We start from the raw sequence: 72089 nt of genomic DNA, 5'->3' as shown, positions 1-72089 counted from the left end.
TCACACAGGATGCCACTGAAATTTGAGATGTCAGGGTCTGCTGCTGCATATTTAGACCTTAAAAATAGAATGATCTTTAAATCTTGGATTTTTAAAAAAGAACATTTAATTTTGACTAATATAGATGTTTTGGTGAAGCAATTTCCTGTGATATAATGCATTTTTGTATGTTATTTTCACTAATGCACTTCCTTTAATGGAAACTGTCATAGTATATGAATTTTACACACACCTGGCTGGAGAACTGCAATACAAAATCTGGAGAAGATTTAATACGTAGATCTGGTTCCTTTTTAGTTCTCATCAAAGTCACTCAAATACCTTTTCTCTCTGTTCTTTTTTCCCTCAGCCTCAAAATGAGACTCTATCCCATCATAGAGGTGCATGTTTTCCTATACTCTCCTTTGTCAGGAGCATATAGGAAATCGACTGAACAATTATAGTGGGAATTTTAGCATCTGCAAGGAAAAAGACATGAATTCTATGTAGCCCTTACCTGAGGAACAGAAGATCCCCACTGCAAGGAGAAGGAATATGCTAGTTATTTTCATTGTAGAGCTGCTTATTGATGTTAAAAGAATAATCCTTTTGAAGAAGCTATGTCTCAAGATTCCAGAAGAAACATTTTTATATGACCTGTTTGTGGCACCTCAGACTCCCCCTCCTCCTTGACGTCATTGTCCAAACAAGTGTGTGCTATGGGAAAGGTATTTTTGAAGGGAAAGAGGGTGGTGAAGTAATAGCCAACACAGCACAAACCACATGAGATAATTTGTCCGGGTGGGTTCAAAGATCTGTGTTGTAACAGAACTAGATGCTAGAAATCATGAATGCCAGGACACTTTAAGGAGCATATTCATATACAAGCTGCCACTTTTGAATGCCACAATAAGTAATTCAGACTATTATCTGTTGACTCTGCTTCATATCTTCTAGCCTTGCCATAAACACATGCTGTAAGATTGAAAGCAACTATATTTTACTGCTCTGTTTTATTGTCAACAGTTTATATGGCAGCTTTCTATTGACTCACCCAAGGCCATATTAAAACAGAAACAAATGACTAACAGCATTGGCAAGATTAAATATTAAAAGTTCTGATAACTGTGACAAGCCAAGGTGTTCTTCGGCATGTTTACTGTATTTTCATAGGCACAGAGAATGCTCTTCTCAGGGCCAGTACCACCATGAGACAACCACCTCAGGTGGCAGGTGCAAGAGGCACAAGGAGCGAGCAGAGCTGTGTGTGACATTTGGCCTTCTCTTTGGCCCCTAATTTAGCCTACTGCCCTCAGATGCAGTGGGAGGTGCTGTCCCATTACCAGTGTTGAAAAAAGTGTTTCTCAAACCTGGGTCCTCAGCTATTCTTGGACTACAACTCCCATCACCCCTAGCTAGCAGGACCAGGGGTTAGGGATGATGGGAGTTGTAGTGCATGAACAGCTGGGAACTCAAGTTTGAGAAACACTGATAGGCCCCATCTTCACAATACATTTAAAGCACTATTATAGTACTTTACACAGTCACAGCTTCTCCCAAAGAATCCTGGGAACTGTAATTTGTTAAGCATTCTGCGAATTGTTAGGAAACACCTATTCCTCCCAGGGAGCTGCAATTCTCAAAGTGGTTAAGCAGTCAATTCCTCTTCCCTGGGAAGTCTGTGAGGGGAATAGGGGTCTCCTAATAACTTCCACACCCTTCCTTCACTTCCCAGGATTCCTTGAGGGAAGCCATGACGATTTAAAGTAGACATAATAGTGCTTTAAATGTATGGTGCACATGAGATCTCAGTTTCAGCTACCAGCCTGGTGGATTATGGAACATGGAGGGGGGGGTGCTGGGAAGGTGCCATTTTGTACTTTGCCTCAGGCAGCAGAAGATCTTGGGCTGTCTCTTTTCAAAGCTTCAGACATTACCACAGAGGAGTGTCTGGCCTGCAAAGGAACCATAGGGTGCCATTGATCTTTTGTTGCACTGTGTGAAGCAGCCTTTGTTATCATGTGGCATTCTTCCTTGATGGAGACAGCTTGGGATGCCACAAGAGAGCCAAGAGGGAAGCATACACCAAGAGGAAAATATTTTGCATTTTCCAAAGTATGACTTGAGCATACAAATGGAGAACACGTCCAAGGCTGCTAAGGACAGGAATGATTGAATGTGGTTGAACAAGTATGAGAACAGCCAAGAAACATATCAAGCCAGCAAATGAAAAAGAATTGAGAAACAGAAGAAGAAACAGAAGGGTTGCAAGCCAACTGCTTTGCCAAGGCCAAATGATGCAGTCTAGATAAGAAGAGGGTCTTTGTGCTCCACTGGAAGACCCCCAAAGGAAGGGACAAAATTCATTTCCCTAGGCAAGATTTCCAAAGCTAAGCAGAAGAGAGAGAAAGACATCTCCCATTTTTCCAAACAAAGGTGGGGTTGGGACATTAAGTGGGCCTCTGCAAATGGTAATGACAGGAAGACTTATATGGGAAGAACAGTCTTTCAGATATCCTTGTCATCACTGGCACTTTGAATTGGGCCCAGAAACATGTAGGGAGGAGATATGGTTGTTGTAGCAGTGGAAGTGGCACGCTCCTGATACGAGCTCCATCTAAAGTTTCAGAACACTTTTCAAATACAGGACAATTGTAGTGAAGTAGTAGTTTCAATAAATAAACAAATCTATTGCTTTTTATAAGAAAAAGTATCAAAGCAGCTTATAACAAGTTAAGAATGCAAAGATATGGTAGAATAACCAGATAGTGGCTTAGGCATCTATCACCAGGGCTAGATGTACCTTCCCCAGAAACAGGCATAACTAGACCTAGACTAAGCTAGGCAAAGGAACTTCTCGCCATGGCTATCATCCAGGGTTAAAGTTGGGTCTAGGACCCTAGACCAGGGGTCAGCAGGGGTCACCTTTTTCAGCCATGGGCTGGTCCACCGTCCCTCAGACCATGTGGTGGGCCGGAATATATTTTGAAAAAAAATATGAACAAATTCCTATGCCCCACAAATAACCCAGAGATGCATTTTAAATAAAAGCACACATTCTACTCATGTAAAAACACTCTGATTCCCGGACTGTCCGTGGACCAGATTGAAAAGGAGATTCGGCCTCATCTGGCCCGCGGACCTTAGGTTGCCTACCCCTGCCCTAGAGTATGAACCTGTGTTTTCAAAGGGGTTGCTAAGCCACCCAGCACAGGCTAAACCACCTGTTTATAGACTGTGTATCCTCTGGAATAAGTTTCAGTTGATTAGCCCTTCTCCAGCTCCTTATTGACTCCATGCACTGGCTCAGAATGCCCACAGCTTCTCTAAACTAGATGGGAAAGAAATATAGACTTGGGTGTCATTCACCTATCAGTGATGGGGGAGAAAATGGATCCAGTGAACCTCTGAATTCACACTTTCTGAAACAAGCTTGTTTTCTCCTGCTCTAGAGGGTAGGACTCAAACCAATGGAACTGTACAGATCAATGCAGCAAGTGGTAGACCCTGGCAGCGGGTTCTGGAAGAAACTCTGGAAGCAGCATTAAACAGTGCCACCAAGTCCCATCCTACCCAGGCAATACAGACTCCTCCTTTCCAGTTTCTATAGTAGGTTATTACCTAGGGTTACCAAACCTATCTTTGTCACCAAGGATGAAGCCAGGCTGAAATGTATCCAGATGAGCTGAGAGGCTGCAACCATCAAGAGGTAGCCAGAACTAGAGCCTCTACAAAATAGGGGTTTATGAAGTGTAATCTAGAGTGTGTCATGGTATAGAAAGGGCAGGCTAAAATTATTCACAAAGAGCAGGGGCAAATAGATCAAAAGCACACTGGGCCATTGTCAAAGGCATTTAACTGATTTTACAACATTCAATCTTTAACTAGTTGCTATCAGACACAAATCATGCATAGACATTTGTAACAAATGCTTAACCACATAAGAACATAAGCAGATCCCAGCTGGATTGGGGCAAGGGCTCCTCATAGGCTGGTATCTGCTCTCCCTGTGGCCAACAAAATGCCTATGGGGCGCCCACAAGCAAGACAAGACCTGAGTCCAGCAGCCCTTGCAGAGGTATTTGGCTTTGTCAACATGGCAGAGATACCACCTGCACATTTCACAGGGCAAAATTTGGAACAGGTAAGATGTAGGCAGAAGGTGGGCAGCCTGTAATCCTGGTATAACTCGATTAGTTTATTAAAGTTTGGCAAGAGATAAATGTGTCGGTTTGCAGCAGCCACCTAATAATCAAACACCCTATACAAATATTTGCCACCAGGTGTCATGTTATCAGCGGCTTAGCATCTAGAAAGGCTTCGTTCCCTTCCCTTTTTATTTACTATGCACCTGTGAAGTCCCCGTGAGTCCAATATAAGTGCAAGACTTGACAATAACACTTTGTTCTTCCTTTGAGTCTCGCCTTTCTGCATTCCCACCTGTCTTGTAGCTCTACCAGCATTTTAATCAATTTGGTTTAACTACATGGAAAAAGACATGGCAGGCATTTGTCAAGGAAATATTACAACACTTTCATTGTTGCTGTTTTTTAAAAAAAACCTTTTAGGTGTGCACACAAGGCGGCCAGGTCAGGGAATTAGGATTGCCAATTAGGATAAATGTCAAATTGTAGGATCAGGTCCTGGCGTCTCCAGTTAAAAGGGTCTTAGGATACAGGGGTGGGACAGATCTGAGGCTTTGAAAGATGCTGTCGCTCACAGTGTAAATATCCCTATGCTAGATGGACTAGTGACTTGACTATAAGGTATAAAACATTATAAGATAGCTTTGTATGAAAGAATAAAGTGAGGATAGTAGAACACACTTATTCTGAAAATTATCGAACATAATGTTTCATATTCAAAAAGCCTTGCTTGAAAGTAATCCTATTGCTATTAATAATCATAATTATTTTCTTTTTAAAAGTTGGAAACTCCACTTTTGACTAGTTCTAAAACATTACTTGGCTAACAGTATATCTGTGCTGTCTCATCCATGCAACAGGATCATGTTGGTTGGCTAATCAGTTAATTAGCTTTCCTACAGCCCTTTGATTTCTCTCTCACGAATCCCTAGAGAAGTGGAGATCAAAGCGTTAACAACAGGTGCTTGGGAAGACAAGACAGTTATTCTTAATTAGCTGAGCACAGAGCCATAATTGCTAAATTCAATTAGTGAAAGTGTTTGCAGAAAGGGGGTGTGCTCTGAAGCACAAAACAGTGACTTAATTCTGCACTGAATTGTCACAGGGTTCAGCTTTCAGTGCTAAAATAATTGCTGTTCAGTGTTCACAGTTGCTGCTTCAATTCAATTCATTAAAAAAACGTTTTCTTCCTCTTGGAACTAGTGAGGTCATCACCATGTCACCAGTTTGGTTTGACTGGGTAATGTCGTCACTGAATACAAATGAATGAGGTCATTGCCCACAAGATCGGATTGCTGTCATCACCTGATCCAAACATGATTGGTTGACAGCCTTTAGCAGTCAGCAGAGTGGGCGGACCTGCATTAATATCCTAGCTTTCCAATGCCACATCTTGTTGCAAGGTGTGGAGAGGTGGAGGAGCAAGGTGGTGGGGAGCTTGGTCTGGTGGGTTCAGCATCAGATACCACTGTGCCCACACGGCACTGTGGTCTAAACCACTGAGCCTCTTGGGCTTGCTGATCAGGTCAGCAGTTTGAATCCCTGCAATGGGGTGAGCTCCCGTTGCTTAGTCCCAGCACCTGCCAACCTAGCAGTTTGAATGCATGCCAGTGCAAGTAGATGAATAGGTACCACTGCGGTGGGAAGGTAAATGGTGTTTCCGTGGGCTCTGGTTTCTGTCACGGTGTTCCGTTGCACCAGAAGCGGTTTAGTCATGCTGGCCACATGACCCGGAAAACTGTCTGTGAACAAACGCTGGCTCCCTCGGCCTGAAAGTGAGATGAGAGCCACAGCCCCATAGTTGCCTTGGACTGTACTTAACTGTCCAGGGGTCCCTTATCTTTACCTTGCTTGTAGGATGGAGGAGTCTGTTTTAAAAATAAACAAATAAATGCCACCAAAGCAGGAGGTAATCGTGCTGCAAGCAGGTTTTAGAAAGGGCAGCGTTCCAAAGAAAGTGTGGTCATGGGGGGAGGAGAGAGCATACTGAACCTGGAAGGATGGTGGTGCATGGCAGTACCTGGGGGGGGGGACATGAATAAAACAAGGCAATATATTTCACTGGGTGTGTCTTTGTGCCCCACTTTTGCAGCCAAGAAGCCTATATTAAATAGGAGGTAGTGTGTCCAGCCTTAAGCACACAGTCATTTAAATAAATGACTATTTATGCATTTACATTGAGTGTTTACCAGCCAAATGAGATTACATGCCAATTTAGGAATGGAAGCATCATGTATTTACTGTACAGCACTTAACAGCCAGTGCAAAGTAATTGCTCTGAGTGAGGATTGATTTCAGAGAGGCCTCCCGGGATGCTGCTTGCTTGAAATGAAATAAAGCATACCGAGACAGAGAAAGAATGTGGGATTGTTCAGAACTCCAGCCTGCCTTTTTGTGTTATGGTATGAAAATAAGTTCAAAGAGTATCTTATAGGAAAGGAAAACAAGAGCAATGGTCCAGTGATCTATTCTTCACTAATTGATCTCATGTGACCTGGCTGTTTAAACGTTTGCTAAATCTTGGTTGCAACAGAGATGGGAGAAGAGCTTCAGTAGCCAACTGTGACCTGTTTTCAGACACTTTGCTAATAAAATAATTAATTTTTCTCCTGATGTGGACCCTTTCAGCATAGGTTCTTTGGATATGCCCTTGAGAATAGTTTCTCCTGTTTTGATGCATGCATTTCAGTTTGTGCATCTGAAGAAATATTCCCTACTTTATGTCATTTTAAGTGCACACCCTAGACGCTTGACAACTGAAGCTTTACATAGCATTTTTAAGATCACAAATAAGCTGCAGAGACTGGATTAGAAGGAACAAGATTTTCTTAGCACTATGCTGTGAGTAACCTATATATAAAACTGGAACTAGTCAGAGCTTCTTCATTTCATTTCCTTGCTGGTCTCACTCAGAATTGTGTGAGGTATATGGGAAGTGATAGTACTTCTGGTGTTCCTTCTGGGGTAGTTCATCCACCTTTGGTCCCTACCCTGCACCTGTGGCTCCTAGAAGCTATCAGCATGTGACAGTGGCCACATGGGAATGGCTTTGACTGGCCAGCTAAACCAGGTGAGGCAGCCAATGGGTCTCAAACCCTCAGTGAGATAGGGACTTCCTCTGCATGCAAAGACAGACTCCGGTGGGTTAAGCAGATGAGACCAATAGTGGTTCAATAGTCAAGAAGATGGTTTCTGCAAGGGCTATAGAGGGAAATGAGGGGCTTGCCAACCTGGGAAGGTAGCCCATGTAGAAGAAGGTAAACTCTGATCCTAAACTCCTTGTGTGACATCTTTGGGAGAAGAAAAGGCTAGGAAGTTGAGTCCCAAAGTCAGTTGGGTGACACCACCTTCTGACAACTGCTGCAGCCAATCTGGTGCCAAACATATCGCTCTCCTTTCCTTTGGACCATATCAGCAAGGCCAAGAGTGGGGCCTTGTTATCTGGGCAGCACAGGACCTCCATGCACACTGCCCAGTCTTTTCCTCCAGGGAGGTCACATCAGTGCTGCTAACACAGCAGGTTGACTTCACCCACCCACCCCGCCGAGGCACACTCCACTGTTTCTCAAAACAGACAGAGGCCAACAATAATCAGATCTTCCCTATTGGTGTCACCCAGAACTAATTCTCCCCATGCTTTTAAATCGCTTTAGTTCCTGCTCACATCACATTTTACTGTTGGCATGTGATTATGCCAAGAAAGGGCTTGTGCAAGCAGGACAGAAGGAAATAATGGTGCACACTAGCTTCTCTTGTAAACAGGAGGTGGGTTTAACCTAATTTCTTAAGCCTTAGGATGTATACAAATGCTTTATACCAGGGGACACCAACCTGTCTCCTGAAGCCACCAGTGTGCTTGCCAGTACTCCCTATATCATCTCAGTAAATATATGCTAAGAAATCCACAATGCATGAGAGACTACATTGAACTCACACACCCCTTAAGCATGCCCATATTTCATCAGATGCCAGGACTGGACATCTATCCTTCCTTTTGTTCTGAGCAGAAGCAAGGTGCAAAAAGGTGCAATGAACTTATCTTTATGAGTGAGTGTGGCACTAGCTGATGTAGGCACCTCCCCAAGATGGAAGTGGCAAATGGTGGTGGCATACCTGCAACGTTTTGTGGTCCTGTCTCTGCTTTGGCTTTTTAAGATGTGGCAGATATTGGACATTATGCCACACACCTAACCTGAGGGATAGTTGGTAGAACAGCAATCATTTTGTGACTGGCACCCACGGAACTCCACAGAGGCAGTAAGTTGTGTGTGCTCTTCTACGATAATGCTGTGTATTTTCTCTCTCTGTGCATCCACTGGTATCAGCCAGCAACCAGCTGACCCATTTGCTTTATTGCAAGGAAAACAATTAAGTCATACCCTTTACTTTGAAGGGAACAGCTGTGCTGCTGCTGCTTTTGCCCTTAGTATTTCTTTGCCTGTTTGATAAATGTTAAGCCCTTGGTTTTTTTGCAAATCTCCAGAATCTGCCATTTATCACAATGCAATTTAGATTGTATATTTAGGAGACAAACATATTTCAGATCAGAAAGGAAGTCTAGATCATGTTTCTTTAAACTTTTAAGATGTTCAGGTATTTCCTTCAGTTCCCAAACCTACAATCTTTCCATTTGTCTGGATATACAAATGGGGGGTGCGGTGGGGAATCTGAAGGTTCAGTGAAATCTGAATCATTGGCCTGCTTCTCCTGGAGTGGAATCCAGTAGTCCCACCTGGTTATATCTATCCTCATTTTATGGAAGATTAAGGTTGCAGTCCTGGCCTACACATACTTCCCCTGCGAGTAAGCCCCATTGTACTTCTTAGTAGTCAAGTATAGGGATTGCCCTGCCAGAAACAAGGATTTGGCCCAGACAACCTGCAGCCTATCATATTGCATCATGGTCACTCAGAGGCGAGGGGCTCCCTTTCCTTCTGCCCTTTGTGCCAAAGTGTCCTTACCCTCAGACCACAATAGTTGCTGATGGACGTATGGAGATACGGAAAGAGCAGCAAAGGTATTAGCTACTGAGAATTAAGAGAGCCAGGTATTAACATCACCAGGAGATGGCAGCAGGTGAATGAAAAAGAGATTACCGTATTATATTCTGAAAATATACAATGAGCCATGAAGTCAACAATGAATCATGAAACATTCATAGTAAACTGAACACAAGCTATCACAAGTTGTGCTTCTGTTTTTGGAAGTCTTCTACTTTCTTTGTCCCTGTAAGTTTTCCTTTCCTACATGCTTATTCTGGAGGAAAGAGTGGAACCATTTAATCCAGCATCTAGTTCTCACAGTGACCAACCAGATGTCTTAGGAAACCTGCAAGCAGGATCTGAGTGCAACAGCACACAAATATGTAAGCATTAAGGCCCTCAAATTCTTCTCCAGCCTGGATTTTACTCTGGTAATCCTGCTAATGCTGCAAAAGACAGAATCAGGATTCAAGATGACCTTAACAGATTGGAGAACTGGACCCAAACTAACAAACTGTATTTTATTAGGCACAAATATAAAATTCTACACTTACGCAGAAATAACCATCTGCACAAATATAAGATAGATTGCCAGTAGTACAAGTGAAAAGGATCTAGGAGTCTTAGTAGATCACAACAGAGTGATGCAGCAACAAAAAAGCTAATGCTATTCTAGGCTATATCAAAAGAAGTACAGTGGTACCTCGGGCTACATATGCTTCAGGTTACATACGCTTCAAGTTATAGACTCTGCTAACCCAGAAATAGTCCCTTGGGTTAAGAACTTTGCTTCAGGATGAGAACAGAAATCGTGCTCCAGCAGTGCGGCGGCAGCAGGAGGCCCCATTAGCTAAAGTGGTGCTTCAGGTTAAGAACAGTTTTAGGTTAAGAACGGATCTTCAGAACGAATTAAGTTCTTAACCCGAGGTACCACTGTATAGTATACAGATCAAGTGAAGTAATAGGACCACTCTATTCTGCCTTGATCAGACCACATCTGGAGTACTGTGTCCAGTTCTGGGCATCATTTAATAAGGATGTTGACAAGCTGGAACGTGTGCAGAGGAGGGTGACCAAGTTGATCAGGGTTCTGGAAACGGAGCCTTATGAGAAATGGTTGAGGAAGTTGGGTATGTTAGCCTGGAAAAGAGAAGACCGAGAGGAGATATGATAGGCATTTTCAAATATCTCAAGGGCTGTCACATGGAAGATGGAGCAAGCTTGTTTTCTCCTGCTCCGGAGGTTAAGACCCGAACCAATGGATTCAAGTTACAAGAAAGGAAATTGTGACTAAATATCAGAATACCGTCAGATCTTTTTGACAGTAAGAGCTGTTTGAAAGTGGAATGGACTCCCTCAGAAGGTGGTGGACTCCTTCCTTGGAGGTTTTAAAGCAGAGGCTGGATGGCTATTTGTCATAGATGCTTTAGATTCCTGCATTGCAGGGGGTTGGACTAGAAGACGCTTGGGTTCTCTTCCAACTCTACAGTTCTATGATTCTGAACCAGAAAACAATCTCCCATCCTGCTAGTTCCCAAACCCACCCATCTCCCTTGACCCCCAGAAACTGCTTCCCCTTCTGACCCAATCTGACAGTAGCAAGCTGGAGGGAGGGGGGGTATCTCCTGCCTCATCTCTTCAGGGTCTGGCATGTTGCTGCCACTCAACACACCAAACCACAAACAGCCCATGTCAGCAGACCTTGGGCAGGGGAAAAACATTGCCCAAGGTGGACTTCTGGCCTGACATGCTGCCATGTATCATGTGAATATCGTGTGAATATTCAACATCAATATTTGCAGAAGAGAAGTGTGAGAGTTGTTGAGAGCAAGTTTGCTTCAGCACTAAAATGTTGCTCTTATATAGCCACTTGCAAAGTGAAGGAAAGAAAATCCCCACATTTCAACAACAGATTACACATAAATTATTATTATTATTATTACAATTAATTTATTAATTGCCCTATAAACCACCATCTGAAGGCGATTGCCACATAATATAATTTAAAACACAAATATAATAAATGGACATCTGTTTTCCCTTGCATCACCCAGACCCCAAACCACGCTCACATATTGCTGCCTCATGACCCGATGGAAAATGACTAACACTGGTTTATATTATTCCCTCTGTGTGTTCCTCTGTTGCTACTTTACATCCCAGTTCCCGCCACCACCTGCCAGGAATTGCCTTGCAATCCCACCCTTTCAAGTGGTTGCTTCCCGTTCCAAAAGAATAATTTTCCAGTTTCTGCTAGTCAGCTGCAGATTCCTCCATCAAAGCAAACAAGATGGGATAAACAGGATGTGGTGAAAGCATCAGGACCCTTGTCAAGAAGGAAGGATGTTGAATCAGCACCCCCTTGTTTGCCTTCAGCCTTCCAAGGCACACCTAAGCTGGCAGAAAATATGGAGACAATAAATTAATTCAGGGCTGTGTAATATCCATGAGAAAACAAACACTGACCTACACCTGATGTCTCTGTGCAAACTGCTGTTGAAATAAATGCTTTACACTGTCTTTATAAGACTAAGAAAGTGGAAGGGATTCCCCTAATGAACCCCATCCACAGAAGTCCCCCTCTCCTTCCCTTGCACCTCCTATTAGCATGGGGAGCTGGGAGTGCCCCCATCAGAGCATGCAAGGGGAGAGAGATTGTTCTAGCTGGCATTTCTAGCTGAAACGCTTGCACAGGTGGAACATTTGTACCAGGGCAACATTAAATTCCACCCACTGTCCTTTAATATAGAGTAAGAGATGGTTGAGACTTCAGGTTCTCCAGGCCATGATGGTTGCAAAGTTTTAGCACGTTGGTTTCCGTGTCTTTGATTTTCCTGAACCAACACACCCAACACCCACACCTACGGGCAAGGATAGAAATTGCCATTCATCAGGACACAAGCATTAAGACCCAAACCCACACTTTCTCAGAGCCAATAGGATATTGAGCAATGCCTTTCCCAACTGCAATACGGTTGAAGCAGTTTTCATCTTTAAATATGGTTCTCTGAGAGAATCATGTAGGGTTTACTTTCCAGATATATGCTATATGTTGTTCATGATCCCGACCCTTCCAGACTGGAATGGGAGGGAGTGTGGAGGGGCAGGAATGGCACTGTATATGGCACCATTGTCAGGTTTATGCATCTTTATGATATAGGAACATGGAGTTGGAGGGTGTGTGTGTGGCCTTTTCATCACGGGGGTTTCTTTGTCTGGCTAGAGACACACCAGAAGGGATGACTGACGTCTATCTCAGAAAGATAAATGACTTTTACACAGTCATCTAATTCCTTCCAGTAATGCAGGGTAAAGGGTAATGCAGTTGCACAAGTGCATTATTTTTCCTTGATTTCAAGTTCTTACGAAAAACTTAGGAAAACCCCAGTGCCAATGGGACAGGCATATGGCAAATATCTCCTGATGGATTTCTTTGAGCTTATCTGTGGAGGTTCTGGGTGGGTGGCAAATGTATGAATTAAAAAGTAAACATTAAGTAAGATTAATGAGACCTGCCAATACTGCCAGATCACATTGGTCTGATGAAATGATAAAGTAAATAAATAGTACACCACATGCCAGTTGTGCTCATGGTGAGGTCCTTTTGAAACACGAGAGGAAGGAAATTTGTATCAGTTTTTATCAGAATTCACCCCCAAAATATTAATAAATGAATTCCTCAAGTATCCTTACCAGCTATTTGATTGCTCAAAACTTCCACCCTTTCCTCCAAAACATACCACCCTAAAGAGAAAAGATGTGTGGCACCTATCTTTTCTATCAACACACTGTTGGCACATATCCCCATGGGTTCAGAAACTAAACCCTTTTAACAATGCATAGAGCATTCCCTCCAACATGTTGAGGTGAAAAACCAGGATGCATTCCTGCGTGAGTCATGTTACCCACGCAAAATTGTGGCCCCCAGAAAAGTGCTTTCTTTGGGGTGTTGGAATTCTGCCTGGGTCAGAGGAATGTGCCACAGCGTAGGCACCGGCAGATTATTCCTGTCGACCTCCCCGCGTCTCCCAACCTCTGCTGATAAGCAGGCGAGGTCCGGCGATTCTTCTCAGATGTATGAGAGGAACACACCGTTCTTCCTCTCTCCCCTTTGGTGTCCCCAGGGAGGGGAAAGAAGCAGACAGAAAACTATTTACATCATTTATTTCTGCCTCTTACATCAGTACAGAGAATCATGTCTGCACTCAACAACAGCAAGGATAAAACTCCTCCCAAGTACATCCAGTACGGGTCATATGACACACACACACACTGAGCTAACATCCGGTGCTCAGTACAGAATGGACTGCCCCTTTGTTTCCATGGCAACAGTCACAAACATCCTGTCTGGCTTTCCAGCCACAAGCAGCTGGCTGAGCTGCTAGAACCTTTGCTTGCTGCAGCATTGGTGCTTTATGGTAACAGATCGCAATGCCCCAAATGACTGCCATGCTCTTGCACACAAAAAAGGAAAAAGGAATGTCCCACTTTTACTGGGATAGCTGAGAGGTATGGTACAGAGACTTGCTAGTCCCAGATTTAGTAGGACAAGCAGACAGGAAATGGCCTGTACAGTGGCACTTCAGGTTACATACGCTTCAGTTTACATACGCTTCAGGTTACAGACTCCGCTAACCCAGAAATAGTACCTCGGGTTAAGAACTTTGCTTCAGGTTAAGAACAGAAATCGTGCTCTGGCGGCGCGGCAGCAGCAGAAGGCCCCATAGGCTAAAGTGGTGCTTCAGGTTAAGAACAGTTTCAGGTTAAGAACGGACCTCCGGAACGAATTAAGTACTTAACCTGAGGTACCACTGTAGTCAAAAGAGGCAATCAGAACATTACTATTCTGTGAATGGTTGTTTTTCAATAGCAGGCACTTCCTCTCAGTCATATGCAAATTGGTTTCCAGCTGCTTTAGCCTAAAAGGAAATACAATGAATAAAAAGTACTTAAGCAATAATACTGGGCAGCAAAGCCCACCCCACATACCCAACCCAATCCATGATTTAATGGGTATCATTATAATTAGAGTATATTGTTTTCAGTTAAAGTCACAGAAATGTGATGCATATAATGGGTGTTTACTCTTCTTCTCTCATTTGACAAAGCAATTACAAGTGTTTTGAAGCTCAGTGGGTTAGCAATTTTCTCTTAGAATTGACTAGAATAGCTGGTGCACTTGAAAAATAGCCATTAACTCAGGCAATATTCCACCCACAAACTGGGCAGTTATTAAATACTGAGTACTGTGATCAACTGGCAGACAGGTCATAGGGACCTAGATGCCCCTCTTTCCCACAGCCCACCATCACCGGAGATCTGGAAACCATTCCCTGTTTGAATGCCTCTTCAGGTATTAAGGCCCAAGTCTGGGGGAGGAGGGTGCCCTATTCCGTGCATAGCTACTTGACTTATGACTAAGAGTTGGAAGGACCAAACTACTTTTTGAGAGTAGTCGGCTGAATGGCTTAAAAGCCACCTCACAATCCGGAGATTTTCACTTAAAAACTTCCTCACAATCAGGAATCCTGAGAGTGCAGCGTTTCAAATCTTTGGGAACATTTAGCTGAATGCTCTAAGAAGTCTGCTTCTGACCTTCCCAGTCAAGTCGAGAAGGTCAGGATTGAGTGTGCCCTCTGCATACAAGGATCTTGGGTGTAGGGTTGGGGTGTGAACCCCTCCTTGGAGCAACAATAGACTGTTTTTATAGGGTGAAGATAGGGCAGGGATATGGGGGACTTATGGTCCTTCAGTTGTCGTTGGACTACAACAGTTGGCCATGCTCTCTGGGCTTGATAGGAGCTTGAATCTATCAACATCTAAAGGGCCAGATGTTCTCATCCCTGGTTTAATGGCTAGGCACAGAAGACCAACTCAAAAGACCAGGGATGTGATTTAAGAAAGCCAGAGAGGGTTATCCAAGGACAGAGGTAGCAAGGGCCACAGGGGTTATCAAGTCCATTCCTACCACCATTTAGGTAATGTATCCCAAAATAACAATGATCGATATGAATCTAAGTTCCTCTCGGCTCCTACCAGTTATCATTAAACAAGACAGGCAAGAAACTCAAGGGGAAAGCTTGAGTTTCTGGAGCAGAAGGGAGTGTGGATGAGAGGGAAACAGGGATGCAATTGCTGAATTAAAGACAGCTTCAGTTGTGCCTGATTTCAGTTTTGGTGTTTTCAGGGTTGATTAGTACAGTAATGTTAATTACTTGCAAACAGCAATCATGCAAATATAAATAGCAATTCATGACACCTAATTAAGGCCAGTCTCCTAAGTAAGGCCATCACATTCAAGTTTGCAGAGACTGCAAGTGAAGCACAACTGGTTGCCCCCCAGCCTTTAATAGGAAATGTGAATGGTAAGGGGAAGGTGTGCCCCCATCTGCAGCACTCTGGCACTTGCACTAAGTGATGGTGGCATTAGGCAATGAGCCTGCAGTCCTGCTGCCCAGGTGCTGTGCATCTTTGGAGTTCCCACCTGGATGGTATTCGAGTTAAAAGCAGCTTTAACAGTCACAAGGTCCTTCAGCAGAATCGAAATTCTCCTAAGAGGTAAGTTGAGGATGATCTAGGCTGCAGCTATTGCAGTTAAGAGGACAGGCTAACCCTGCTAGAAATAATGGTTGGAGGGAACCCCCCGCGAAAGAAAGTGAAGGTGAAAAAAGGCCACTTCTTTCCCCTCCGATGTACCTCTCTCTATGTGTGCAGCCTCTCTCTAGCAGTTTCCTCATCAGTGGAACTACGCTTAACTTGCCTGGGGTGTGGAAAGGATTAATTAGTTTGAGTTAGTAAATCACTTTGAAGATTTAAAAGTCTTAACTGCTAAGCATTATTGCTATTAATTATTAGAGATGGGTGGTGTCTGATGACAGTACAGAGCATGCCAGGAATGCACTTCTAAGCCTTTCCTTTCTCTGAAATGTTTGAGGTGAAAAGTTTCATCACAATGAGCTGGATTGTTGCACTTCAGAGAAGCCGTGAGGCTCAAAAGAGTGGGTCCTGGTGGTTGGACGAGGGAAAGTACAAGCTTAGTGTTCCACTCAGTGGGACTGTGCCGTTGGTCACTTAATGGGTCCTCCCTTTGGAAGAATAGGAATGGCGCAGAATTTTATTTATTGATCTTGTTTAATGAAATGTACATGCCACTTCATTGCAAGAAAACCTCTAAGCCAGTGTTTCCCAAACCTGGGTCTCCAGCTGTTTTTGAACGACAACTTCCACCATCCCTAGCTAGCAGAACCAGTGGTCAGGGATGATGGGAATTGTAGCTCAAAAACAACTGGAGCTTGGATCTAAACCAGCGGTTCTCAACCTGTGGGTCCCCAGATGTTGTTGGACTAGACTACAACTCCCATCATCCCTGAGCTCTGGCCTTGCTAGCTAGGGGTGATGGAAGTTGTAGTTCAACAACATCTGGGGACCCACAGGTTGAGAAAGGCTGATGACGAAGTTGAATTAAAGACATGACTTGAGCCTAATTGACTTCAATGGGAATGAAGTTCAACTAACTTAGTCTGGATCCAACCCAATGACACTGAAATAGTATAATGAAAAGTATGTCTTTAAAAATGTGAGCTGTTTGTATTCATGAGCAACTAAGAAGGCAGCATTGTTTGAAATGGCATTTATAAGGCAGATACAATGCCATCTTGCACAATGAGAGATTCTCTGTCAGGGGAGGAGTATGTGAATCCATGTGCCCAAAGCTGGAATGTGTTTTGGGATGTGAGTGACACATTGCAGATGGAGGCGGTAGTAGTTAAGAGTTGCAGTTAGCATGGGTGTGTGTCTGCCCACTCGGTCTTACTTAATAGGCTACAACATTAAGCAATATGTGAAGCAGGCTCTCTAAGCAACTGAGTTGCCACCAACAGAGCTGTGGTGTCTTTTAGATAACCTAGAAATGGTCCAAGCTGTAACAAGAGAAAACAACATTTTTTTCAAGGCATGTAGAATTCAAGGCACCACCTTGTTGCATGTGTTGATCTTGCCCATCACAGATGGCTTGACGCTCATCATCAGGTTAGCAACAAAGGAAGGATCATCCAATAATTAGATAGCAACCGCAGAGTCAGGAGACCACAGGCATTTGATGTGGACACACCCTTGAACCTTTATATATCTATAAGTCTATTGCAATGGACATGATGGTTTCACCCAACAACTATGAGACTAGCTGTGTCCCAATGACTGCTTCATTAGTAACAAAGCTCAGGCTCCTTACTTTGGAGAGGTTTCTCTTTGGGAATTAGGTGTATTCTCCGTGGCAGAACACATGTATTGTTTGCAAAGGTCCCAGGTTCAATTCCTGGTGATTCCTGGAAGGGCTGGAAAAGACTCCACTCTGTAAACCTGAGGAGCTGAAGTCAGTGTAAACCAGTGTAGACTACAAGTCCCATAATCCCTGACCACTGGCTGTGCTTGGTGGTGCTGATGGGAATTGAGCAATGTCTGGAGGGCTGCAGGTTCCCCAATTTCGTGGGATCTGTTTTGATAGCAAACATTTGTTTGGGGCATTTCTCTGAAACTCAAGGCAGCAGAGAGTCTGTCTGAAGTTGGAAGTGGTTCCAAGCATAGTATTTCCCCAATCCCTAATCCCTTGCTCTGCCCTGCCATGCAGGTTTCACTCTCACTTCTTAGCTAGTAACTCAGGAGTCTGGATTTCATCCAGCGTCAGCTGCTTGCAAAACAGCAGGTATGCACCTGTGCAGCCTGCTTGCTGCTTTTTGTCATGTCAAACAGACACCTCTGTAGTGATGAGCTCATGAACCTCCTAATCCCTCTCTGAAGTGTAGCTCATCTAATTTCCTACAAGTTCCTCCTCAGCTTTTCCCCCTCATCTGTCTCAGCCACCATGGCCAATAGTCAGGAAAGATGAGCATTATATAGGGGTGTGCAGCCCACAAGATTAGTCTTGCATCTGTGCTTTAAAAACAAAACAAAACTGATCTCTTTTTGATTCACTCTATGCTGTTTCCATATGGATCTGGAATTTGGGCTCTAAACTGCTGTGTATAAAAATAAACTGTGCCCCCCCCCCCCGCTATACATTACAATAGGGAGTCTAAAAATGGCTATAATCGTCTCTCTCTCTTTTTTAAAAAATGATATTTATTGAAAATTTTTAAAATTACAGAAAAAGACAAAGCAGAGAAAGAAAAAGGAAAAAAACAAAAAAGAGAAAAAACAAACAAACCAACAATTCAACAATCCAACAATTCAAAAAACAAAAGTACACCACAAACAGATAAAAATAAAACCAACATTCTCAAATCTTCAACTTTCATTACTTTCTTTCTTTGACCTCCTCCTCCTCCCTTTTTTTGTATCCCAGTTAATAATTATCGCAGCAAACCTTTCCATATTTCATAATATTCTGTCATTACATTACCTTAATCTATTTTCATCTTATCTTATAAAAAACCTTAAAACTTAAATCTTATTTTTACCCACTTCTCATAACCATAATATTCTTGCCTAATTCTTTAAACATTTTTGCTAGAGCCGAGTAATTTCATTCCAACATTTTTCTAACAGTCATCAATTTTATAAAACAATCCTAGTGATAAAAAAAAAGAAATAGAAACAATCCAATCTTCATCCAGCGTCCCTTCCTCCTGGTCCCGGGTTTTGTCAGTCCTTTTTATCCCATCGATCTAGCGCATTAACCTGGTAACCTTATATCCGAGGCCCTTAAGTCCCTTCCATGTCCCTTCCGCAGCTCTTCTTCATATTCACCTTTCACTCGTGGGAACTCCAGCTTGGTAATGTTTTTGACCCTTTTCAACAAATCAGCCCCTTTTCCATAGTCCAGACTAAACTCCATGTAGTATTTAAAAACATGTTTCAGAATCCCTCCAAAATTAAGAGCCCCCACAGCTCCAAACATCTCACAGCCCATTGCCAGACTCGGAGAGTCCAAACATCCCTACCTAGGGGGGTCTATCCAACCCCCCATTTCCAAATCAGTCCAAACTTTATCTTTCTTAATCTGGCTTTTTCCAAGTTCATTTGTCAAATCCAAAAGCTCATGTTCCTGCTGGGCCGCAGCTCCCTCCATCTCTGGCGCCCAAGATTCCGCAACATCCTCTTCTCTCATCTGTTCTGTCAGGGCACACTCCTGATTTAATTCCTGGGTGGGCTCCCTATAGCTTCCCACTGCCTGTTCAAAAATTCTGACTGCATTAGTCATCAAATCCGTCTTCTCAGTTAACTGTTCCAGTAGAGCATTTATTTTACAGAGAGCACACAACAGAGCTTCTGAATACATTGTCCTACAAGGTCACAAGCCTTTTCCCACGATTGTAATCTGTGACAGCTGCAAGCTCCCTGGAATTAGTTACAGTTTCCCAGTCTCCCTCTAGGGGGAAAACTTCTAATTGTTCTTGCAACAAAGTTTCTTTTTTGAGATATTTTGTCAATATTTGTTCCTTTAAAATGCGAAAGGAAACAGTGGAATCACTATGTTTCTCTTCTTTTAGCTATCTGTCAAAAACGTTTGTCTCTGGTCAATGAGCTTCAAACGTCAGTCCTGACACCCCGCTCCAGGATCAGGACGGTGGAAAGTTACTTTACTTTAAACTCACTTCTGCAGGTTTAAACAGTCCGAAAAAGATCCCCCTTCTTCTCCTGCTGCCGAAGGGGGGTTCGAAGATTTTTAATGATGAAAGCCGATCCTTTAAAAGTGATTTTCTGAGCTCTAGTTTACGTTGTCTTTGCTTTATTCTGTCTACAAAGAAACGGAAGGCTGACTTCCTGTTTAGACCTTCCCATTTCAGTACCAAATTGAAGTAAATTTTTAAATCCAATTCCTTTCTGCTCGCAAGTCCTTATTTAAAGTCCAATTGTTCAAAGTTTAAGTACTCACGGGTGCTTATTTTAGAAGCCAAATTGTCCCAGGAAAAAGGCAGCGCTCTCCGGCAACGGCTATGCGGCTTCGCTCCACGGAAATAGCAGTTGACTCACAGCACCGCGCCACTTCCCCCTCTTCGCTTCGGAGCCCGTTAGTGGGTTCCTTTGCGGGTTGGGGGGGCGCTAAGGGTGCCCGCCGAGTCCCATGGTCACAGGCTTCATCTGCCTGTGATTTTTAAAAGGGTCCCCGCTTCGCCGTAGCGGAAAAGACCCGTTTCATGCGGAGCTAGTCCCTCCAGTTCAGAGGGAGTCCGCCATTGCCGATGGCGCCACCCCGGAAGTCCTTATAATCGTCTCTCTTTTTGACCAAAGTGAATGAAATTTACAGGCATGGGAAACTCTCCAAGTGGATTAATCCTGACAAATTACAGACAAATGAACCCAGGGGCTTTTTGTGTGTAAGGTAAAAGGGATTCACTACCCTCCATAATCTTACCTGTCTGGACCCTTCTGGACAGGAAGGGTTATAAAGGGCTTTCTTCTTGGACCGAGCATTTGCCTGATTAGCAATGATCTTTCTGGTGCATTTCTCTTATTCCTTAACAGAACTCCTGCTTCCTTGGGCATCTCCCTGTGGCTGAGTCCCATCAAGCTGTAACACTGGCTTTCATACCAGAAGTTAACCTAAGAAATGGGCCCTCCCTTTTCCTTTATCTGGCCCAAATCCCCCCTTTGACTCTTGTTTTCCTTAATCACAGCTTAGAGTTACATCTAAATCTAAATCTAAATCTAAATCATGGTTAATGTTAACTGGCTTCCCTCTTGAGCAGGGTTTACAAATGCAGCTCAAACCCTCATTTGAAATTGGGGCCAGGATGAGATGCCAACAGTACCCATAGGTAGCACTGGTATGAAAATAGTGCTAAAACTACAGTTCAGGCAAATATCTGTCCGTTCTAAGTATTGACATGGGGGTGTTAAAATCAACACAAATATAAAGATATGTAGCTGCCTTGTCCAAGTTGTTGTTTAGTCGTTTAGTCGTGTCTGACTCTTCGTGACCCCATGGACCAGAGCACGCCAGGCACTTCTGTCTTCCACCCTTCTCCAAGTAGGTCCCTCTAAACGATGAATGACAATGTCGTGGCAGAATCTTTCCTTGGGATCTTTTAAAGTGCATTAAACATGAGGCTCCCTGCATCTGTTCTCCAACTGATCTGAGGTCCCACTTGCAAATTCTGTGACTTTAATATCATTTGCATCAGCTAAGAAGATAAGGAGACAGACACTGACAAGTAGACGGTGAATTGTCTGGGATAAAATGGGAGCAAATTTACATAGGCAGCCTGTTCCTGCTCCCAACCCACTGGAATTTTTTAAAACTAGAACACCAGTGATTGAAATTGAGGTCTTCTGCATGTAAAGCATGTCCTCTAGCTACTGGTCTATGGTCCCACCCAAAGATTTGAAGCTGGGGCTTCTTAGTTCACACTCTTAGTAATCTAAAGTAGAGTGAGTAGACAAGGGTGGAAGATTAGTAAGGTGTGGTGGAATGTGTAAGTAGGGAACTGAGATAAGTGAGCAGGTGGCATGATGGGGACAGCTAGGTGGCTGGACCAAGATGACTGATGACTCCATCTCCTTGTGGCTCCTGCTCAGTGGCTTTAAAATCAGCTGCATCAGCTGGAAAATGGGGAGACAGTGACTGGGAAACAATGACTCAAGTCTGGACTAAACAAAAGGGAACAAATTTACATAGGCTGCCTACTCCTCCTCCACACCCCCTGTCTGTGTCCAGAGAAATGAATGAGGGTGGGCGATCAATCAATTAGCTTTGTGAGCTATGCAGCAGAGACCAGGAGTCTGCACTTAATGAAAACAAGGAAGTAAAAAGGAAACAGCATAGAGTCAAGTGTAAGAGACAGACAGGGGGCGTTGTCATTGAATTTTGAAGATTGCTGCTTGTGTAAAAGATTGATTATAAAAAGCTTAGAGGAAGCTCTCCAAGGATTCTGCACAATCTGGAGATACCTTTAATAGTGAGATGTGGACCCAAGGGCCTGGAAGTGCAATGACCACACATGTACATACACGCAATACAGTAGATCACGGCTGTCAAACATAAGAGCTACAGGTGTTTTCAAGTCCTTTGAGGTCCCTTAATGGATGGAAGAGAGGACTCTTGGCTGCTTTCTCTTCTCTTCCACCCTAGGCACGTGGAAAGCAAATGGCAAGGCCATGTGCAAAACTAAGTGAAAGGAGAGTGTCCCAATGGCAGTGGAAATGGTAGGGCAGGTGGGGCTCCACCTCTTGCACTTTCACCACTTCAGGCAGCTGCTTTACCCCATCACATGGATGGGCTGGCTCTGATCAAGATATTTTGCAGAGTATCAACAAACAACATACTGTACCGTAAGGGAAATACTGTAAAGGACATAGAGCTGCAGCAGTTTCATGGGGGAGATCTGGGGTATGAGGAGCTATGCTACATTTTCTGCCTGCCTCTTCTTCTATGAGCTGTACAAATAGTTTATGGAAAGGACCCACCAGCACAAGCCGAAGACATTTCACTGCCTAAGGTGAAATACAAGAAGGCACCTGCTTGAAGATCATAGGAATGTAAAGGGAGCCCTACTGGATCACACCAAAGGCCCATCTAGTCCAGCATCCTGTTCCCACAGTAGCCAACCAGATGCCTGTGGAAAACCCACAAGCTGTATATGAACACAGCAGCAGTTGCTGCAATTCCCAGCTGGTATTCAGATGCTGGAAGGAAGTACATAGCCATTGTGACTAGTAGCTACCAACTACCTTCTCCTCGATAAATTTATCTAACCTATCTTTAAAGCCATTCAAGTTGTTGACCATCACTTGTAGCTCACGTTGTGGCAGTAAATTCCATAGTGGTGGAGATAGTCAAGCTAACTAAACTGGTAGTCAAATGGTTCATCACCACTGAAGAGGGGGCAACACCCTCTGTTGCTCCTGAGGAGAGCAGGCTAACTTAAGGGGTGCAGAGCAGGTCACAAAGCACACACAGCTCTGCCTCCCAACACCTTGCTGCCACTCTCCACCCTTCAGCAACTGCTGCCCGAGGTGGCCGCCTCACTCTGCCAAATAGTAGGTTTGGCCCTGGGACCCACTTTCCTACTGAAAGTCCCAGACACTCCCACTGTCTCTCACAGAATAAAAGGCAGCTTGAGGATTGGAGAGAGTATTAGCTATTCCACTACCACCTTCTGCCTCCACCTCTTTGGCCCCTTCATCGCCAGTGTGAATGCACACAGTCTGGGGTTCCAGGTTTGTCCCAGGGTACCGTACCCAACAAAAACAAACAAACAAAAAACAACAACAAAAAACAAAGATCATGGCCACTGGTCCCATCACCTCCTGGCAAATAGAAGGGGAAGAAATGGAGGCAGTGAGAGATTTTACTTTCTTGGGCTCCATGATCACTGCAGATGGTGACAGCAGTCACGAAATTAAAAGACGCCTGCTCCTTGGGAGAAAGGCGATGGCAAACCTAGACAGCATCTTAAAAAGCAGAGACATCACCTTGCCAACAAAGGTCTGTATAGTTAAAGCCATGGTTTTCCCAGTAGTGATGTATGGAAGCGACAGCTGGACCATAAAGAAGGCTGATTGCTGAAGAATTGATGCTTTTGAATTATGGTGCTGGAGGAGACTCTTGAGAGTCCCATGGACTGCAAGAAGATCAAACACATCCATTCTTAAGGAAATTAGCCCTGAGTGCTCACTGGAAGGACAGATCGTGAAGCTGAGGCTCCAATACTTTGGCCACCTCATGAGAAGAGAAGACTCCCTGGAAAAGACCCTGATGCTGGGAAAGATGGAGGGCACAAGGAGAAGGGGACGACAGAGGACGAGATGGTTGGACAGTGTTCTCGAAGCTACCAACATGAGTCTGACCAACCTGCTGGAGGCAGTGGAAGACAGGGGTGCCTGGCGTGCTCTGGTCCATGGGGTCACGAAGAGTCGGACATGACTAAGCGACTAAACAACAACAACAACCGTACCCTCATGAACTGCAGGCTCTTGTCTCTGACATTGTGCGCTAGACAAACACCACTTTCTTGGGCTGCTTACAGATGTGTGAGGAGCAGCTTTGTACTGATGCAATCAGAGTCCGTCTAACATCTAACATGACCACAGCCATTACTGAAAGTCCCAGGAGGCAATCTGATATATGCAAGTCATGCTCTTTTCCTGCTGTGCCAATGTTATACCATGCAATTGATCTTGGTTTTGTAAATGTAGATGTTTTAATTATTGTGTCACATTTTATGCTTCCCACTGCCCTGCGCTCTTTAAGGGGGAAGGACAGTATATAAAAATGATTAATTATCATCTTCATCCTTTTCCTTTCAAAAGACTTTTTCAGCCTGGTTTTCTTTGAGGAACCATATTACACATGAGATGAACACGATTCCTAACATGAAAACCACATCCTTTCCTTTCAAAGACACAACTGGCCTCTTCCAATAACAAGGAAACTGCTGAACTTCTTTTTTTCCTGCACTTTCTTTCTTTAGAAGACCTACAATATGATAGCTTAAAATCCTCTATTGAGGTATATTGAAATAACTTAATTGGAATCTCTGATATAGCTGGTGTTCACATTTGACACCAGCTGAAAATTACATAAGAAAACCTTTTCTTTTTAGGAAGAAAAGGCCTGGCTAATTTCACCTGATTTCCCCATCCTCAAACTCTAATAAATTGTTATGAAATCAAAATAAAAAATAAAAAATAAAAGAATGCTGCCCTCTATTTTCACAACACTTTCCCAAACCAAAGCTTTTTCTCCAATGGCTGGCTAACACTGTGAAGAATATTCTGGAAGGCAATGTGAAACCACAACATCTGCAACATATGGTTGCTAGCCACAAACAATATGTATTGTATTAAAATGAATGTGAAGATGAATATTTTAGTTAAACCCATATGATGACTTTCCTTCCTTCATTATTGGGCAGTCAGTGGGCTTGCACAATGGTTGCCTCAGCACTTGTGACCAAATGAGGCTGTAAAAACTCCACCCCCGAAACACATGATCTCCATTTTATCTCAGTCATGAAGGTGACATCCTGGTTAAGCAAAGTCAGTAGGAGGTTTGGCTGTGAATGTAATTAAGTTAGGCTTTCCCCTATTGTATGTTTCTCTCTCCCCCCCATGTGTTTTTTCACCAAAGCAACAAAGGTTCTTTCACAATGCATAAAAAGATGAGATGTGAAATTCCCTTATTGCAAGGAAGCTCTGAAAATGCTTCCCTTCAATACTGGGACCATGTGACTCATGCTAGCTTCCCAGCAGGTGCATCACCGTTGCTGACCAGGAGGGGTGAGGCAGTGGGCAGGTCAGCATGGTGCAAATGCACCAGCAGAGTAACCTCCCACCACCTCACCCCTCTATCTTATGGGAAGCAACCACGAAGCAAGCGTAGCAGTTCCACCCCACCCAGTGAGCTGCTTCTGCTCACCGCTCATTCTTTCGTGAGAAGTCAGTTGCATACTCCTAATCCAGTGCAATAATAATAATAACTCAGATTCCTTCCCCTGGAAAATTAGGAGGAGAGCAACAGAGCCAGAGGAGAAGGAGGGGGGTTACAGAAGATATGGGTTGCATCCAGAAAAGTCATCCCAAGGATGTTTGTCTGCACAACTGGACTTCCTCTCCTCTCCCCTTGAACCTCCACGCCCACCCAACCTAATCAACTCTACAAGGTCTGAGGAAAACCCAGTTCAGTTCCAGCAGGCAGTGAACATAAGAGCCCATCTAGTCCAACATCATGTTCTGACAGTGGCCAACCAGATGCCTGGGGGGAACCCCACAAGCAGGCTTTGAGCACAAGAGCATTCTCCCCACCTGTGGGTTCCAGCAAATACTATTCAGAGACATCATTGCCTCCACGACAACTGTGGTGCGTTTAGTAAATATTAGACTTAGGACTTAATGGATTCTCTTGTGTTTTAATGCCACTCAACATTGGGTCTGCTTTTCAGTCTGCATCATTGATTGTCCGTTTCAGTTCTTGCCATTGTTTCAACAGCTTTCATTGTATCGTTTTATTGCGATTGTCTACGCAGCCTCATAAATCTGTATATACTGAACATTTTCAATAACTAATGGAATAAATCAAACTGTTGGGACTTCCCAAGGTATTAGTTTGAGAATTACTGATAGAATGTATGTGACTCACTTTGAAATTTGAATAATACTCTTTCAACCATAATAAAGGGTGAATTATTATTACTACTTATGTGAGCATGACAAATGTTACATGAATATACTCTGCACGCGGTTCAATATAAAAGTATGACCAACAGGCTGTGACGTGTTTGTTACACTGCTCATGGATTTATTAGGACCTCTTGATGAAGATTGTACCTATTCATTTCCGTAAGCCTGATCTTATTTCCTGTCCACATAAACCTTATTGTAGACTTATGATTCTGCAGGTATATTTTGGTATATTTTTCATAAAGAGTTTTGGCCAGGGCTAGCTTTCGGGGGTGGGAGTGGGGAGGGTAAGCAACTGGCCAGCATTGTATATTATTTTCATAAAACCGCATTCAAGCCATGTATTTCTTCCCAAACATGTGTTATCCTGGATGTGATCTTGCCCCAGACTGCTGCAAGAGAAGTTAGTCAATAGTACATTCAGAATACAATCACAGCTGGAGAGAATTATGCAATATGTAACTGTTGGGTATTTCTGGGTTTGAAATAAATTGGTGGCCTTAATGCAGCTTTTAAATTACTTCCATTATATCCATTATATCTTGAGCTCTAGATGTAAGATTACATGGCAAGATGTTGTCTTCTTTCTTGAAGAAGGCAGCATCTTCCGTTGAGACTAGTTAGTCAGCCAGAGGTTAGTCCCTAAAGCCAACACAAAAAGACAATAGCCTGGGGGATCAGAGGGCAATAGTTGTAGCTAAATTAAAATGGTTTAATCTCAGCACTTAATTGCATCTTGCACTGGAGTCAGACACTGGGAGTGAGGATGTCTCGCTTGATAATAGCTAAGGTGTGCCAAAGCTGAGTGTAAGCTGAGGTCAAATAAAGGTAAATAGATACCAGGAAGAAACAAAGGACCATTACTAAATTGTTCAGACTAGATGCAAAGGGGCTTAAGCACTAATTTTTTCCCCAAATAAATATTTACAAACATTCCAAATCTATGGTGTGATTCCTCATGTTGACATTTGGCGCTTTTAATAAAAATTCAAAACATGTTGTTTAAATGTAAAATCATTGACTCAGAAGTAGAATTAAAATGTTTTAGGCTTGTCGATATCTCTTGGTGGTTTTTATTTCGTTAGCTATGAAACTGCAGAAACTGTCAGCTATCAAATACTGCTCACCATGGCATGTGATCTACTAATACAATTAGTGGCAGATGAAGATGTTGGACTTTCTGGAGCTGGCAGACCTTACTGGAAGAATCTGCGATCAGAAGGAGGAGAAATATCAAGAAGATTGGAAGAAATTTAAAGATTATCTAGCTAAATATTATAATATTTTATAAGTAGAAATACTTGTAAGTATTAAATTGGCCTAGGATTTAAGATATGTGGAATTGTATAATATTATGGATTGAGAACATGATGAAAAGTAAGGAAGTTAGTAATTTCAATTAGGTAATTATATTAGAAAATGAATATTGCAAAATTGCTAAAATGAGACTTAATGAAAATCAGTCAGGAAGGATCTGAGGAAGACACTTAACAATGGATATTAGGTTGGACTTGGATTGGAAGAGATTTTTTATGTTTGTTTGTTTTCTATATGTTTTGTTTTTTCTGTGTAATGTTGTATCTGTTAAAAATTTGGAAAATTAATTTAAAAAAATTTGGGGGGGAAAAACTATGGTAATACAATTAATTACATGACTGCCATCAAATATTACCTACTGCTCCATTCTGCTGCAGGTCAGTAGTCAAATATTGGCAAGTATGGTATAGCCATGGTTTTCAAGTGATGTCCTGGATAAATTATTTGGAATCTTGTCAGTGGTTCATTGAAAATAAACAGCTAAGGAAGAGCTTGCCCATAGCTACTGATTTACCTCTATAACATGAAGCCACAAGGCAATATTGGGGGTATGAACCAGTGTGGTGTAGAGTGTGGTTAGATTGTTGGTTCAAATCCCCTCTCAGCCATGAAACTCACAGAGTGACCTTGGGCCAGTCTCAATCTCTCAGCCTAAACTGCCTCACAGGGTTGTTGTGAAGATAAAATAAGGAAGAGAAGAACCATGTATGCCTTATTGATCTCCTTAGAGGAAAGGTGGGATATAAATGTGATAAATAAATAAATAGATTCTAGATTGAACACTCAGTTAAAACTTGGCGAGACAGTGAGACCCAACACTGATGCTCATGAAAACCACTGTGATATACAACTGAAAGGCAGCTATCACAAATAGTAAAAGGCAGTGTATGTTGACTACTAAGCACAATTAAGTATCAACTGTCAGATACCAAATATTGAAATAAACATCACTGGCTGTCAAATACAGGCATCTAATATTCAAAGACTTTAATAGTATGCAGACAATATCTTTGGGGGGGGGGGATGATTTGTAAGTGTTATTTAACACTTTAAAATGCAAAGCTATACATCTCACATGCATAAAGACTAATCAACTCAACTCTTACAACTTGGCCTGTATGTTCAACGCTAATCTGGTTCCAGTATTGTGCAGATTCAAAAGGATCTCTCCTAGCTGCAAGGATGGACATTAAAATAACAAATGCAGTTCAGTGTAAGCAAGTGTTAATTGAAGCAGAATAAGGCAGAATAAATAAACCCCAACTTCTCATTTACATCGAAAGTGATTCACCAGGAAAAGAATCTTGGTTTTGTGGTGGAGAAATGAAAATGTTGACTCAATATGTGGCTGTTGTGAACAAGATGAATTCAGTGTTGGGAATCATTAGTAAAGGATCTTTACAAATCCAGGTAGTGTATGAGTGTATGGTCCTTTCCTTTGCACAGCTGCTTATAACACATGAACTCATTCCCAGACATGATTTTCCAGATTCTTCTTCCCTCCAAATTTCCATAGGTGGAAAGTGAACTGTTCTCCATGCTTCCTCCCACAAAATCCAGTTTGTTGTTAACATATCAGTAAATAGCCATAATCACACCTATGGGGAATGCTTAATGTAAAAAAGTATTAAAAACATTTTCCAGGACGATTTTTGTTTGATTCAGCATTAATATTGGTTAGATTGCAATTTGTCTTCCGGAGGTGATGCATACAATCCCATTGATACTGACATGTGGTAAATTAATCACTGGAAAAATATGTCACACATTACAATTTAAAGTTTACTCTCAGGTAAATTTAGGGAGGGAAATATTTAGGGAAATATAGATGGTTGCTTAGGCTGGAATTGGACACTGCTGAACATGCAGCTCAATACCTCCTCCATCTCTCTTTTCACCTCTGGCAACATCAGTTATTACAAAATGTGTGATTGATATCATTAGGTAGATAGCACTGGCAGACAATGAAGTTGAACCAGGGGTAGAAGCAAGCTGCGCCATGTTGATTTCATGTTGCATATTCTGTAATAGTAGGTAGATGTTACAGAGCAGGGAGGGTTGCTGTTTTCGGTGGCAGACACAGAAGCTCTGGAATATCTAGGTCACCAGTACATACAATATACATTGCCATATTTTGTAAAACCAATCATCTGAACTTCACATTAGGCAATAAAACCTGAGAAACTATTATTACTTTGACCTATTGAATACCCCACCTGTGGTGTATGATCTGATTAATACTTACTCTAATCTTGCTCTAGAGCAAGGCTGAAGCCTTACACTAGGGATAGTTAACATGGTACCTTTCAGGTATCGTTGGACTCCAACTCCCATCAGCCCCAGCCAGCATGGCCTATGGCAGGGGTTGGCAGCCTAAGGCCCATGGGCCACAAGCAGCCCACTGGGGTCGTTTAACCAGCCCACTAGCCGCCACCAAACCAAGCCGCCAGCTTGGCGAGTCCCCGTGCACTGTGCTAAACTGGCGCAGCGTAGTGCAGGGACTTGCTTCCGCGGTGCTGGAAATCGCATCTGTGCATGCACAGAGGCCGGAAATTGCATCTGTGCAGACGCAAATGCCAGAAATCACAGGCGCGTGCGCGATCCAGCCCACAGAGGGATCTCCACTGGAGTGAACCGGCCCAGGCAAGGTAAACCTTGCCGACCCCTGGCCTATGGTCAGGCATAATGGGCTTTGCGTTAACAGAGATGTTGCCTTGGCTGAATACAAAAGCACTGCGACAGAACTGAGTGTCTCTGAGGATGGGTGGGTGGTTACTTAAGATTAGGAATGGCAAATACACCAATTTTGGTTTCTCTCCGTTTATCATTTTCCCAATCCTAAGCTCACTTCTCCACAATTGCACATCAGTTTGCAAATCATGGGTGGGATTCAAGGTAGCACTAAGCGCAGGGAATGAGGTCTGCTTGCACAATGGGGCTTTCCACTTCTCCTTCTCCCATGTCCTCTAAAGGTGTTACGTGGTTCACCAATGAGCAGATATAGGAGTATGAGGGCACACACAGGGAGGAGGCAGGGAAGTCCCACTGTGCAAGCAGACCTCAGTCCAAGTACACAACTTAACTGAATCCTGCCTTCAAAAAAAGTCCTCATAAAATTCATCAAATTTTAGTGTGACTTCCCCCTAATATACACATACAGGAATTTTACGCAAAACAATTTTCCTTAGTATAATGCACTTTCATGTGTTATTTTCATTAATATATGCTTTTTATACAAGCTTTGTCCTAGGAAATGCATTTTTGTACACATTACTTACATGGAAAATTGCAGTTCAAAATTCAGAGAAGTGCGAATTTTGAAGAAAGGCTGTTGTGACTTGTTTTGGAAAGTGTGAATTAGATAAATTTGCTTTTAAATACAAACTGCTTTGAATTTCTTCACCATACCTACTTGACAAAGGGCCTTTTCAGTGGTTATGATCTTAGGATGGAGCTCCCTCTCTTGGTGCAGTCACTTAGAGAGGCTATACGAGACAATTTCTTCCAGGGCCATTTTTTATTGCGGTTTCTACACTAGGCCAGAGGCACAGGGAGCTGCAAGTGGAAGGAAGCAAATCTGCTCTGGATGGTTGAAACAGCATGGGAAGTGTCACTGGGGGCTGCGGAAGGAAGGTGGAATCAGCAAAACAAAACAAAACAAAAAAAACCAAAAAAACCTCCCCACTTCCTCCTGTGAACATTGTTTTCCTGCCCACCCTGTTCTGCCATCAGAAGGTTTTGTTGGATCAGAATCCTTTCACTTTGAGGCAAGGGCTGTTGCTCAGTGGCAGAGCATTTGCTTTCCATGCAGAAGGTCCCAAGTCCAATCTCTGGCATTTCCAGGTATGGCTGAGAGAGAACCTGTCTGGAACTGAGGAAAGTTAGTTTGGACAATACTGAGCTAGATGAAGCAATGGTCCAACTTGATATTTGGCAGCTAGTTATATTCCATGAAGAAAAGGAGAAATATAACTCATAACCCAAGTTAATGGGTCCAGTTCAGAAACAATGTTTCTCCTCCAGTAATCTGAAGTGGGACAATCCATTCTTTCACCTCAGCACTTTATCCCTTCAGTTTTGTCTCATTCTGCTGCATGCATAGACTCTACCAAAATCTATGTCACATGGTTCTCCAACCACTTTACTACACTGCATATTTTCATTTCATTTCTGTTCTGTTCAGAAACCCAGATCCTTGGTGTGACTTTGTCATGCCTACATTTAAATGGCCCAGTTCTTTGACTAGCTTTGGGAGTTTCTATAAGTAAGTTTCAAAATGGCTGTACAGCACCCCAAGACACTAAGTAATAATAGGGTGTGGTGGCGATACCACTTTCTGAGACTTGCTTATATACAGATTGAATACATCTTGGCTTTCTGCCACTGCTTTAGATATGGTGATTGGCAGCTCAGCCTACACACAGACCTACACACAAATGATTGTTTTGTATAAGGAGGTTTTCCATGGATAAAGCACCAATGATTGTGTAGAGAGGCTACCAGCAGAACATTTTCATTTGCCTTAAGGAGTGAATTGATCACACATGATGTTCTACAGCAGGACATGGAAGGGGAGAGAAAGAACAGTCAGTTTCTTATCTTTTAGCTTGTTATTCACAACACTTCTTCCCAACACCATGATGTGAAGTTAAGAGTCAAGGGTAGGCTATGAGAAGCAGAAGTAAAAAGGAAGAGTCATCAGCACTTCAGAAAAGTTGCACTAATTCACACAAAAAAACCTTATCTCCTTGTCAGACTGTGCCAAGTGGCTCCAACCTCACAAGAAATGTTCAGCTAAAATTTCCCCCGCTGATGAAAGTCTGTCATTTCAGCCAATAGGTGATACATTTTTCATTTCCTTGAGGGGAAGGGGATAAGACCTAAAAAGGATCAAGATCAAGAATGGCAGAATGTTTATATTCTGGCCAGTTACCACTTACTTCCCAGAAGTGCCCTCTACCTGATGTTCTGTGCATCATGCGTAAAATACCCCAATGTTCTGGGAGGATTGTGCAATGCCATGAATGGAATGCAATCCCTTCTTAACCCCCGCAGGCGATCAGTTTACGCCCTGAATTATGAGATTTTGATTACTCTTATCTAAGATACAGATGCTGTTAGATGCAATGAAATTAACCCACTCTTGCAAATGAGTCGGTAGTCTCCTGAGGCAGTGAATATTGCACACTGTCTAGATGTTGCACTGATTTTTCTCAAAAACACTTATGTTTCATCCAAAGCTGTGGCTGACTGTTATTCACAGGCATGTTCCCCATCTTGACACATGAAATGTGCATTTCCCTGCTCTTTCATGGCATCTTAAAGTGGGTTAGGCTGATGGCAGGCTGTATTTTAATTTTATACTTACCACATTTTAAATTTTGTATATTCCTGATATGGAAAATTGGAAACTTTGAATAAAAAATTGAGAAAAACTCTTTTTATGAAATACGCTGTTTTCAGAACTGTATGTTAATGCCAAATAGGGATGTTCATTTCTTGAGCACATGGTCCCTCACAGTGCTTTTTTCTGGGGGGACACAGGGGTATGTGTACCCCTAAACATTTTGTGTTGCCCCGACCGACCAATGGATGGACCAACATGCCAGTCTCCACAGTAGCAGTGTGAACTGGAGCTCCGTCATTCTCCCCACTGGTGCTCATGGAGGGGAGTCTGGGACGGCCGTGGGGGAGGCAACAGTGCTCCTCCTCCTGTAGCTAGAGACAGCCGGCGAGTGCTCCCCCCTCCTCCCTCAAGCCAACCCTGCTGCCACCCGGGGGCCTTCCCATCCTCTCAGCACTGCTGCCACCACCTCAAGTCCCTCACCCGGAGGTTGGGAGGGGGGAGGAAGGGAGCGAGGGGGAGGGGGAGCAGCCAAAATTAGAGTACCCCTAAACATTTTTAAAGAAAAAAACCTGGTTCCTCAACAAGCTAGGAATACACACTTTATTTCTGCTTCAACAGATATTGTCTCCCAGCTGGATCAGAGCAATATTGTATATATATTATTTTCCTGCATGGATTTAGAATTAGTATGGATTTCTCTGGTATCCTATAAATATGACGTAAATGTAAATCTGAAAACAAATTATTTGGGCATCTCTGTCTCATCTCCATAGAATTTTGTGGAAGAATAGTATAGGGATGTATCATCCTAGTCTAGTTCTCACTGTTAGCCATTAGTACCTTGTAAAATATAATGTTACAGGACGTCCCTGGCATGTTTAAAGCCCATAATAATGCTGACTTACATATTTTCCTGAACATCACCCCATCTCTGTCTCCATCAAAAATTGCATCACTCTGAACCAATAAAGTTGCAAATGACTGTTTGGCAGACTAGTTCAACCACATCGAAAAGGTTGTGTGATTTAGTTCTAAGAAATTATATTTTACAGGTAATAAGAGGACTATCTCAGATCTGGCTATCTGGTCCGCCCCCTACCCTTCAGCACAGAAAGCCCGCTCTTTATAGCTGAAGTGCAAAAAATGGCAATTCAGGTTTTCCATGGATAGCTGTTTGCTCCAATTCAGTGGCAAAGAGCAAGTTTTTGCAGGGAAAGCTCCGGAGTGAAAAAAAGGAGAACTAGGAAAGGGAACTTTAAAGTGTAGAGGAAACTTAAGTGTAAATAAGCCCTTACTGACAGTGGCTCTTGGGGGTTTCCAACTGCTAGAATTTGTTACAGCAGGAGCTCCTAAAACAAGGTTAAACACTTTTCAGTTTAGCTAGGTACTGAGTACTTATACAGCTGCAATGCCTTGGCATCCACACCTTTGCAAGGGAGGAAGAAAACCAGAACAGCTTGGCCCCACCCATGTGACTCCCCTTTGTTCCACCCATGTGGCTTTATTGGCCCTGCCTACATGACCTCCTTGGCCACAGGCCACCCCAGCAAGTCCAGGGGCTACCAGATGCCACCACAGGTAATGTCTGCAACATGTTGGTTGTGTGAAACCATGGGGGCTGCTTCCCACCATGTGCTAGTTCTCTTCTTTATTATCACAAAGCATTCCAACTAGAAATTTGTGTGGCAGAACACAACCCTCCATGGAGGTGAGTTGCAGTTGATCTATAAAGCACACTGTTGTAGGTCTGCCCATTGTGCAGAGCAGCTGCCCCACCAGCGCTATTTTGTTCATGTCTTCAGAATGCCTGAGAGGAATGAAAGAAGTAAAGGGAGTGAAATCTGTTGGTGAAAGGAGTGTGCCTCCTTTCAAGCTGGGCAAAAATGCAGTATGCACCAGGGAAGAAGAACAGAAATTCAATTAGCTCTCAGCAATCAAAGAAGAAGAAGAAAAATCAATGCTGGTTGCCAATGCACCTTTTAAAAATACAATTTTTAGATTGATCAGAAAGCATAGAGAGTTCCCATGGACAAAATTATGTATAAGGATTTAATAGCCTTACTACTGGCTGCAGTTTGTTTGGAATTAGCCAAGCATTGGTGGTACAAAACTCCATTTTTGTTGCAGTGGTAGACCAAGGTCTGGGGCACAGCACTGGCTGAAAAACTTACAAACTGAGTGTGTAGGGGAGCCAAACATAAAGATTTGTTTGCAAATATGTGTTATCCCCTATGTCTCTGGACAACATGGACTTTTGAAACCTTCAGAGACACAAAAATTATTTTGGTATTATTTATATCTGAAGTATTTGTGGTCTTAGCCTTATTCCAAATGAACACTGGACATTGTAATACGAGCTAGTGTGCATCTTTTTCCTCCGTCAGTTTGAGCTTCCACTGGATATGTTTCACGATACAGCTGGTGTAGACTAAACTTTGAAACTCACTGGAACAGCAGTTTCTGAATATATTTCCATGCCAATGTTCTTCCACAATGGTATAACTTATTGTACATTTCAGCATAACAGCCCAAATTCTCATATTTTCGGTTTGTTATTCGCAAGCTTGGACAGCAAAAGAAATGAAAATTGCACAGTGAGCCTCACTGGTTGTGCACTTAGCTGGTATTTCAAAACAGTGGTGATAGCTGTCAGTGTAGGAACCTGGAAGATAAGCAGATGTCATCCAGAAAAACATTTGATCATATTTATCTGTTTTTCAAATGGGAATAATACTTGGAGAGATCCGATATAGATTAGTTAGAACTTGGAAACCAGGAAGTCTTAAGTGCTATTATTATTGCTGTCATCATCGAAAGGCACTTAGACCAAACCTTGAGACATTCATCTGTCACTGTTGTTCTCCTGATTCACATTTTCCCCAAACAAAATCAGCCATTCAGGAATCCTGCAAACAGCAGGCTAACTGAAGGGTGTATTGGAAGCTGGGATGAGACTAGCACTGCAATCCTGTCCTCGAATTATGCCAGCTGGATGAAGATAGGCTTGCTTACTACTAAATCTATTGTACTGGTGGAACAAAAGGTTACAGCTGTATAATAGATTCTGTTTTGTTTCACCAATAATAGGTTATGCCAGAGTAGAGATACTATTGTGCTGGCAATAGTCCTTTTTTAGCTTACCTGAAGATGCTGGGAATTGGAACCTGAGACTTTTTGTATGCAAAGCATGTAGCTGAACTCTGTGCAGAAGCAATTTGTAAAGTCTGAAAAATACTGTCATGCTGCTAGACTCACTATTGTTATATTTGAGAGCTCCCAGCTAGGAATATAATTCCTTATTAGCAACATTATTAGCTTGGTGTTGTAGGCAACTAAATTCTGCTCAGACTCTCTGAAACTAAGGGCCCCAAGTTAGTCATTTCTACCAACTTAAATGGGCCTACTAGCATTGAATGCAGCCCACAAACTCCAGCAATGTTGAGTTATTCAGATATTGCATCTGGGTGGCTCTGTTGCTGGTAATAGAAGTATTTTTATACTGCCCTTCAGATATAGTCCCAGGAAGGTCTTTGATTTGAGCATACCTCTTGGATGCAGCATCCTACAGCCAGGATGCTCTGCTGCTGCTGAAAAATGAGCTGACCGATTGGTAAATGTCTCATTTTGACAAAATCCAGGGTGTGGCTCCCAGCCAGTCCCATCCTGATGAAAGTTATGTTGAAGGAATCATTAGAATTCAAACCATCCCTCATCAGACTGGTTTTCGTGGCTAATGATGGCTGTTCTGAAGGTTATGTCACAAGGAAGGCGGAGAAACCTGTCTCCTATATGTACATATGCAATCAGAGCTTCATCTGTGTGGCTTCTTGTGAGCAATGAGCTAAGAGAATCAAAACACGTTTACCACCATTATCCTTACCATGAAGGTAGCAGGGGTCTTTGTGGCCCTGGCACTTTTCAGCCACTTTGAAGGTAAGCTACATTTGTTATAACCAATGTCTGTGGTGGGGGATGTCATCTTTGCCTAAATAGTGGGCACCATGTAGTCCTTTAAAAATAATTATAACTAAGTCATTACCTAACAAGAGAACTAGCTTATTTGAAGAGAAAACTGAGGAAAGCCAAGGATTAGGAAATACCAAGCACTTTTATTTCTTTCTTGATAATATCAATGTTTAAAAGATGATTTCTGGAACTGGTGGTGGGCATACCTTTGTTGTTGTCAAATACCTTGAAGGTTTGCAAGTGAAGGTAGAGAGCTTCCTTGTTTTGGTGAAAGCAATATCTATTTTCATCTATTTTGCCTTTTGGGTGGACAAGTCAAATGGACTGTCTGATGAAATGACATTCTTCTGTCAAAACGTGGTTGAGTGTTTGTATCCATGCATAGGGCAGACTTGGAATTCTTCAACTCGTTCAACAGAGTTGACATTAAACAGGAATGAAGATAAAGATAGGGTGATTCTGCAGAGAGAGAGAGAGCGCAATATGGACCAACCAATCAGGGCTCAGTATGGCTGTTATTGTATGTATATATAAATAGAATTCTGTATTCATTGTCATAAAATCTAGAGAAACCTGCCATCTGCAAGTAGTTGAACTTAATGTGTCTGGAATTATCCCCCTTGCTCTTTGAGTTGTTTATCCCAATGTCTATCAGTGCCTCTTGGGCAAGTTATTATCAGCTGGTTGATTTGCCAGAGGAATTGCAGAAGCAGTGGCTATAAGTGGCAGGATGTAACAATGGACAGCACTGGACAAGTTGGGTAGACGGATAGTGATCCATTCTGAAGGACCTGTCACCTCCAGTGACATGCAGATTGGACATTCTGTGCTAGTTTTCAGTACAGCTTGATTTGCTTTCAGTTCTCATTGGCATCAGGGGGTATCTGCTGTTTGTGGCCTGTGGAGTCTTCTTATCTAGCAGACTTGCGGTGTGGAGGGGAGGCAGCAAATTTTTCTGTGCAACCATTGCATCTTAACTGCTACAGCTTCCCAGGTGGTCCCAAAATTGTGGTAAGTGGCAAGATGTGCCCGTCACAAAGTGACTTCAGAAGGAAGATGACTTGACATTATTAACCGGACCAGCATAGATCACCTCTGCTCCGTGGACCAAAGTGGAAACAAGCAGTGGCACCAAAGATTGCTTACTGAGGTGGGGTGATAAAGAGAGATGGTAATCTTCAGATCTGTGGTTTAGTTAGGGCAGGGATGAGGAACCTCTAGCCCTCCATATGTGGGTAGACTTCAGCTCCCACCATTCCTTATTATTAGCCACACTGGCAGAAGGCCACAAGTTCTCCACCCCTGAGTTAGGGTATTTCATATAGAGAGCTCCCTGCTTTATATTGACTTGTTGTTGTTGGCATCTATCTGTCTTGAGAGACAATGGAGTGCACCTTTGGGGCTGAAGTCAAACTGCTTCATTAGCAGCACCGAAGTGAACGTACAGGGTGCAAACCTGGCAGTGTGTATAGAGGTCCTGGGCTGCCCAGATGACAAGTCCCCCCTCTTGGCCTCACTGATGTGGTTCAAAGGAAAGCAGAGTAATATGTTTGGCACCAGCTGCAGGAATTGCCAGAAGGAGGCATACAAGGCCCCATCAAACTGTCTTATGGACTCTACTTTGGATTTGTGTAGGGTTTATGCCTTAGCCTTTTCTTCTCCTGAAGATATCCCACAAGGCAGCAGAAGTTTAGGATCAGTGTTTTCTTCTCCTAGATGGGCTACTTTCCCAGGTTGACAAACCCCACCTGCCCCTCACTTCCCTCTACATCATATGCAGAAACCGCCTTCTTGACCATTGGACCCACTATTGGTCTTGTCCACTCAATCCACCAGAGTCTGTCTTTTCATGCAGGGGAAGTCCCTAATTCACTGAGGGTTTGAGACTCAGCAGCCACCCTCACCTGGTTTAGCCAGCCAGTCAAAGCCGTTCCTGGGGTGTGGCTTCTGTCGCATGCTGACAGCTTCTAGGAACCACAGTGGAGAGCTAAGTGCAGGGGGGGGGGGGGGACCAAAGGTGGACTAACTATCCCAGAAGGAGCATGATATGTCCCCCACCAGATGCAATACCCCTCCCCAAACACCTCATATACTGACTTGTTGTTGTTGTTTAGTCGTTTAGTCGTGTCCGACTCTTCGTGACCCCATGGACCAGAGCACACCAGGCACTTCTGTCTTCCACTGTCTCCCGCAGTTTGGTCAGACTCATGTTTGTAGCTTCAAGAACACTGTCCAACCATCTCATCCTCTGTCGTCCCCTTCTCCTTCTCAATTAAAGGCTGCTTTAATTGAAATACTAGAATAAACAGTATAAGTTCCATTAAAAAGAAATGTAAAAGGGGAGAAAGGAAGAAAGAAAAAAAAGAGGCTGTATGACATGCTGTTCTAAATATCTAAATCAGTTAAGGACAGGTATTCTAGGCTTGGATTTGGGTTGTAAGATGTTCCTGACAAATGTTACATTAAGAACTTCCTATAGCTCAGTCACAACATTTTGGGAACCGCACAGAAATATCTGGGTGGTATGAATCAAGGAATTTGCAGTTAGTTGTATTATATAATTAGTTTAGTGGGCAACCAGCCCAATGCACGATCTCATTAAATAAAAGTGCTTACATTTAACACAGCTCCCATTAAAAGTCATGCTCAGGACTGTGTTTCCATAGGTGCACCATCATCATCACTTGCAGAGAGAGGAGAGACCTATATGATCATGATGTGCACAAAGTGTCACTACAAGCGACAACAAGTAACTCAGGCAAGCATGGGCCTCAAAATTATAGAAAGCAGGACTGCAAGCCCAAACCATATTTATTGAGAAATAAGTCCCTCTGATTTCAGTAAGGTTTATTTCTAATGCTTAGGATTACAGGGTAATTCAGTGTAAATAATTTTCACATCAACCCAGCAAGTGTGTTCTGTGCAAGCAGCTGGTCTGAGTTTGCATTATGAGGCTCATCTGACCCCCTTTGAAGTCCACTGGTACATCTGGTGTGGATGGCTATGCAGATCTTTATCAAGGAGCACTAACCATATGCAAGAAAGGAGAAAGCTATAGGGATCAGGGAAATTCAGATTAACTGAAACCATCTCCTTTTTAAAAAGTAATTTTTATTAACGATTTTCTTGGTTTACAAAAGTACATGCATTTGAAATGCTGAAACAAAGAAAATCATCAAACCATTAATTCTAGCATACAGCATCTCCATGATTGGTATTATTAATTGTATTATAATTTGGTATTGTTATAATGAGGCTATTATTGGATTGCTGTAACTGAAAACTAATAAAAATTACTATCAAAAGTATGTGCATTGTCTCTTTTTCAGGTTGTAAAGTCTTTTCTATAGATCAGTTACATTTGTTACGAGATGTTAGTGTTGAGTACAGTATATGGTAGGGGAAAGAGAGTGAGGGAGAGGAGGGGTGCGGTGGTGAAATTTATATATTTTTTTATAGTGTACGTGTGGGGTTTTGTGTCAGCATCAACTGGATACAGTAGGTTCTCTTTCTATTCGCTTGTTACATTTCCTTTGTATTGAGAGGGATTGGGGGGCAGGGTGTAGTTGGTTGTCTGTGGTTGTCTGTAGTGGGGTTTGTTTGCATTTGTGAGTGGGGAGGGTTTGTTGGGTCACCTAACTGTAACCACCTCTTTGATTGAGTCGTCGTCTTTTTAAAATTTGAATTTGTACAATGACAATGCAAGAATTTACAATCTGTGTATTTTTGTTGCAGGTGTTGCCAGTCAAATGAGATACCAGGTTAGTTCAGACTTTTCTCTTATTTTTCCTAAATCAGGCCGTGTACACACCATACATTTAAAACACCCCACCAAGAATTCTGGGAACTGTAGTTTGTTAAAGGTGCTGAGAATTCACTTGCATTTGGTAATGAATTTTCACGTGTTATTTGTGAAATGAATAACATTGCTGGAGTTTAACTGTTGCAGCTCAGCCAACATCTCTGTTGCCCAATATTTCCAAAAGGCTTGCAACCTAGGACAGGATTCCACCCCCCACCCCCCAAAAAGAAGGCAAAAATGCACATGGAAACTACATAATAGCCTGCTTGATACTGCCTCCTGGCAACCCATTTTCCCTTTGCCCATTCATTGTGATCATGCTTTCTAATCAACAGAGATCCTTCTGGGATTCTCTGACTAGATTGCATTAAGAAATCCTGGTGGATTCTTAGTGCTACTCTCCAGTCTCTGCCCAATATTAGTAGGTTGGAGGGGGAATCAATGCTCTATGGGGCCTCCCTGCTCTAACCAACATGGAATAGTGGTAGAAATATCCAACATGGTGACACATGTTTTTTAAGGACCATATGGCTTAGTAGAAGGGCATATGCTTTGTGTGAAGAAGGTCCCAGGTTCCTTCCTGGCATATTCAGGTATGGTTGAGAAAGACTGAAACCCTGGAGAGCTGTTGCCAGTCATTGTAAACAACGAACAGCAGTAGACAGTGTGGTGGGGCTATGCCATCCACCTGAACTCTATTCAGCTGAGTTGCAGCAGCAAACTGGGATGGAGAAGGGAAGAATGTGGAGGTGGTGAAGTCAGTGTGGTGTAAATGCACTGACATAGCACCAGATTGCTTCTGTTGGTGTGCTTGCAGTGCACCAGTCCCACCACTGCCCTACCCCACTCCACCACAACCTTGACTGCTGGTGAAGAATAACCAATGTGATGCCCTCCATGTGCTGTTGGACTACATCTCCAATGATCTTTGACCATTGGCCATGTGGGCTGGGGATGAAGGGAGTTGGAGTCTAACCACATTTGGAGGGTATCACTTTGGCTAGTCCTGGTGTAAATGGTACTGAGCTAGGTGGACCAATGTTCCAGCTTGGTCTAAGGTAGCTTCCAGTGTTACACTAGCATTAAACACAAGGCTTACAGAATCCCTGTCTCAGCTACCTATGACCATCATATTGAAATGCCCAGGTAACAGAGGGATCCATCTATCTGCAAGTTCACCTTTACCCATTTTAATGGGGTTGCAGAGCTGAACCTCTTGGTGGATTGTGTCCAGAGTTTGACTATCATCTGAGCTCCATTTTTGTTACCACTCCTCTCCAGAAATGTCTAAAATTTGAGTGGGATTTTCCATTCAAATGAAATAAACATTGAAACTCAGTGACAGAGCAAGCGAAAGTGAAAACTAGAAGAGGGTTACATTCCCCACCTTCATATTACTCACTTCCATTCCATATAAATATACAGAACTGAAGCAATTTAAGGACTGCAGAAGCAGAAGACAGCAAGCAAGCCTCATTAAGCGTTCCTTTATCCCTTTAGGAGGGCATGTGCCGTGAATTCCAACCATTTTTAGAGGATGGGAATTTATACTGCAACAGAGATATAGACCCTGTTTTCGGTCCTGATGGCAGGAGACATATGAACAAGTGTGTCATGTGCCGTGAAGTCTTGTGAGTATTAGAAACAACCACTTGTTTCAGAGATGCTAATGCCATGATGAGAGCTGTTATACTGGTTGTTTCCCCTATGTCTTCTCCTCCTATAGACAATTTCCTAGTTCCATCTCTATGGCAGAAACCCTTTGGCTGAGGCAAACACTGCAATTTATAACCCCCAGAACACAGAAGTCAGTTTCATGCCCTGCTGTTCCCCCAGACCACCAAGATCAACACCAAAAGTGGATCCAAAAATCCAGGCCATCAAGGCAGCAAGGAAGATCTAGCACACATTAGAAATTACACAGGGCTTTAGTTTCAATGCATGCAAGATTCCTTCCATGAAGGAGAAGCTATTCGGATTTAGTGAGCAGGAGTCTGCATCAATATTAAGATGAGACCTGTGCTCATTCCCTAAGATTCATTTCAGATTCGGAAGGTGCTCAGGGATGAGTGGTTTAATCAGTCTCCATGAATATGATTCTCAGCAATACAAATGGGCTGTGAAATATCCTTTTCATGTCAGTGGTTTGTGTAAATTGCCATCTAGGCAATATTTCATAGAAGGTTGGCAACACTTCAGTACCATCAAGTTGTATGCAATGCTGCCCATGTACACGTAGAACAGATTTCCTCCTTGTGCAATGGGACACCCTTGCCTCCTGTGCACCCACAAAATCTGCTTAGGAGGACTGAGAAATACTGTGGGGCAAAATTTGGAAGTGTATAGGGGAACTGCAGAGAGAAGGAGAGGAAAATGAAGTCCTGATACATGAGAGGAAATCCACTGGTGCAACAATGGTTTCTATCCATTGAAATGATTAGGACAAATTAGTTACATGAGTAAGACTGATTGATTTTAATGGGATTTCTATGAATTGGGGCTATAAATGATTGAAGGCACTTGTTATCAGATCCTATTTAAATACATCATGGAAGACTCAATAGAGAAAAGTCCTTAGATTAGAGATTCTAAGCAAATAACATCCCTTACCTACTTTACGTCTTGATTTCTTCTGTTCTCTTTTATGTGAGCAGTTCTCTTGCATTCCAAGAACCTCTTGTGTGAAAAAAGATTGCGGGGTTTGTATTGAACTTTATATCACCCTACACTAAAGTGTTGCACCATTTACATTTTCCATTCATAATTTCTTCTCTGTTTTTGTTTATTATCTTCATTAATAGGAGAAGGAGAGCAATTGCTGGTTGGCCCAAAAACCCTTCTTCAGCAAAGGTGAGGAGAAATTTTAAAGCTATCCAATGGCATCTAATAGCGTTGATTCCATTAGTGTTACAGGGAGGAAAGCAATTTTAGATTATTTCAGGAATTTGAAGGATGATGGAGAATAACTGAAAATTACTCCTCTTCTTATGTGGCTTTACCATCACCTGAGCAACGTTGTTGGCTACAACCTGCAATTCTTGCTAACAGTGCTATCCTGTGCAAACTTCCCTGGGAGTAAGTCCCATTGAGGCTAATGGATCGTATTTTCATGCTCAGGCACAGTGAGCCTGCCACCTGGTGCCTCACACCATGTATAAAGATACACAGACCTACATTCATGGATCCAAAAAAGAAAAAAAGGGGAGAAAGGCCACAACTTTATTGATTACAGATTTAGGTGATTTGTCTTAGGCTCTGGGTGTTTTCCCACTTGGTCAGCCTGTCTGCTTCCTGCTTCCTAGGGCATCCATTCCAGGAAAATATTGCCCTATGGTTTCCATCAAATAGAAGCAGCCCACGGAAACTGCCTTGGGGAGTGCTATGGTCCTCAGCCCCCCATCTGGATTTATGGACAGAAACACCTCTCCTAGGATTCCTTTAATGGGATACCCCAATTCCTGGAAGGGGAAGTTAAAGCAATATAGTCCCCTTATGAATAATTACTATGAATCTGACCTAATGCTTTAACCACTAAAGTTGTGATGATTGCTGTGAGGCAAAAACCACAAGACCAGCCAATTTGTCTGGATATAAAATTTCTTCCTGCCCCAAATACAGCAGCCAAAAGATTACATAGCAAAGTCATTAACAAGGGTGGGAGACCAAAAGGGTGACTGTAGTGCCAAGGGAGAAGGCGGGCCCCTTTTTATCCTGAAGAAGAGGACCCAAGTGGAAACCAGCACAAAGTTTCCACCTGACTCTGCTCCCCCCAGCTGCCACCTCCTAAAGCCCATCCACGATTGGCCAGTTATTGTGGGTGGGTAAATTTGGATTTCCCCATGGCAGAAAGGTGAGAGGAATTTCTGAGTAGACATGTGTGGGATTGCATGTGAGGCATGAAAAATGGTATACCTGAAATATGATGATATTATGTGTTTAAGCCCTGCATTTGACCTGCTTAGCAATTGGTTTTTGCTTTTGTGCTGGAAGATATGAGACTTCATTGTCACTTGGATTGTAGCCCAATCTAATTTTACTAAATGAGATTAGAGTTACAATGCTGATACTATATGTAATTATAGTGAAAACACTTCTGGAACAGAAATTGCACAAGTGGAGACCTGCTACATTTCATGGAAATTCGGGATGGTGTCCTCCTCCACAGCACATTGCTGGTTCACTAGAAATATGGTTCAGGAAGAGTTGATTTTCATCATACACCCTCTGGCTGCTTCTTATATGTACAAATATGCTTCATTACACCAACAGTAGCAGTTTCCATTCTCCTTCTGTTTTATCCTCACAACAACCTGGTAGGTTGGCCTAAGAGATTGTGATGGGTCAAAGTCATCCAGTAAAGTTAACCACTCACCAGGAATTTCAACCCAAGCATCCCTGGTCCTAGCTTAACCAAAGGGTGAGGAACCTAGGGATAGGGTGCTCCAGAAGTTGCTGGACTACAACTCCCACGATCATTTAGCCATGATGGCTAGGACTGGTGGGAAATTGAGTCCAACAATATCTAGAAGGCCACAGGCTCACCAGTCCTGCTCTAACTGTTGTACCACTCTGATTCTCCAAACCTGTTCCTGCTTGTGAGTATTAATAGCAACCCTAGTTTCCGGTTTGGCTCCAGACTTGGAGGGCAGATAGAACAGATAGAACCGTGCCCCCCCCCCCAAAAAAACCCCTACGTTATCAGGTATGGCTTAAAAGAAGTAAGGCTCATTACTTATCTAAAGAAGGTCTTCATGAGACCATTGAGTCCAGGGTCTAAAATTATCCAAGTTCACCCACTGCAGGGTCTCATTGTAAACCACAATTGAACCGTTACTAGTACTATGCGTTTTGATTTCTGACAGGCCCAAGTTAGCATGCCATGATGAGTTCGTATCTTTTCCTTCTTGTGTTTCCAAGACTGAAATAGTAAACTCTCCAGGGCGGGTCCTGGGCTGCCTTCCCTGTTTGGAACATTCCAAACACGTTGTTGGCACTCAATTACTGCTTAATGGGGTAATAACACCCAAGAGCGCTCCAGCTAGGGCAAGGTGTGGGACCAGGCATAAGCAAGCCTTAATTGCACCTTGTTTATCTTGGCCAATCCATTTCTTGCACACCTCTTTCTCTAGGCAGCAAATCTTGTCATTGACAGGCTTTTCTTTCCCAAATGATATATTTGTTTCTTGGTCAAATTGCTTGGCTTAATTCGTCATCATAATGCTTGCTTCTGTGTGACTTATACTTGTGCAGGTTAGACTTCATAAGGTTGTGTCTAGCATTCCGGCTGAGAGGGAAGTGTTCAGAGGGAGAAGCTGCTAAGAGAAAGGGTGGGAGAAGGGTAAAGCAGAAACTCTGCTGCTTTTCCCATTAAGTTTGTTCCCACCCAGGAGCAGAGGAAAAGACGAACACAAGCTGGCAACATGGCAAGCAGTTCTGTTGTTAGTGTGTCCACTATGTTTTTGAAATCTAATGTGTCTAACATATTTTTAAAATCTTGCTTAATATAAAGTCCAAAATAGACATTACACATCTGCAAAGAAAACAGAATCTCAAGTGCTAGACATAATGTATTGGCTATTAAGCACATTTGCTGTATTGATTTATTTACATGGGAAAGAATTCTGGGTGGACAATTCCCCACTGAAACCAATGCTACCATTTGGTTGGTTTTGTGGCACCTTTAAAGACTAACACATTTATGACAAGCACAAGCCTTCATGGACTGTAGTCCACTTCATTAGATGCGTCTTATAAAAGAAACATCTGATAAAGTAGAATGTAGTCTGCAAAAGCTCATAACATCATAAATTTGGTAGTCTTTAAGGTGCTACAAAACTGCTGTATTGGCTGCAACAGATGAACACAGCTACGCCTCTGAAAACTTTCAGGTTTGTGCTCATTCTCTTAATTACTTCCAATGAAGATTACTTCCAGGGTGCTTCATTCCTCATAAAAGACTAATTCCATTGGGTTTGGTTCAATCAAAAGTGATTGAACATTCTGCTGATCACATGATTTTCTAAGGGACCTTAAACGCTGGCTATGGGCATCCTGTTGATGACTCATGATGAACTTTATCTCCTTCAAGGAGGAAAATTGATCTTCTTCTTCCACTGTAGGATGACGACTGCAGTGAATATTGGCCTTATTTCAGAGATGGGTCATTTTCCTGCACCAGAGAGAATAATCCAGTTCGTGATGCTTCTGGCAAGCAGCATAGCAATAAATGCATAATGTGTCTACAGAAGTTGTGAGTATGCCGTAATATATTTTCTTTTTAATTAAATTGGGCCTCTCTGTCTGCAACAAAGTAAAACTTTATCCATTGTTTCTTGCAGCAAAAATGGAGGTACGATGAATTCTGTTGGAAAGGACCAACCACAAAATGGAAAAAATGAGGTGAAATAAAGCTTTATCCAAATTTGTATCTGACCATTTACATTTTGCATTTCTTGCCCATGGTGACCAAGAATGAGAAGAATCAGTTTCACTCCAGAAAGGTTCCAACTCTGTTCATCCAAGGTTTTGTTGCATCCTGCACATACATGCACAGTTTAGCCTCTTGTTCCATATGCAAAAAGTCATGTGTGTGGTAGAGTACCTCATTATGCACAGAATTAGGAAGTCCTCCCTCATGTTCCACAGGTACCTCTTTATGCAGCACATTGTTAATTATGGAACTCACTGCCACAGGAGGCAACAATGGCCACCAACTTGGACGGCTTTAAAAGAGGATTAGACAAATATAAGGAGGAAAAGGCTTTCAATGGCAACTAGCCATGATGGCTATGCTGTGATTCCATGATCAGAGGCAGTAATGCTCTTCAACACTTGTTGCTGGAAATCACTGGATGGGAGAGTGTTCTTGTGCTTGGGTCCTACTTGTGGGTTTCCCACAGGCAACTGATCAGCCACTGTGAGAACAGGATGCTGGGGTAGAGGGGCCATTGGCCTAATCCAGCATGTTATTGTTATGTTCTTATATTGACCTGCATTATCTCTGCCTAAATCATAGAAACTACATTTGCCTGTAATGTCATTTTAAAAAATTGTGTTCAGCACTTCAGTCATTGGATTAGCTTTTAATGATTTCATTAAAAGCTAGAAAGTGTTAGACTTCAAGGTTATATTTCAGGCCTAGCCAAATTCATATCTGCATTAAATTCATCCCTGGATAACAGTTTTAGTCCATAAAGAGGTTATCTTAATATGCATAATGTTTAAAATACTATATCACATTTGAGGGCAATGTCCATTTTCGAGATTATTTTTATCTGTAAGCTGTCTTGAGTCAGGTATAAATGATGATGATCATGATGAAGTTTTATATTGACTATAATGGAATGTGAATTATGCCCATCCTGTAATTAAGCATGTTGGGGAAAGTGAGAGAGATAACTTTTCAGATCAGCTGCGTCCAGATCAATCTACGTTTCAATGACTCATAAAGAATAAATAGTTCAAGAAGACTTTAATGAAAGGCCCTTTACCCATCTAATTGAACAAGCAAATAAAATAGTAAATAACCTTCCAGAGAAAAGTTGGTTATTCCAGAAACTTTTTTTTTATAAAAAAACCCTTATACTTACCTTCCTTTTAACCTGAAAGGTTTGTGACTCATGCCTTATTTTGAATTGGCAAAGTCAGCTCACCCTCATAGATTTCTTTATTTATGTTTCATTCACTCACTTTACCCTTGTTCCATCATGTGGACCCAGCTAGGAGAGGATACGGGTTGTCGGTGCACATGTTCACACCATTCTTTTGCCTTCATTAAAGCTAAAGAGAATCTGTATGAAAAGTTTCTCACTGGTGAGATGTCTAAGCAGCACCAGTTCATGAAACAGTATTGAGGAATCAAGGGCAGGCCCTTTCTTGCCAGCATTCCAGCCACCTTTGTTGGCTTTATTCACTATTGATTGAAAGCATGTTGCAACTTTTTAGAAGTTTTCATCATGCTCCACAGCAACTGATGCAGGGACCTGAGTATTCTCTGAATTGTTCTGGTGCAGTTGTCTGCCTGTGATCTGGTAAGGTGTTGACAGTATTTTAAGCACATTGTTGGGAAAAGTGGGGGAGATCTCTTTTATCATCCAGATCAATTGCATGCTTTGAATATCCCTGCTAAAGAATGATAATTAGGCCGGCCGTAGAGGGCAACACCCAACAAATGTTTCTAAGACAGAGGCACTCAGGATTCCTCTGACTAACACTTCAGTCAGACACAAGGTAGTAGGTGACATGGTTCACCCTGTCACACCCTGACACCATCTGTGTCTGTGTGATGCATTTGCTGTGAATGAAGATTCTCCAGAGTTTCCAAAAATCAGACCAGCAAAGCAAACCATGTTCTTTCTCTGCAGAGGAATGATGGATGTGATGAATATCGATCAGAGATGGGACCCAACGGAGAACTCACTTGCACCCGTGAGAATGCTCCAGTGCGGGATGCAACTGGCTATACATACAACAACAAGTGTATCATGTGCTCAGAGAAATTGTGAGTGCTCTAACTCAAAGATGAAATGATGGGCTGTCGTGAATAGCAAACTTTGGCATGTACGGTACTCTCCAAAGTTTATGGGCAGTCATTGAACACAAGAAGAAATGCCTTGTGTTTAATGTATATAGTTTATGTAATGTTAGCTACTTAGGCTAGGGTTTTATCCCCAGGGCCACATTCCCCAGCGGGCAGCCTTCTGGGGGCCACATGCCAGCGGTGGGTGCAACAGCTGGTGTGACTTTTTCCATAGGCTCCTGACCAGCCATGCAAAGTCAGAGGTTTCCACATATACTGTTTTCCATCCAGGCAAGCAAGGGGCATTAGAACAGTCAGCTAAAAACTCTTGAGGAAGATGCACATTTGAAGAAAGTGTATTAGTCCTTCCTCCGTTCACTAAATTTGCATTATAAAAAAATTGGCCAGCCAGCATGGCCAGAATCATCAGGGATGATGAGCACCGTAGTCCAGTAGCATATGGAGGGTGACAGGTCCCCCCACCCAGGATCTAGGGAGTACCAGGTTGGTATAGGTTGCAGTATACCAGGTGTGGTAAACTTTTGTCCTTCCAGGTGTTGCTGAAGTACAACTCCCATCATTCCTGACCATGCTGGCTGGGGCTGAGGGGAGTTGTAGTTCAACAACATCTGGAAGGCCAAAGGTTCCACATTTCTGATATATTAAAACAAAGCAGCTTCTCACTTCTTTGTACATGCCTGTGGGTTTGTTCTCTCCTTATGTTTTCATTTTTGTTTTACTGTCCTTGGTTTTCTTTTCTTCTTTCACTCTTCTCCTGAATGTTCAAGTTCTAACAAGTGTTTGAACATAAGAACTCCAGTTTCCAATTCCTGTTACTCACGTTGTTCTACATTCCATGCCTCTTAGCAAAAAAGAAGTTCGAGAAGGCAGGATCGTTGGAGGAGGAAGAGGAGGAGGCAGTGGTGGTGCTGTGGATACTTATGGGAACAGAATCGTTCAAGGGAATTTCAACCCAGGGAACAGCAACGAGGTGAGGAAAAATGTCGGGCAAGCTGCTATCTGAGCACTACTTTCCTACTCAAGAAAAGGGATGCTTTATCCTGTCTCTGATACTGTGCTGTAATGCTCATCGCCTAGAAAGCATGATTGGGAAGAGAGATCACATTCTCATAGCAAATCAGAAACATGTAAAACATCCAGGCTGAGCTCGGTCCAAAGGCTTTAACAGCCTGGGATAACATAGTAGAAAGCAACATGCAAATAATTTCTGAACACAAGCCACAACTTCTGTGTGGTGTGGGAGTTGCCTGATAGGTATTGGTACATCAGAGCCAGGAAGACAGCAAATCCATGATTGCAACGTGTCGTGGAGATGGCTCAATTGCAGAGAGGTGTCCGATGTTAAAGAAGAATGCCATGAGATGGAGAATGAAGGAAGCTCCAAATTTATAGGGTACGATCTAGGCTGCAGTGCCAGCCCTGAGCATCCAGCCGGGCCTCAGAGTTAGCTCCTTGGTTTGAACAACTTGTTAGTGGCCTGAGGAGGATACTTCCCCTGAGTGCTGCCTTAGATCTAGCCCAGCTTTCAGTAATATTACTTACATAAATAGCCAAACAAGTCAAAATTATCCTTCCTTTAAGGAAAACCATTATTAGAATAATAAAAATGTCAGTGAAGGGAATAACTATAAACCAAACGAGTAAAAACATCCTACAGAGATAACCACACAAGCAATGAAAACTTGCTTTCACACATGACATGTTGGCATTTAGGTTCTAATGTGCAAAATATGTGGGCCCTAGTCTAGCTTTAGTCACACAAAACTAGTGGCCTTTGTTGGGGATGTACAGCAAGAGATGCTTCTGGACAATTCGGTAATGTATTAGCTGGGCTTCTCATTGTTGGGTCAGGCTGGTGGTCTTCACATTGTTTGTTTACTAATTAATTATACTTCATTTAGAAGAGTTTATATAGTTTCCATGAGACTCCCAGTGACTCGCAGTTTCCTAACCAGGCTCTGATCTGGCCCACATCCAATCATGAATGAGTCATTCCCATCCATGGGGTGGGGAGCTTACGCATGTTAAACTTATCCCTAATCATGCCCATCAACAATTCATATAGACCTACCAGAGATATGATTAGGGTGGCCATGCATCTTGCTTTAAAGAGGACAACTCTTTATTTGAAATGCTAACAGAGGATAGCCCTCTATTTGAAGGAGTCCTCTGTTTGAAGGGCTGTCTGGTCCAAGCCTGGTTTAAGGATGAAGAACCCTAAGGGAAAGCAGCAGAGACCTTGAAGTTACCACCAACAGTTAGCAGCAGCTCACCTGTTCACAGCCTTCATCACTATGGTGAGATGTATTTTCATTTGAATTTGCATTAGCCAGCCTGTCTAAATTTGCATTCATACATATAAATCAGTACATGCTAATTTTATGCATATTTTTGTCATATTTTGGGGCAATGCATAAGTGGCCACCCCAGAGAGGTGTCTTAAATTGTAAATAAACAGTTCGCATATTTTTAATATAAGGCTTTCATGATTTGACTAACATCAGCAACTGTTTAAGAATGACAAGAAAAGATGCAATCTCTCCTCATGGTTTTCAATGGGAAGACCATTCATTAACCTAGCTCTGCAGTAAAAAAACAAAAGAACAAAACAAAACTCCTTTGTCTCAGGATAAAACTTTCTATTTTGCAGCCAACAGGTTTTTTCGACATGTTAAGACATGTAAGAAAATCCTTTTGAATTCACTGGGGCTTACTTGTGAATAAACAAGGTTAGGCCTGTGTTGTGAAGCTTGAATGGTGGCCCAGAGATTATAGCTGTGAAGCCCTTCCACATGGTAGGGGAGACAGTACTGTGTGCTACATTAGTCTTGTTCAGACATTCAAACTCCTGTGTAATGAAACATGGAAGAGGGGCCACACTCCATAGGCCCATCTCTGACATTGCATGCACTGAGTAGTGACACATGTATAATGCAGATATCTGCAGAGGAGGGGAGGGCTTTGTGTATTCAGCTTTACATACAGAGACCCCCCCTTCTGCAGATGTTCATGCTGCATTCACATGGTGTGCACCTGGTGTGTATGATGTCAGTGGCAGGGTTTCTCTGCACAGTACAAAGGACCTCAGAAGACTGACTGAACAGGGATACTGACATGCAGGCCTGCTTTCGCACTCTTTCTAGGCAGGGACTGATTAAGAAAATTGTTCTTCCATTGCAATATGTGCATTACGTATCACTAGTCTCCACACTCTTTTCTTGTGCTAGCTTCAGAGGTGAAGCTAACAGTTTCAGGGGTGGGGTGGGGGTGCAATGCAGTGGCATTGCTTGGAAGGGGCCACAGAGGCAGTTGCCCTGGGAGCAAAATTCTTAGGGGCAAAAAATTTCAACACCCAGGTACTGCAGGCAACACTGGCCTCTGTCCCTCTTTCCTGCCCTCCCTCTTCTGATGCCCTCTTGCATCTCTGCCTCCCCAAGGCTTGTGTGGCTGTTTGTTGCAGCAGCCCTGGCTACAAGCTCCACAGGCGAAAGATGCTTCTTGGGCTAGCCAGGGGGATGCTTCCCAGACCCCTGTGGGGCAGTGTGAGGAGGCACCTCTCTTTGGGGCAGGGTAGGCAACTCGGAGACCAGGGGTGACAACCTTGGCTGCCCAGAGGACTCCCAAGTGGAGGGAAGAGGAGAGGAGGCTGAGGGAACACTATACAAGGGAGGGGGTTCAAAAAGTGGTGAGGGGCTGCTGGCTGTGTAAGCAAGGGGTGACATAACTGGGCTCCTGAGCCCCACAGGGGTGCCGCAGAAAGAATGTAGTTGGTCAAGGGAGCCATGGGCTCTGTGTTAGGCAGTTGAATGTGCATGTGTACTCAATCCATTTTGCTCCCTCCCACCTCCTGCTCTATGCTGCCCTGGGGTCTGAAAACCCCCGCTATGCCAGTGGTGCAGTGCCAAAATCTCTGATGATGCAGGTTCCAATCAATGCAGCTCCAGGAAGGTGGTTTCAAATGCCGTGCCTCCTCTGGTCCAAAGAATCACGCATGGTGCCTCTTTTTGTCTTGCACCAACTGGTTCCAGTTTGACAAAATCTGGTGGTTCAAAAAGTTGACCCTCTTCCTGTTTTAAAGAATGCATCATTATTTTGTAACACCCAAATTACAAGACATTCGAGCATAATGACCCCCCATTTTCAAAGCATCGTGTTGCATCTCCTTGTGATCCTCGCCTGTCACTCAGATGTAGGAATGTAAGAAGTCATCATTTCCTATTCTGCCCTGTATGGTCACATGCAGCATTGCTTCTGTCTCGCTGCAGTTTGTCTGTCACCAAATACAGTATTTGTATCACTGTCCACTGTGGTAAAATTATGTAATTTACGTAAATTGCATGGTCATTGCATAATTCCACACCCTTCATTTTGATATGAAGGAAACGCAATGCAAATGGAGATGAAACCTAATCATTTGTGCACTGAAAGCAACAACATCAGCAAATACTGATAGTATTTCCTGGGTGGATTTCTGTTCATATGTGGATGAGTAAATGAACACCAGCAATTTACATATCTCTTTTCATTTCCAACTGAATTTTCTAACATCCCTACTCAAAGGTCTGTCTCTTTCTCTGACGAGGGCTTGATCCTTTGCCTTCCACAAAGCACATTCCTGAGTACATTGATTGTTCCAGACACTTTTCTTGTGGTTCAGCATTGCTGCATCTTTCCTCAGATTTGTCTGCATCACCCAGGACAGGCAATAAGTGGACTGATATCCTCATCAGTACTTACTGTAACCTCTGCCTTAGGATTAATACTGTGTTTGATTGTTTTGCTCTCCAGTTCCCATCATTTCATTTCATACTGTAAAGCTTGTGGCAATTTCTGTCACTGAGCTTTTCTTTAAAATACTACCAGAAGTGGCAGCTCCGGCTCAGCAAGAGTTTGTGAAAAGAGAAAAGACTGTGTAAAACCAAAATATGCACACATTCTGGCTATCCCACAATTCTGATCACACTAGAAACAACTGTCATAAATTTTATTCTCTGCTGCCTCAACGCTGTGTATAGTTCATTATCAAAAAGTGAGGTGCATTCCATCTCAATAGCATTCTGTGACAAAGTGATCAGGCAGGCTTGACAGCTGGGCCTGGTGAGCTGCCTGTCAAGTTGGAGAGCCCTCCTCTTTTATCAAATCTAGAAATGGATAGTGGGGGGGGGGGGAGGGAGAGAGAAAAAGCTCACCGTCACTGGCAGTTGGGACTTGTCAGCTGGGAGAGAAGATAGCTGAGAGAATGGGAGGGTGGGGTGGGGTGGGGGGAAGGAGAGGAAGAGGGAGAAGCTAAGCTAGGAGATTCCTTCTAAACCTGTCCTTGTCATTCTTGCAATGGATCTAACCCACTTAAATGATTCTAATGATGGGAATAAGGTAGTTAGAAATGGTAACAAATCTGTTTCTATTGGACTTGAGTTTAAGTACACCATCTGAGCCCTTTTTTCCCATTAGTTCCATTAGCAAATGTTGTGCCTTCATATTGCAGAAACTTTTTCTTGTGTCCTTCCCCATGACCTTTGACCCAGCCTATTTTGTTCTGATTTATATGAGTTTAAGGGTGCACAGATTTTGATGGGGAGAACCTCCAAGATCACCACTCTCTTGATGGAAAAGAGTAGATCTCGTTCGCACAAACCGTGGTCTCTCTCTCTCTCTCTTTTTGTGGTCTCTCTTTTGTGAGCAAGAAAAGAAGTCACCCTCTTATCAAACTTGCTTCTTCTCCATTGACAGAAAAACTGCAAGCCATATGGAAAAAATGATGTAAATAATCCTTGCCCTGCAGAATATCAGATTGCATCGGGGGATTACAGATCATATACCAATTGTGGAGGGTGAGTATGCTTGACATGCAAAGATCTGTGTGATAGCAGTTATGATGCCAAAGTGGGAGTTTATCAATGCTTTGCCACAATGAGGTAGTTGGGTTGCAAATGTCTGACCAAATATTCAGGTACCCTGGGTATGACCTGCTGGTTTCTCTTAGGGACAACGGCTTTACTATCTGAAGTGTGGAATCACCAGTCTGTTGCTAATACTCAGCTCTGCCTTTTCTTGGAAGAGATCCAGGAATTTCAGTTCTAAATGAGTGTTTGAAGGCTGTGGTGGGGTAAATGAGGTTGAACAGGTTTAGACTGGATCCACAAAAGCGATACATATAGATGTGTTGGCCACTGAGCCAAGTCCACAGACTTTATTGTACTCCTGGACCTGAGCTTAATGTTGAAGGCTCAAATAGTGCAGCAGTTAGGACCACATTCTATCTGGCAGAAAAAAATACTTGTAGAGATGAGATGGGTCAAATTTCATATAATCATAGAATTGTAGAATTGGAGGGGATACTGAGGGTCATCTAGTCCAACCCTCCTGCAATGCAGAAATCCCAACTAAAGCATCCATGACAGATGGCCATCCAACCTCTTCCTGATGATTAGTAAGAATCTCCTTCTAACTTGAATCCATTGGTTCAGGTCCTAGCCTCCAGAGCAGGAGAAAACAAACTTGCTCCATCTTCCATGTGACAGCCCTTGAGATATTTGAAGATCCATGCTTATGTAATTTGTGACCCTAATTGGCTTTGGATGTGCTCCAACCATGGTTTCCTTTAAACTTATACTTCTAACCATGAGTTCTAGAAACATTCATTTTAAACTAGTAACCTTGCAGCAAGAAAGAATTGTTGGATCAAAGAAAATGCCATGCCATCCGTGCTCTTGGCAGGATCAGATCCCACAGGAGAGAAGGGCAAGGAAGACCAAGTAATACAGGCAGCAAGTAATATTTGGCGTTCTGATAAATATGTAGCAGGTGCTGGATGGGATTGTGCAAGAATGTCCCCAATCAGATCTAACAGAAATTCCAGATGTCTGTTCATAGGATCGATTCCAAGGAGCTAGCAATGGAAGGAGACATTTGAGGTTAATGCAAACAGGCTGGAATATCTGGGGCGGAAAAGGTGTAGAAAGTGAGATTGAGAAGGGAAGTGAGATTAGGCATATCACAAATGTCACAGTGGCATTATATAAACCTATGATGTATTCACAATTGGAAGTAACAGCTATAGTCTGGTTATACTGTCAGAATGGATATTGCATAGTGGAAATGGTATAGAAAGAGTAAGTAAAATGGTAAAGAGTAAAACATGTCAACAAAGGCTTCAAAATAAATTGAGGCTTTTTAGTTCAGAAAAGGATAAGAGAAATTATTTTCCGTCTCTCAGAATAGTAGATCTTTCAGTTACATTGATCGGCTGACAGTTCTACACAAACAAAAGGAAGCACTTTGCTTCTTCCTGTGACGCCTAGTAATTAAGTTGTTGAATTTGTTGCCACCGGATGTTGTGACGGCTACTGACACTTATATTTTTTTAAGGGTTAGAAAAACTTATGTGACTTTTCTTCTAGGACAGGACAGTCATCATACTACAATGAAAATTGTAGGAAAGGGCCCTTCCGCAATAGGCAGAAGAAAATTGCTGTTGGGGACAAGAAGGTAAAAATCACCTCCTAATACAGTTCATTATTGGTTACATTATTTATTAGATTTATATACCACCTTTTCCCTGACGAGCTCAAGGCAGTTTATATGGTTCTGCCCCTTCTCAATGTAGCCCCACAACAACCCCATGAAGAATCTTAGGCTAAGAGATAATGACTGGCCAAAGTCATCCAATGAGCTTCAAAGATGAGAGGGGATTTGATCCCTGGCCTCCTTGGTCCTAGTCCAATCCTCTAACCACTACTCCACAACAACAGAATAAATCCTTGTCACAAAGCAGTAGTGGCTATGTGGGTACTCCAGTAGGGACAGAAGGATATGGTCCCATGCTTGTACTGTTGCTAAATAAAAATGGTCTATGTGCCCAAGAACTAAATAAGCTGTGAGGAGTGGTTCTGCATTTATTGCATCGCTCACAACCTGGCTGTGGTACTACTCCATGCTCTGGTAAATTCCAGACTGGATTATTGCAATGCATTCTACGTGGAGCTGCCTTTGAAGATGGCTTGGACACTTCAATTGGTCCAAAATGCAGTTGCCAGATTTCTGACTGTGTTCCATCTAGAACTCATATAACCCCTGTTTTAAAACAGCAACAATGGTTGCCACTTCATTTCTAGGCCCAATTCAAGGTGCTCATGCTAATGTTTAAAGCTCTAAATGACTTTGGCCCCAAATATCCGAAATACTGCCTCCTTCCCTACACCTAAGCAAAGAGGCCCTCTTGAGAGCACCACCTACTTCAGAAGTTTGGGGTGGTGGTGATGGCCTGGGAGAGGGCATTCTCTGTACAGCCCATAAGTTGTGGAATTCCCTTCCCACAGAGGTGTTTCTCTCTTCATCACTATATATTTTTCTGAGAATGTTGCAGATGCACGTCTATACCCTGGTCTTTGAAAACTTATATATATTTTAGAACCCACTAAAATTTGTTTTAAATTGTTTTTAATGCTGTACTTTATTTTTCTGCAGCCCACGCCAGGACCTTCAGGTGAAGGGCAGGTAATAAATATAATAAATGTTGGTGATGATGATGATATGTGAACTTCAGTGTTTGCATATATTTGTGTATTTATACATCACATTTCTAATGTTTCAATTCATATATATATATATATATATATATATATATATATATATGTATATTCTGATGTCCTGTGTCTTTATTTATTCCATCTGTGGGAGGGGGCGGGAATAGCCACGCAAAGCCACTCCTGACATCCGGAGGGGGGGGTTGCAGGCTCACGCCCCATTCACACCCTTGTGGGGCTGGCTGCAGCCCCGCGGGACCTAGGGAATCCCGGGGTCATTAGTATTCATCATTCTCCGCGCCAGCCAATCGGCTGGCAGCGGGGGCGGGACTTGTAAGGGGCATTTAAGGTCGGGACAGGCCATGCTCGCCCCTTTCTTTTCTTTCAGCAGCTGCGGTTTCCCACCCTCCCGCCCTTTAGGTTCTCATCTGGACTTTGCTATGGGCTTCGGCTGGTCGCCGCAAGGGGCCTGGTAGGAGTTTTTCCATTTGGCTAATTGGCTAGATTTTGGAAGCCACTTGGTTTTTTCGCCTACCTCGTAGCAAAACGTCACAACACCTTGGTTTTGGCAGTTAGGCATTGGCAGGGTATTATTATGCAAATGAGATGGGGGGGAGGAACGCCATCACCTCCCCCAAATGATGAAGGGTAGTTCGTTAAAGGACTCCGGGGGGTGTCGCCTCGTCCGAAACCTATGGAGGCTAGGGCCTAAAGCGCGCTCCCGAGCGGTAACCCCTCGGGGAGCGCCTAGGGATGTGCATCTCGGGGGCTCCCCCTGTTGGTGCTTAACCCTTCCCGGTTATACCGGTTAGTCTGATAGGGCCAATGCCTAAAGCCAATACCGCTCTTACCTGTAATCAATAAAGTTGTGGCCATTTTTCGCCCATTAACCTAAATTCTGGTGTCCTGTGTATTTATTTATTCCATCTGTGGGAGGGGGCGGGAATAGCCACGCAACCCACTAAAATTTGTTTTTAAATTATTTTTAATGCTGTACTTTATTTTTCTGCAGCCCACCCCAGGACCTACAGGTGAAGGGAAGGTAATAAATAATAAGGATGCTGTTGATGATGATGATGATATGTGAACATCAGTGTTTGTATATATTTGTGTATTTATACATCACACTTCTAATGTTTCAATTCCCACAGTGGCTTGGAATTTAAAGCCAGCTGATTCAGTACGAAGCCAGTGTTCCTGGGTTTTTGACTGTCTGCAGGGAAAACATCAGAAGCTGCAGATCCTCACATTATAGCAATATAATTCTGAGAAGTTGCAAGTCCTGAAATCATTTCTATTCTCCTTAAAAAACAAACAAATGCTAATCTCTAGTGAATCTGGAAATTCCAGTGTTTTCTGAGCTCAAGCCAGAAGACTCTAAAGTCCCTTTGAATTCTTTGTAGAAAGGATACACATAAACGTATAATTCTCCTTGCATCATGCTATATGCAAATAACTATATGAGTTTCTTTCTTGTACAGTATATGTAGAAAGACCAAACTCATGTTTGCTCTGCTTGTCTGTTAGAGACCAGCTAAGTTTGTTATTGGTATGAGCTTTTGTGTGCATGCACACTTCTTCAGATTCTTCATGCACACGAAAACTCATACCACTAACAAGCTTAGTTGGTCTCTAAGGTGGGACGTGGGTGGTGCTGTGGGTTAAATCAGAGCCTAGGACTTGCCGATCAGAAGGTCGGCAGTTCGAATCCCCACGACGGGGTGAGCTCCCGTTGCTTGGTCCCAGCTCCTGCCCACCTAGCAATTCGAAAGCACATCAAAGTTGAAGTAGATAAATAGGTACCGCTCTGGCGGGAAGGTAAACAGCGTTTCCATGTGCTGCTCTGGTTCACCAGAAGCGGCTTAGTCCTGCTGGCCACATGACCCAGAAGCTGTACGCCGGCTCCCTCGGCCAATAAAGCAAGATGAGCGCCGTAACCACAGAGTCAGTCACAACTGGACCTAATGGTCAGGGGTCCCTTTACCTTTAAGGTGCTGCTGGAAGGAATTTTTAAAATTTTGTTTCAACTACGGCAGACCAACACGGCTACCTACCTGTCTGTTCATAATTACTCACATACCTTCAGGCCTGCAAAGATAAACACACCTCCATGAATATCAGGAAAGTATGTTAATTTGTTGGAATGAGACATTGCCCTCTAGTGACTGGAAACAAACAAAACAGTTACATCAGCTACTGTTTAATAAATCCCTTGTTACAAGAAAGGGCTCCTGCGGCTGTTCCTAAATATATGGTTGTGTAAATGAAAAGAACAGATGGATGAGCCTTTCATGTGGTATGCTCACATATGTATACACTCACAGTGATCAACCCAGGTATTGTTTTTACTGTATTATTATGTAGTAGATGAACAGGAAGGGTGATCTCTTATAACAGAACTGATCCTTAATTCTGACAAACTGACTGGGGAATGCACAGGGTGCTCTTGGATGAGGTGGCAGGTAGATGCGTTGATTCTCCTGCCTTGGGCAAGGAACCTGTCAATAATAATAATAATAATAATAATAATAGTAATTTATTATTATTTATACTCCACCAATCTGGCTGGGTTTCCCCAGCCACTCTGGGTGGCTCCCAACAGAATATTAAAATTATGATAAAACATCAAACATTAAAAACTTCCCTAAATAGGGTTGCCTTCAGATGTTCTAGAATGCCTTGCATGTGTCCTTTTATTGAGCAGTTCTTAGCTAGCTGGCACTACACATCAGATCAGTTCCAGCTTTTTCTTTTCTTTTCTGCTGTTTGTACAGTGCAGGACTTATATTCAGTTTCTTTCTCTATTGTTCGTCATACCCATCCTTTGGGGGGTGATGGTGTGGAGGGATGATCTGAGCAAAGGCTATCAAAAAGGTCCCAAAAATTATTGAGAAGAAATTTGACCATGAAACACCTCACTATAAGAGCTGTGAGCCGATGGAACAATTGTTGTTGTTGTTTGTACCCCGCCCATCTGACTGGGTTACCCCAGCCACTCTGAGCGGCTTCCAACATATATAAAGACATAATGAAACATTAAACATTAAAAGCCTCCCTATATGTATTTTGTCAGTCCTAAAACATTTATCATTAAGTAAGTTACCTTATACTGTAGCATGTTATCTAATTTACTTATATCTATTTTCTCCTTCCAGCTGGACTGTGATCAAATTCTAGCCGCTATAAAGAAGGAAGGGACTTCGTGCAATGCTCTGTGGTCTCCTGTTTGTGGCACTGATGAGAAAACATATAGCAATAAATGTTTCCTGTGTTCCGCAATTGTGTGAGTATTAGCAGTTGCTCTGGGGGCATTGCAAATGCATTCTGACTTCACTGTGGGATCCTAATTGTGTTTACTTCATTGCAAACTACCCAACATCTTGGTGATTTTCCAGTGACATACACAGAGATCAACAAGATCCCAATTAAAGGAATGACAAATAATTCAGGATAATGGCAATGCTTATATGGATGCCATCTTTGTCATCATTCGTTGGAAACCCTAGCCGTGTTTAATGATCACCTAGACAAGAATTAAGATAGGATTTAATTCATAATGGGATGAGTGAATGAGGGTGTGTGTGAAAGAAAGAGAGAGAATTCCTCATAATCCTAAGACATCTTGAAAGACCTGTCTTCAAAAAACAGTGAGGCCAAACTGTGACAGCAGGTATGAAAAGCAACTGCCTCGTGTTCTGCATTAATTGATCAGCATCTCATCATAAAAAGCATATATATCAGTAATCAGGTTCCCCAAGTGTGTCCAAAGCTGTTGTGTATAGATTCTGCTTCCTCCACAAGAGCTGGTTCACACAACCATTGTGAGGTGCATGTTGGTGGACATTTAAAAAGTCCACGCATTCAGCTTTGACATCCTGAACTTATCACACAACAACCAGGATTCAGCTTTTGGAACGTGATTTGTGTGTGTGTGATTTTTAAAACATTGGCAGTCTAGCCCAAAATTGAAACCTGCACTTAATAGCAATTGCTTGAGTGACTTGCCCTAGTCTGAGAATAACTGTGTTTAGGGATTTCAGGCACCTTTCCTATGAGTGTTGTGCCCTTGATAGTCATGTGAAAAGATCCTCAAGCAGTTCTCTCAATACTTGGAAGCAGCATATTAATTAGGTAGCATGACACACTGAGTGATGCTGAGGATTGTTCTGCTTGTTTTGCTGATTTTAATGTTGTTCAATTATTGCTTGCATGCGACTAGAGGAACAACTGAAAACAACACACAATAAATACAATATAGCCCTTAATGCAACATAAAGCAGGGTGGGTGCAGTTGGGGGAGGGGCTTCGGGTGGTTAGGTTTGGCACCAGCAGTCAGCCAGGCTGGGCCGTTGTTAATGGTTCTATCTTCAACTCATATATATCCTAAATCAACAGAGTATTGCCCTGCTTTGGAATGCCTTGGCTAAGCCATCATCTGATTCCTCTCCCTAAGCATGACCATTTTGTACCTTCTGTCTATATGTTGTCTTATATCTGTTCTGCACATAGTCTACCATAACTTGATCATAGGGTTAACTCACTTTAGGGGAGTGATAGGGGAGCACCATATAACATTTATTCTACAATTTCTAGGAAAGCTGAAGATACCCTTGCGCTAAAGAACGAAGGTGAATGTCAGGCTGGTCATATAAAGGTGAGACTCTGAATAATTTGAGGGCAGGGCTAGCATTAAATGATCTGTTGAGTCAAATGGAACTACTAAAGCAGGGATGTCCAACAGGTTGATTGTGATCTACTGGTCGATTGCGGGGCATCCCTGGTCGATCCTGATCGATTGCCCCCCCCCCAAAAAAAAGCTCAACAATTTTGGTCAGTACAATGGGTAGATCACTGCCAGGGTTTTTTAAGTGGGAGTAGATCGCAGTCTCTTGGAAGTTGGACATCCCAGTACTAAAGGAATGGTATCTGACTAAGTGATTCTCAGAGTAAGTCCATTGAAATCAATGGAGTTAAGTTAGTCAAGACTAACTGGGTCTGTTCTGAGTATGAATTTGTCAGATGCCACCTTAGGTTTCCAGATATGCCAAATATCAGTTTATCATTGTCTCTTCCAAACTTTAACAAAGTATAAGGTTAATCAGCCATGGCGACCGGGAGGTGATGACTGAGTATAGTTGTCTTCTCCAAGTGTCCATTCTAGTATTTTTGCTGCTGTTTTGTTAGGCTGACTGCAACCAATACCCCCAAACCAGAGGGAAAGTCCTTTGCAAGAGGAGAAGCCAGGAGGTGTGTGGAACAGATGGCGAGACGTACGGCAGTGAGTGCATGCTCTGTGACAGAATCCTGTGAGTAAACCAAGCCTGCCTTGCCCATAATAATACTGAAAGGCATACAACTTTTTCATTAATTAAACCAAAATGCATATTCCCACCACGGGTTCTCATGCACTGAAGTGGCCAGCAGCGAAGGATCCTCTTAACTCGGCACACACATTCATAGTGGAACCATTCCATCTTTACTTTCAACAGAATTGTGGGGATTACAATAAACTCAAAGTGGGCTATTTTAATCAGAACTGTTGCATTTTCCAGGTGCTTCTTAAGGTATCCTGATTCATAAAATATGTTTCTGCGCAATGCTTAAAAAGGAGCTAAGAGAACCATCAGCAACAGATTTAATGGCAATGTTTGTACTGAGACAGAAAACAAACTCTTTCTCAACCTTTGCAGCAGATTCTATTCTGAATTCTTTTTAGCATCACATCTAATCTGTGAAATGTTCTGTGACCTTACTATGAAGGCCTTTCCACCAGCAAAGTTATTAGGACTGTATGTGTGTTCACACTAATCTATTCTCTCTCCTTTTTTTTAGGAAAACAAAATCTGAAATTGGTATAAAAAATATCGGACCATGCCCTAAGGTTTGTTCTGCTCTTACTATATATAGATTGACAATGGACACCAGAAGTTTATAATAACTCTTCATCATCCCATTTATTGTAGCCATAAAACTGAAGGGGGGAAAAGAGGTTAGCAATTGTGTAAAATGTGAACTGGTCCTCTCAGCACTGGGTCAGTTTCTGTCCTACCCCTTCCACCCTTTTGTCAGGACTCTTGCTTTGACACACACACCCCAGTTAGAATCATAGAGTTGGAAGAGACCACAAGGGCCATCGAGTCCAACCCCCTGCCAAGCAGGAAACACCATCAGAGCACTCCTGACATATGGTTGTCAAGCCTCTGCTTAAAGACCTCCAAAGAAGGAGACTTCACCACACTCCTTGGCAGCAAATTCCACTGTCAAACAGCTCTTACTGTCAGGAAGTTCTTCCTAATGTTTAGGTGGAATCTTCTTTCTTGTAGTTTGGATCCATTGCTCCGTGTCCGCTTCTCTGGAGCAGCAGAAAACAACCTTTTTCCCTCCTCTATGTGACATCCTTTTATATATAGTTGATGTCATTTTGACGCACATGGGCCTTCAGATGTGTAACACCACCCTCTCACTATGACTCTCTTCCCAGATATAAAGGCGTTCAGGTTGCCAGAAAGCTTTAGGAAGAAAGCGTGACAAAGGTAAGAAGAAGAAGAAGCCAAAGTCACATGGCTGTAATAAGGGAGATGAGGGCTATTACAACAACCAAACGCTGCAGAAAAACCTGTTGCAATTTTATGGTGACTCGCAGTCTAAGGAAGGAACCAGATGCACACCCAGTATATGCCTGTCTCTAAACCCACAGTTGCTCAAATAATGGGAATGTAGAGTAAGGGATGCGGGTGGTGCTGTGGTTTAAACCACTGAGCCTCTTGGGCTTGCCAATCGGAAGGTCGGTGGTTCAAATCCCTGCGACAGGGTGAGCTCCCGTTGCTCGGTCCCAGCTCCTGCCAACGTAGCAGTTCTAAAGCACGTCAAAAAGTTCAAGTAGATAAATAGCTACCGCTGCGGCGGGAAGGTAAATTGCATTTTGGTGCGCTGCCCTGGTTTCACCGGAAATGGCTTAGTCATGCTTGCCACATGACCTGGAAAACTGTCTGCAGACAAACATCGGCTCCCTCAGCCAGTAAAGCGAGATGAGCACTGCAACCCCAGAGTCGTTCGCAACTGGACTTAACTGTCAGGGGTCCTTTACCTTTACCTTTAAGCCTCAGTCAATAATCATTTCAGATACTTCCAGGACCAAATTCACAGAGTCAGAAAACCCAAGAACTCTGTTCAACATACAAGAATTTAGGAACTTATGAAGGGGCTCCTTTTTCCACATACAGAAATGATGACCACTTTGGAAATAACTGTGGCAATTCCATGAGTCTCCCAGAGAATATCCCTTTCTCTGCGGTCAATATTAGAAATTTCTGTGTACTGATAACTGAAAATTTGCCATTTTATTGACTTTCAGATATCAAATTGATCCACCTCATCCAAGCCTTGCATTTTTGGTGTGTGTGTTTTTAGAGCCCCTAGGTTGTCATAGTATTAAATATATGTTCCTATTGCCCCAAAGAATTTAGGGATGTGGATTACTTTTATTTTTTACAAATTATTTTTAATTATTTTTAAAACAAAATTTCTCTGAGAACAATTGTGAACTGTCAATATACTTTGCAGGAATAAATTACTATTAGAAAATAATGCTGTGTAAAGTTCAAAGATCATTGGCATGTTTCAACCGGCAATATTCAGCCTCTTGAAATTGTGAAACCTCTGCAAGCCAGTCTGCTCCACAAAGCAAGCAACAGATAGCATAGATTTCATATCAAAGTGATTTTCCCAGTGCTTTTTTTCTGGGGGTACACAGGGGTACCCCTAAACATTTTGTGAATCTTTGTACTTTTGTCCATTTACTGTATTTATTTTTCCTGATTTGAACTATAAAATGGTGATTTTCTTGAGTCAAAATGAGAGTACCCCTAAACATTTTTTTAAAGCACTGAACTATACTAAGTACATACCTAGTATAGTTTGTTATCCTAATACAGTGGTACCTCGGGTTAAGTATTTAATTCATTCTGGAGGTCCATACTTAACCTGAAACTGTTCTTAACCTGAAGCACCACTTTAGCTAATGGGGCCTCCCACTGCTGCTGCGCCGCCGGAGCACGATTTCTGTTCTCATCCTGAAGCACTATTTCTGGGTTAGCGGCGTCTGTAACCTGAAGCGTATGTAACCTGAAGTGTATGTAACCCGAGGTACCACTGTAGTAAACTTCATAAAGTTTTATTTAGAGAGATTTTGTCCTCTCAGAACCTCAGACTAAATTCATTCTGTTTTCCCCAGAGCAAGTGATGGAAGAACTGGCATTCAGAATCAAGGAAACTGCTGCATTCCCAAGTGTTGCAAAGCCTGCCTTCATACTATATTCAAGGAGCTATCCCATCTCTATAGTACATGGGCAACAACTCTGCACTACTCTGCATGGGGACAGGGTAACAGACCTTGATGACCCAGTCATCAGACGGACTCTTCCATTTGCTTCCTTATTGAGTTTCATTCTTCCAACTTCCATGGACGCTCCAGAACATTTTCTCACCTCCACCAATCTCACTGAGTTTCTTCAATAAAAAAAACCTAAGAAGATCTCTGCCAATCATTCCCTTTGGCCATGTTTAAAAATATATTGAATGTTAAGAACATTTTTTTGTCCTATATTTTCTCAGTAGGAACAACGGGTAAATTAGTTGATTGACAGTAGATTGACTTCTTAACCTTGATTTGATTCAAATTTTAGTGTGCTTAAACCCAGTGAGGGTTTTACTTAACAAATAAAGAGATGTCCAGATCGTTTAATGGCATCATTTAGCACACTAAAACCTTGAGTGGCCATATCTAATTATCAGGCATGATACCACTTACAGATGCAGTATACTTTGTGACTTGAGTAAGTCATGCCCTTCTCCATTTTTGTTTTCTTTACCCATAGCAAAAATCCAGACTTACCCACCCCACAAGGTTGTTGTGAGGTCTAAGTGGGTACATTTATTCATATATGACTTCTGCCAAGTCATAAGTGTTAGTTGCAAAACACTTAACATTTGCAGGCATCTGACTTTGTATGGTATGCTCATGCCATTTTCTGTGGCCTCCTCAACCAAGCTCCAGGTGGGCATAGGATGGCTCCCTAAGTTGGCAATGTGGTTGCAAACCCTAATATAAACAGTACAATTCCACTTAACACTCTATTTTGTTTATCAGAATCAGCATCAGTAAACAATGGGCAAGCTCATAGGGTTGAAAAGAAGGCAGGGGAGAGAGAGAGGAAGAGGTGGATGTCTCATTGATGGTGCAGTCCTATACACACTTATCTAGGAGTAAGTCCCACAGACATCAATGAGACTAACTTCTGAGGAGATGTGCAGAATTGCAGTGTAAGTGTTGCAGTGTAAGTGGTGTTGTGTTGCTCTTTTGAGGACATCACAACATTCCAAAATTATGCTGACACCAGCATTGGTTAGGCGTACAACGATGCTGTATTAAGCTATTGAGTATGTGTGTGGTTGAGAGGGGAACTGAGGGTAATTTACCTATGTCTTTTTTCTGGGCATTTTGGCTAGAGCCTGCTGTATTGTATAGCAATATTGCTATAAAATATTTCTCTAGTCCATTTACCTTTCTTGTCAACCACATCATTGTAAATCACTCTGTTAACTGTCACAGCTATGTATTTTTTTCCCCAGCTGATATGTTGGGCTGGTAGTTGGAACAAGTCTTTGGTGTTCAAATTTGGCTTCTGGGTAGGTCTGGTAAAATGGTGTGTAACACTTTTTGTCCAGTCATTTATGCGCATGTAGCCATTGACACTATGGCAGCCTTTGCCAGCCTGGTGCCCTCAAGATCCTGGTTGCATCTGACAGGACTTGTACAGTAGTCCAAAACATCTGCAAAGGCTGCTCTATAGTCATTAGACTAACATACAGCTTATGGTTTATTCTTCATTATTATTCTCCATTTCCCTCTAGCTCTGTAATCTCAATATTATATGTAGATATTTTCTTCCAAAATATGTGTATGTAAAATAATATTTGTTTTTTGATGTTTATAGAGCTAGATTTTTTAAAATAATAATAATAATAATATTTACCACGGTAATATAAAAACACTGATCTGGTATATTTTAGGTAGAAAAACGAGTCCTTGCTTGGTCCTTAAAAGACCCAAGGCACACGCCCATGACACAAACATGTGTAAAATGTGCATAAACTCATTTCTATATGTAGATGCAAATTTCAGCTGACTCTCAGAGGGAGAGCTCCTTTAAAAGTAACTCCTTCAAAAAAATAAATAAATAAATAAATAATAAAATAGAGCAGGATAGCCAAAACCCAGGTCTGAGGCCCCTACTCTCTAACAATGGCAGGTTGATCACTATTAACAGCTTTAGCGCATTTTTGGATCTAGATTCCAAAAAACATAGGAGGCAGGAAATAATCCCCCCTCCCCCGATTTGCTCCCTTTAGCTTTTCTTTTTTTATCCTTTTGGTCCCTGCTCCAGCTTTGTCAACCACAGTAGTAGAAACCTCCAAGGAGGTGGAGAAGGGGTGTTAGAGAGGAAGGAAGATACATCACTCATGCCATCGGATAAGCAAAATTGACTGGCAAGCAGGAGTTACTGCAGTACAGAATACTGGGCAGTTGTATCTCTTCTTGCCTCCACAGTCTAAGACTCCATTTAAAGACTTGTATGGAACATTGCATCTAACACACTACTGGTATTTTCAAGACTGTACAGTTCAGTTTCTGAGCTGGATATGTTGGGAAATTTTGGTGAAAGCCGTGAGATTTAGGCATGCTGTTGTTTAATTTATGGCGGTGCCTCAAAGCAAATATTCCCTTAGTTCATACTGAATCGGGGTGTGTGTGTGATATGAAGTTATATTGGCAGAACATTGTGATTTAATTTTCTTTTAACTGTGATGGGGACTGTAAATAATCCCTCTTGTGACAGCCTTCTTTGTATATTTTGGCAGAGATCTTGTGCATCTATATTTCTCAGCTGAATTTTATAAATGTGATGAACGTGGCTGCTGGTCTCCAGCTAAGGCACTGGCAGTCAAAGTAGTGCTCTAAGTAGTTTTCTTATCTTATTGGTGTATGTGTTCAAATACTTTTAAGTGTTCTTGTTCAGATGCTTATTGAAGTTGTGTATTGTGTCATTAACTGTTCAATTGCTTTAAGTGCATGGATACCAAGTATCCATGAAGACATAGTATGCTGCCTTAAAATTATATATGAAGAGTCAAGATATAAATGTAGGAAATAAACCCCAAATCTAAAAATAGATAAAACTGTTGCTGAGTGGAAAGAAGATATGAAAAGTATCATAATGGAGGAACACTATTACAAATCATTTATTTTAGAAGACTCTGCACAGCTCAGGTTTGTTACTGACATACACTAAGATAAATTAAGGGGGGAAGGAAGTCATGTTTTCCCTCTTGGTTAACATACTCATTAATGTAACCAGCAGATCTATATTTAGACTCTATATTTGCCTAGGTCTAAGGAATGGGGAGAAATATGGTTTTGTTTGCATTTTAATGAGAAACAACCCAATTCCCATTCTCGAACTAAAAGGCAGCTATCCTTTGAAATTCTCACTTCTCCAAACTTTGTGACACAGCTCTCCAACAAAAAAAGGGCATAAACGTGCATATATTCATGAAAAATGTACATGAAAATAAATATCTTCATAAACAGAATGAGGTGCTTGCAAAGATACGTATATTAGTCAAAACTTTAAAATAAAGTAGGTGCAAATCTCACAAAAGTGTTGGCAAATCTTCATAAGGATTAATAAATATATAAATTAGCAAAATGCTATAGAAATGTGGAGCGTTGTATGTAAAAAGGAACTGAAATGGAGAGATTCTTCCATTCTGTGGAATCTATAATTGTTATTTATTACTGGGACCCTCAGATCCACTAAGTGGAGTCAGGTGCAAAAGGCATACACTTAAAGTGGAAGAATCCTGCACCCAGCAGTTTGTTTTGAGCCCCAGAAATGAACTGCATTCACAGTCCTTTCTGGTTCCTCCCCACACTCTCAGCTTCCTTCACTTCAGCAGTATAGTCTGGGCTGTGGGGGAAGTCATTTTGTTGCAATTGTTAAAACAACTGGAAGTCAGAAATCATTCCTGTTGCACTTGGATATCAACTAGAACAGGCATCCCCAAACTCGGCCCTCCAGATGTTTTGGGACAACAACTCCCATCATCCCTAGCTAACAGGACCAGTGGTCAGGGAGGATGGGAATTGTAGTCCCAAAACATCTGGAGGGCCGAGTTTGGGGATACCTGAACTAGCGTATCAGCAGATCCCAAACTCTCCACATTCCTTGTCTAGATTGGCTGTTGTTGGCATCCAACTGTCTCAAGAGACAATGGAGTGTGCCTCTGGGGCTGAAGTCAAACCGCTGTGTTAGCAGCACCAACATGACCCATGCAGTCCTGTTATGGAAGTTCTGGACTGCATAGACGACAAGACCCTCTGGTTCACTGGTGTGGTCCAAAGGAAAGCAGATAAATATGTTTGGCATCAGCTTGGCTGCAGGAGTTGCTGGTTGAGGCGTACAAGGCACCATCCAACCATTTTAGGGACTCCATTCCGTATTTGTGTAGGGCATAGTCCTTAGCCCTTTCTTCTCCCAAAGATATCCTGCAAAGGAACAGAGGTTTAAGATCAAAGTTTTCCTTCTCGTAGATGGACAACCTTCCCAGGTGGACAAGCACCATCTGCCCCTCATTTACCTTTACAGTACATGCAGAGACCTCCTTCTTGACGGTTGGATCCACTATTAGTCTCATCTGCTCAATCTGCTGGAGCCTGTCTTCGCATGCAGGGGAAGCTCCTACCTCACCAAGTGTTTGAGACCCATTGGCTACCTGTACCTGGTTTAGCCAGCCAGTCAAAGCTGTTTCCCAGGGTGTGGCCACTGTTGCATGTTGACAGCTTCTAGGAGCCGCAGGTGAGAGCTAGTTCTCCAAACGTGTCCCCCCAGAAGAGGTAGTACCCCTCCCCTAACACCCAATACATCCCAAGGTTAGGTAACAGACTCATAGATCAGGGATGGAAAGGTGGTAAATTGGGATCTACTGGTTTGTCTCCACAGTAGTGGTCATAACTACTACAACAACTGTGCAACTGCTGCTTCCTAGCTCTGGTCACCAGATCATTTGTTTAAGAAAAAGAAAGGGGAGGGGGGGTCTGAAAGAAGGAAAACCCATCTGTATGCCTACGGTCTCCCAAGCACCTCATCTCCCAAATTTCAGTTATCCCCAGGTCTCTGGAGCCCACTAGATACTGTTTGACTCCAGCTCCCATCAACCTCAGTTAGCATGGGCTGTGGTTTGAGATAATGGGAGTTGTAATATAGCAACATGGGATGTTATTGGCAATGAAGATTACTTCTAAGTGGAGTGTGTTAGATCAGGGATGGGGAACCCGTGGACCTCTAAATGTTGTTGGATTCCTTTTCCGATCAATCTCAGCCATCATGGCCAATGGTAGGAGCTTATGGGATTTGTATCTGGAGGACACCAGGTTGAGGAAGACGGATATAATATGTGTTTATCTGGTTCAGCAGTCTAATTTCCTTTTTCATGATCATCAAAGTAAAAGAGCTATGTGTTCCAGTGTTTTGCTCAGGATAACTCCAAATGACCTTTGAAACCAATTCAGAAGATTTATTATAATCTAACCTACAAGCAATCCATTTTCTTTCCTAGTTGAAAGTTCAGAATTTATGACAATGAGAAGTAATGTAGCAGATGCTCATGTCATACCCTTGGCAAATATCTAAACCAAATAATTGTTTTACCTTCAAACCACACCATCTGATTTCAGTTCCTCCAGCAGAACCACTTGAAGGAGATCATTGTTATATCTCTTATACCACAACCGTGTTGACCTGAGAACATCAAATAAAGCACTGCTTTTTTTTTAGCTAAGACTGAACAAATCTGGAGGAAGATGATAACTGATGTCACCAAAGCTTAGAGACTGCCCAGACCAAATGAATCCTTTAGTTCTTTAACTGACAGATGACAGATGTCTGCTTCTGTGCTTGCTTGCTATGCCATGGCCATTCATGGTTTGAATTCATGGCCATAAGGAGGAGCGAGGGAAGATGACAGATCCTTTCTGGAGGACAGGATAGCTAATTGTTTAGTTTGGAGTGGCCAGATCTTCATCTGGATAGACAAACTTGTTTCCTTCAGAATGTGAACTCACCAATGAGCTTCTCTATGATCTGTTATATTTATTTATTTCGTAAAATGTACATATTGCTTGATTGTAGAAAAACTTCAAGGCAGTTTACAAAAAAGGGAAAACAATAAAATGGTCACTTTTTTTTTTTTTACAAATGTAGTATAAAACATTCAGAAGGTTAAAACTGGAGTAAAGTAAACTAAAACAA

At 42.5% G+C, this 72089-nt stretch overlaps 2 protein-coding genes across 4 annotated transcripts in view; one reads left to right on the top strand and one right to left on the bottom strand.

The window, feature by feature from the left end:
* LOC308472111 (trypsin inhibitor ClTI-1-like) overlaps positions 1-698 on the bottom strand; it is a 4761-nt gene extending 4063 nt beyond the window's left edge. The window contains exon 1 of the mRNA XM_080996611.1: positions 497-698. Coding sequence (XP_080852737.1) covers positions 497-551 — 55 coding nt within the window. The 5' untranslated portion in view covers positions 552-698. The remainder of the gene's footprint in view (positions 1-496) is intronic.
* Positions 699-36677: 35979 nt separating this feature from the next.
* Positions 36678-66253, top strand: LOC308467108 (serine protease inhibitor Kazal-type 5-like). 3 transcript variants are annotated; one of them, XM_080988528.1, is made up of 18 exons: positions 36678-36821; positions 40590-40615; positions 42157-42287; positions 43458-43506; positions 46776-46906; positions 46995-47055; positions 49020-49156; positions 50042-50165; positions 54926-55026; positions 56596-56683; positions 57662-57691; positions 58733-58762; positions 60876-61003; positions 62314-62374; positions 62905-63026; positions 63553-63601; positions 64202-64253; positions 65954-66253. In XM_080988528.1, exons 1-17 carry the CDS (start codon positions 36770-36772, stop codon positions 64205-64207), a joined length of 1326 nt encoding a protein of 441 aa, XP_080844654.1. In that variant the 5' UTR covers positions 36678-36769; the 3' UTR covers positions 64208-64253; positions 65954-66253. The 3 variants fall into 3 exon arrangements, with proteins under 3 accessions (XP_080844654.1, XP_080844656.1, XP_080844655.1); XM_080988530.1 differs by lacking the exon at positions 58733-58762; XM_080988529.1 differs by lacking the exon at positions 57662-57691 and having other exon boundaries at positions 36679-36821.
* The last annotated feature ends 5836 nt before the right edge of the window (positions 66254-72089 follow it).

The sequence above is a fragment of the Podarcis pityusensis genome, assembly GCF_964106645.2.
Source record: "Podarcis pityusensis genome assembly, chromosome: 2".
In the NCBI taxonomy this organism is placed as follows: Eukaryota; Metazoa; Chordata; class Lepidosauria; order Squamata; family Lacertidae; genus Podarcis; species Podarcis pityusensis.
The sequence above is the reverse complement of the archived record's forward strand: the minus strand, read 5'-3'. Positions and strand labels throughout refer to the sequence as shown.

Excerpts from the sequence above, each read along its gene's own strand:
- LOC308467108 (XM_080988528.1), top strand. The coding sequence starts at position 36,770 with ATGAAGGTAGCAGGGGTCTTTGTGGCCCTGGCACTTTTCAGCCACTTT. Across the intron at positions 40,616-42,156 it reads CCAGTCAAATGAGATACCAG|GAGGGCATGTGCCGTGAATT; the intron begins GTTAGTTCAGAC and ends TTATCCCTTTAG. Across the intron at positions 63,027-63,552 it reads ATGCTCTGTGACAGAATCCT|GAAAACAAAATCTGAAATTG; the intron begins GTGAGTAAACCA and ends CCTTTTTTTTAG.